Raw genomic sequence first — 72089 nt, forward strand, 5'->3', positions numbered from 1 at the left:
TATCAAAACATAGGTTTTCAGTCCTGCGCCATGAGGACTGCTCGCCATTGGCCCAAGAGGACCAAGGATGTAAATCTTTCGTCCAATGAATTCTTTTAAGTTTTTTTGATGATTCGAGCATTCACACGTTTTTTTTGCCATTTAAACTTCTTAGAAATATTGTGCGTAGCATTTTTTTGCTTCTATTTATCTTAGTGAAATTCAAACGACTAGTGTTGTTGTTTGACTGAAGCTAGAATTTAATTTATCTTTTTGCTGATTAAAAATTTATAATCTTGGAATCGGTATTTGGACTCAATTATGGAACGTTTAATTTATGCCCGAATCATCTGTAGAAGGAAAGAATCCTGTATTTTAAATATATCGCATTTTACTCATGGTACACATACTCATGGATTTATTGAGAAAGCCAGGTTTTGTTTTTGACTAATAAGAATACGTTTGATTCAAATACTAATTTTTCTATCACCACAAATAGCCGAATATTTCTTCAATGGTACAAATGGCGCGGTCGGTAGGATGAATTTTAGACAGGTATGTAGAATTAAATAATAAACATAATAGAGAAATTTTTTATAACTCCTAATGAGCAGTTACTAATGACGGGACGTCATTATTTGATGGGAAGGGTGATGTGTATCCTGAGTAAACTGCAACATATATGAAATACAGGATCCTTTTAATCTAAATATTATTCGGGTAGAAATTAAACGTCCCCTAATTGAGTTCAAATACCGCTTCCAAGAGTCTAAATTCTTAATCAGCAAAAAGAGAAATTGCATTCTAGCTTCAGTCAAACAACGACGCTAGTCGTTCGAATTTCGCTAAGATAGTTAGTAGCAAAAAAAATGCTACGTACGATATTTCTAAGGAAGTTTAAATGGCAAAAAAAACCGTGTGAATGGTTGAATCATCAAAAACATTTAAAAGAATTCATTGGACGAAAGATTTACATCCTTGGTCCTCTTGGGCCAATGGCTAGCAGTCCTCATGGCGCAGGACTGAAAACCTATGTTTTGATAATGGGGTAGATGTGCTTTTTAAGATGATTAGTAAATCAGATTTGGAGGCTTTCATAAGTCAGATTTTGAAGAAGTCGTTCAGACAGAATTTTTGGCCTTTCAAGCTTGGCAATTCTTTCATGTTACATCTTAGTCACCATTGTTGTCGTTTGAAGTGACTCACTGCTGTGCACCTAAATATGTAAGTCAATAAATCTCTTGTCTTTTTATCTGTTTTACTTCATTTTATATGTCTGCATCTAGCCCGGTAATAGATAATTAGTTCGCATATCTCCAAGGTAACGCTCCCAAAGGAATCCGATCTCCAGATAGCTCAAGAAAGAAGAGGCCACATTTTTTCATCCCTACAAGCACCAAAAGTTGTCATCGCCACAGCTTAGAAAAAGTTTCTAACCCCTGCTAGCCTATAAGTATTCTTACCTCTTAACTCGGATCTGATCGTGCCGTGGGAACAAAGCTCTGAGACGTCAGAATTTCTAGTCCAATAATTCTTAATTCCTCATAACTTTTGATGGATTAAATTAAATGAAATAATTCAAGGGTATGCAAAATCAGCATTAAAATACAATTCGATTAATATGTATATTAGAGAAATTGCGGCATCCGGTTCAAATGTAGGAAATAACAGTAGGGAAATAAACCTATGCCATTCATATCTGATTTATTGAGAAAGCCAGGTTTTGTTTTTGACTAATAAGAATACGTTTGATTCAAATACTAATTTTTCTATCACCACAAATAGCCGAATATTTCTTCAATGGTACACACGCATCGGGAGAGGGGTGTCTTTCTGTTGTGTAGGTAAGCTGGAAGCAGCACTTACAGTTGAATAAACAGGAATTTCCAGAAGGTAAAGAAGCATGAATTGTTATTATTGTATACTTTTTACTACTACTACTACTACTAACAACTCACCGCAGCACCAAGCCACCTGAGGCCAACACAGCTACGCACGCTCCACCACCACCCCAATCTATTCAAAGCCTCCCTTTTTACACCCGCCCACGAAGTTCCCATTTCCTTTAAATCTTTCTTTATGAAGTCCTCCCACCCCAGACGGGTACGACCTGCTTTCTGTTTAGCCCTAGATGGTAGGCCAAAAAGAACAATCTTCAGCAATCTTTCATCCTTCATCCGCACAACGTTCTCTAGCCACCTCAACCGTTCTTTCATTATAGCCCTAGAGAACGGTATTGAACCACATTTTTCGTATAGCCAATTGTTTGAAATTCGGTCAGTCAGCCGGGTACCCAGAAGAATCCTCAAGCAATTTCTCTGGAAAACATCAAGCAAATCTTCATCTGTTTTTCGGAGCGCCCATGCTTCAGAGCGATTTTTGACCACTGTCATCACTGTAGCTTCTAATATTCTAATCTTGGTTTGCACACTTATCTTCCTATTCATCCAGACTTTTTTTAACTGTGAAAAAACACCCTGTGCCTTGGCTTTTCTATTTTTAACATTTTCACTGCTCCCACCATCTTTACTAATAATACTACCAAAGTAAGTGAAGCTGCCCACCTGATCAATCTTTTCATTACCCAACGTCATCTTTTCATCTTCACTTATTCCTAGCCTTAGTGACTTCGTCTTCCTAACATTAATTTTCAAACCTATTCTAGCACCCTGAACTCGCAAAACCTCTAAAACCTCATTCTTTTTGCTCACACTTTCATCTAGGATGCTTAAATCATCAGCATAATCCCAGTCCAGGAGACTTTTTCCTCCCCATTTGATTCCGTGGTCTCCCATTGCCTTTCCTGTGCTCCTTAAAACAAATTCCATCAAAATAATCCATATAGAGGGGGATAGAACACAACCCTGCTTAACTCTTGATTTAATACAAAACCAGCAGCTAACCTCATTTCCTACCTTAACCGCAGCAGTATTATTCTTGTACATAGCACTAAGCACTTTAATGTATTTGTCTAGTATACCATGCAAGGATAAAACCTTGACTAAAGCTCTTCTGTCAACAGAATCGAACGCTTGCTCATAATCTATAAAACTGAGGACCAAAGGTGTTTGAAAACTCAGGCACTTTTCAATTATTAGCCTAAGAGTGAAAATTTGGTCGACACATCCTCTACCTTTTTTAAAACCGCACTGCTCTTCTCTTAAAACTTCGTCTACGGCATCTCTCAGTCTAAAAAGAATCATATTACTAAGTAATTTGCTACCTAAAGAGACCAGACTAATGCCTTGATAATTACCACACTCATTTTTATTACCTTTCTTATAATGTGGCTTAATTAAGGTTTTCCTAAAATTGTTAGGTATTTCCCCTTTTTCAAAAATCATATTCGTAATCTTCAATAACTTATTTCTAACCTCATAGCCACCATATTTAAGAAACTCAATTACCACCCTATCAGCACCTGGAGCCTTCTTATTTTTTAATACTTTTAGTACTGTTGCTAATTCCTCCTTACAAAGCAAATCTTCCTTCACATCCAAGACATCACAAACTTTTTCATTTTCCTCTATATTTTTTCCTGCAACTCTATCTCGGTTAAGCAAGTTCTCAAAATGTTCGACACATCTCTCTTTAGTTTTTTCCCTATCGCTAATTGCGATCCCATTCCTATCTTTAACTGGGACAAGTTCAGATTGACTACTCCCTCTCGATTTGTTAACGTGCCAGTACAATATTTTACTATTATGCCGTCTAGCTGCATCTTCCAGATCTTCGGCGATTTTATCCATGGCCTCCACCTCTACACCTCCTTATTTCATATTTTAATGCTTTCTCCACTTTCTTTACATTTCTTTTGTTTTCATATGATCTATCACTCAGATAATTCTTGTACAAGTCCTTTCTCCTTTCTATTATACATAAAGCTTTTTCACTAATATTCTTAGCTGCAGTTCTAGCTTTCTTCCCTAACACACCATCAGCAACTTCACAAATTACTTTCCTAAAATTATTCCATCCATCTTCCACATTGTCAAATTTTAAAGTCCCAAGTTTAGTACTCAACTGTTCGTGGAAAGTTTCTCTCAAATTATCATCCTGGAGTGTACCAACATCATAACTTCCCGGTAGATAGTTATCCTTCCGATACTTCAGCTTTAAATTAACCCTTGACACTACTAGATGATGATCTTTACTTTTAACATCAATAACAGCACTCCTATACCCTAGTATCTTGTATTGATCCTGCCAGTCTTCGGTTTACTATAACATAATCAATAAGGTCACTGTCTATACTTTTTAGGCACCTTTTAAAAGTTGGGGAGAGGAATTTTAATGAGATTACGTAAAAATTTATTTTTCAAATTATACAGGCAACAAATGTCCCATCCCCCCTTTAAGTACTGCTCTTGATAACGAAATTAAGGCACCATACCTTGAAAAGAGACTTCTTTATCAAAAGTTACGTTTTTAAGAGTTGAATCTTACGAATTATTTTGTTCTGGTGGCAACCCTCCTTTCATCATTCTGCTTTGATCAGCTGTCTAGGATTCACACTTTCTGCTGACATCAGTGAACTCAAGGGCGTAGGGCGGGGGGCGGGGGGCTACTGCTCCCCCTAGACCTTTAAATTTACATTGGATATGGCTGAAAAAGCAGATGGTTGGAAAAGCAGTTGATAAAAGGCCCTCCATCACACTATTGACTGTCCCCCCCTGGATATTAACTTGCGTAAATACTTAAATTAACGCAAGTTTACGTTAATTAAACTTGCTTCTAACGCAAGTTTATCAGATCAACCTATTTCGCGCCCCTCTGGATCTGCCCCTGAGTGGATTATATTGTGATCAATTAAGGAAATGGGTCTATTAGGAGTCATGTACCTGCAATCCAAACGCTTGTTAATTCAATTAACTGTTGCTATTTTCCTTATTCAAATCTAATGCTCCTTAACCCTTTCCGGTACGAATTATGAAATCGTCAGAAAATTTTGCTTTTTTTTACGTTTCCTGTGTCCCTGGGCTTAGAAACCAACAAATATTGAACTAAAAAAAATTATTCCAACTATGAAATGAAATATAAGGTGGTGTCTGGTAGAGACCACTTTGAAACATGTGCAGAAAAAACCTCACTTCTAGTGAAAAGAACTAAAGCAGTTCTTTGTGTAATTCATGCACAATAGAACGTTACAAACTGAACATTGCTATTTTGTGTGATGGGGCTCAATCTTTGTACTGCATTGAGCACATCTTCTTGAAGTAGCTTGAACAGGTAAGTGTTTTTTATTGATCCAATCTCTTTTATGGAGGAACGTAAGGCTTGAATTTGGCGAAAACTTTCAATTTTCTGGATGCCCAACCTCTCTCACCCTTGCACAAATAACTTCCAACCAAACCACTAACAATACGACATCTAAAGTCTTTCAACATCATCTTGTTAGTATCTGGTATAGTGGAGAACTTGAACAAGACAAAGGCATTAATCGTTGTAATGTCTATGAAGTACCACAGTAGGCGGTGCCACCACTTTCTGCTTTTTCTGTCAATCCCATTGAGACTTCAACATATCAGCTTTGTCGACGCATCCCATAAACTTGTTGTACTCGACGACCACGTTTGGTCATGTAACTTGGGCAATAGATCCATCTTTCTCCTTCCTACCGATCTGTGTCACTTCTCTTGATTTATGAATCGTCGAAAGGAGTTGTACGCATCATTTGTCCTTCCAGTATACACAAAAGATTCCATCTAAACTCACAGCGTAGTCCGAATCACCTTGTCTCAGCTCTTTTTTGGCTTTGAGTTTGGGTAGACCTTTACGGTTTGCCCAAAGTGCATCACAGCAGTAGAGCTTGTTGTTCTTCCTTTTTTCCATGAGGTTTACTGAACTGAAGAAATTGTCAAAATAAATGTGATAATTTTTGCCTTCCAATCCCGTGGTAAGTTCAATAACTACTCGTTCTCTAAGTCCAAACTTTCTAGTGTCAGATAACTTCCTGGTGTAGACCTAAAAATCACAAACAAAAACGTGCGTGTCTGCTCTAACCCAGATCTTGTAGCCTTGTTTTATGGGCTTCATAAGCATATAATGTTTGAAAGCAATGCGTCCTTTGAATTTGAGCATACTTTTATTAACGGCCTGCTCTTTGGTAGGGTTTTAAATCTTTAAAAATCTTGAGCATAGTTCTCCAATCAGAGGCCTGATTTTGTAGAGTTTGTCATAGTTGTCACTTCCTTTCCGAGGTAAGATCAAATTGTTATTGAGATGAACATGAGCAAGAAGCCAGCTGAAACGGCTTATATTCATCAGTCCAGAGATGTAATTATCTCTGAGTTCATCATGACTTGACCAGAAATCTCAATAAGATGGTACTGTCTGACGCCCATAAGCATACTTATTGCTAAAAAAAACTTTCATTTCATCTCGAGTAATTGGGGTGAACAAAACACCTTTCTGAGTAGCTTAAACCACGCCAAAAAAAAAACTTTTTAGCATATGCTGCCAGGTGGTCATTGGGGATGACCAGCCTCTCATGTCCAATATCTCCTTATCGTGCTTCATATCTGAAACTGTGATACTACTAACTTGTACTCTACTACACAAAGAACAAATTGACAGGAAAATAATATTAAAGATACTACTATTTCCAAGTATTTTAAAATTTCTTACTTTTTATTAAAAAACAGCACGTGGTCCAATCTAAATGAGGTTTGCCAAAACTTTTAGAAACAAAAGTGTCCAAATCAGTCAAAAATGGACACTTTTAGTGTCTTTCTAGAAAATTAGCCATTATACAGGGTTGCCATTATGAATTTTTAAAACCTGTGAAAAAAGTGCCAAAAAACCTGTGAAATTCGTCCTTCTTTGTTCTTCTACCTCGCGGACTGTTACCTGCATGAGTTTTGCAGGTATTTCCAGCTTTCACATTAACGCTACCAATAAATTAATTATAGTGCTAGTTCAGTTTTAAGAGATGGCATAAGATAATCGTCATGAGAATGACAACAGAGCGAAATTTTATATCGATTACCGATACCACTACCTATCTTAGTCGAAAAGTAAAGTACCAATCATAGAGATTCATTTTCACTTTAGCATTTTCATAAGTTATGCGAAAAAGATGCGATTCGTTGATCTTCGGTAGCTATTAAGGATCTTTGGGTTCGACAAGGTTCGAACGGCTGTAGCAGCGAAATGTCCATTTTGACCTACATGGTTTAAAAGTTCAACAGAAGAGGTCGATCTCCTTAACCACTCAGTCAACTGGTTGGTCAAGTGGTTGAAAACGTTTAACAACTCCTCTTTCTTGCCATTTTCTGAATATTTAGAAGTAGCCCTGAGCAAAAATGACGTTTTCGAGAACAAAAAAGTGAGAAGACAAGGCAGATTGAAATAAATTTGCTTGAGTTATACTCAATAGAAACAGGCGAACATCGTTTGACAATAAATCACAGCTGAAAGTATAGAATATAAAACAGAAACATTCTCTAGTGGCTATAAATAAAATTGAGCCGCAACACAGCTTGTCTGCAAAACTCCTTTCTTTCTATGATATTTGAAAAAAACTACATTTTCTAAAGAGTTAAAGAGGCTAAGTTACAAGGTCGAACCTAAAAACGTACAGGGATTGGGAGGCACAATTGGGGGGCTGCCGCCCCCCAAACCCCCCGCTTTCGCAGCCTTTAAATAAAAAAAAAAGTTTTTTAAACTGAAAGTAAGGAGCGACATTAAATCTTAAAACGAACAGATATTATTCCGTATATGAAAGGGGCTGTGCCCTCCTCAATGCCTCGCTCTTTACGCTAAAGTTTGACTTTCTTACAACTCTTTTTTTTAAACAATAAAAACTTTAGCGTAAAGAGCGAGGTGTTGAGGAGGGCACAGCCCCTTTCATATACAGAATAATTTCTGTTCGTTTTAAGATATAATGTCGCTCCTTACTTTCAGTTTAAAAAACTTTTTTTTTTATTTAAAGGCTACGAAAGTGGTGGGTTTGGGGGGCGGCAGCCCCCCCAACTGTGCCTCCTAATCCCTGTACGTTTTAAGGTTCAACCTTGTAACTCAGCCTCTTTAACTCTTTAGAAAACGTTGTTTTTTTCAAATAATTTCTGCACGTTTTTGTACAGTTTATTACTTATTATTGCTTGACTAACTGTTAGCTAATTGACAGCTTGCGGGCTTGCGGGCTCTTATAGGAAAACGAGCCCGCGTTTTCGCAGGCTCATAGGAAAACGATAAGAGCCCGCTTATAGCGGGTTCTTATAGGAAAACTAGGTTTTTCTTAAATGTAAATTTGGGGGATAATTTTTTCGGTCTGAAAATATCAAAAGGCCCTAACAGGTCGAATTCTGCTTCGAATGAGTCCTCATTCACCCGGATCAGTTGCCAACTGTGGCCTGTAGGCGTGGCTAAGAAAAATTTGAACATTAAGTGGCTATATTTGGTTTTTGGAAAACAGGAAAGAAGTGATCGGATTGAGCTGAAATTTCGAAGATAAGCTCCCGGTCCCTAGGAAAGCTTAACCTCTAAATTTCAACCCAATCGGACAACGTTAAAGGGGGGCTGTGGTCAGAGGGTCGAAACTTCCGGCCCACTTTTACCCATGAAGATAAAGTCGGAGGGGGGTGAAACTTTGCACGTTTCTGAGTTTGAGCTTGGGCTGCAAATTGCGATTACCGCTGACTCTCTGCGACCGCTAGGACCAGAAATCGCTTAACATTGTGGTGGGTCGCCACTTTATAGAGGCACAAGTTTGCCTCCTTGACAGCACTGCAATAACAGCCATATGCACACGACTACACGCCACAGGGAATTACGCGGAACGTGCCAGCAGGGAATAGCCATTCACTTCTTCTTTCCAGCCTTCTCAGCGGCCTTGGTGACATTGCCACCAGCAGTAGGTGGGTTCTTGAAGTTGACTGACTTAATAACAAACATCAACCGTAAGTTAGAAGAAAAAGATGGATTTGATAGTTCTAGCATACCACATTGATTAAGACTTTAGGTCCTATTCCTATTCTGTTGATGAATGATGTTCGCGCAGGGCGCAAAAACATTTAAGAAAAATCCCCAAGCCGTTACCAAAGCTTAAAAGTAAAGTAAAAAATTTAAAGCAGTAAAAAAAAAGAAGAAAATAAAGGCATTTGGTTTTGATTTGGAAAAATGTCCAAAAAGTGTCCTTTTTGCAAAAAGCTGCCTTTTTTGACCACATAGTTTCCCGGTGTCCCTCAGAGTGAAAAAGTGTCCAAAAGCCAGTAAAAGTGTCCATTTGGCATCCCAGATCTCAATACTAGGTGTCACCTCACGAGGTCCCGTCAGATAGCGTTGCTACGCATATGCTAGACCAGTGGTTTATTATTTTTACAACTACAACATACGGATCATGGTAAAAAAAATAAAAAAGCTGGTTTCATGTTGGAACCACTTCTTCGGAAAGGGTTAAGAGTAATTTTATGCCTAATTTTTATGATGATTATTATGCGTGGCTCCCTGCTTCCACAGTATGACTAAGGAAATTTTTTGAAGCAATTAATTTGAATTATTCACTATGCTGAGAAACATATTGTCCAAGGTGTTCAACACAAAGGGGAATTCTTCCCAATTTTTTTTTAGAGGGGAAGTTTTGTTTAGATCCAAGGTAAATAATTTTAAGTTAAATAGGGCTACATGATAGTCTAAAGGGTACTTGTCAATTAGCCTAGCCTATATAAAATACACTTGAGAAGTGAAGTTTGGTTAATGCTAAATACAAAATATGATGAAAATATAATAGTTTAGAAACAATTTTTGGGTAAATTTCTAAATAATTTAGCTAGGATGAAAGTGAAAACATCTTTTGATGCCTCTTTTTATGCTCTTTCATAATTCAATAATTGCTTCTGTTGCAAATTGCTTCTTGATCCTAAAGGTGACCCAAATATATTTAATTTTTGGAACCAGACAAAGGTCTACAGGCTAAAGTATGTCCTGGGAAGGTATTTTGAAGTACCTACCTCCACTCTGATAGTGAATGATACTGACTTGATGGTAAATCATCAAAAGAGAAAAAGTTTCCAAATATCACCACGTTTTTAATTCAATGCTTAAGTCTTTTTAAACTGCCGCTTTAAATTGCCACCTAATAAGTTCTTTTATAGATAGCGTTCATGCCGGTCTTTTTAATATTTTTTTTTTTTTAAATAGCAGTGGCAAAGGGCAAATAGCACTAGCGTAAATAAAAAATATTAATAGCAGTGGTTAGGTTAGGTTACAAAAGATGCACGGAATTTCTATAATTTCAATTTACCACTACTCTTTCTTTAAACACGTTTTTTGACACACATGCTAAACATGTGCTAAACGCTATCTATAAAACAAATTATTTGGCAGCAGTTTACAGTGGCAATTTCAAAAGACTTAAGCATTGAACTTTCAACATGGTGATATTTGGAAACTTTATCTCTTTTGAGGATTTCTAGAGGAAAGACTTGATGATAAAGGTTCTCCTGTTGGATAATATAAGAACTAGGATCATTATACATATTTTAAAGTATGAATTGTTTTCTTAACATGTGTCCTTATCAGGTGTCACAAGGCTAAATAAATACCATTTTCTTCCCATGCTGACTTTGACTATGGTATAATGAAACCAGGTTTGTGATGTCACAACTTTGTTTATCATAACCCCTTAAGGGTAGCATGCAGGTGCCAGGGGGAAGAAGACAAGTATGTGTTGATAAGCCATTTAAACTTTATTAATTAGGGTAAGGATTTGATAAGAGATGGACCAGTAAAAAAAATCAAAATTATTTTTAGAGGACAAATTATGTTATGAGAAGATGTTATGAGATTATGTTATGTTATGAGGGGGATTCTCAGCAAGGAAAGAATTGTCTAGAGGGAATTTGACAGGGGGAGGTGCACTTTATGTTGGATGAAATTTCCATGGAGGAGTTCTATGAGGGAGAGGGGTATATTTCATAGAGGGTGAGCCAGATTTAGCAGTATTATTTATGAAACAAACAGAAATTATGCCATATATCAAGGATTGCCTCTCCTAAATACCTTATTCTTTACGCTACACTTTGACTGTTTACTAAAATTGAAACACAGGGGCTGTTTAATAGGAGGCTTTTTTAAAAGTGCTAATAGCTTTAGCATAAAGAGCAAGGTATTGAGGAGGGGCGACCCCTCATATCCGGAATAAATCTGCCAAAATTAATATGCCAATTGTGTTTTTATTTTTCATGCACTGTGAGCCAAAATCAAACCAGCACTAGTTGAAAAACATTCAGAAATTAAATAAAAAACAAGTTTTATTAACTGAAAGTAAGGAGCAACTTTAAAACTTAAATTGAATAATAATTATTCCATATATGAAAGAGACTGTCCCCTCCTCAACCCCTAGCTCTTTATGCTAAAGTAATGTAAATAGCAAGGCATGGTAGAGGGGACAGGCCCTTTCATATATGGTATAATTGCTGTTTGTTTTAAGTTTTAATGTTGCTCCTTTCTTTCAGTTAAAAAAAACTTGTTTTTATTACTTAATATCATAAAGACAATACTTTTGTCAGTCTATGAAGAACCGTGCATATTGCAATCATATCTGTCTGGTTTATATGCAAAGTAACACAAGAGACAAAAATTAACATACAAGAGAGTAGTGAAGAATTATAGTATACAAAGTAATATTTGGCAGGTATAGTTACTAGTGATAAATCACTAGGGGTGGCACATAGATTTTTGGGGAAATCCCCAAAAATTCGGGAATAGTGCAAGACCTGCTTGATTTCTAATCAGGAAAATTGAAATACTTAAACCACATGAGAAAAGAAAAGATTTGACTTTGCAGTTGATGCAATAAAGAATTGCTGTAAAACTAATTCAAAGTCAACCAAACACCACTGCCTCTGGTGGCATGCATGTGGCTTGCCAGTGACATTGTGACACTTCAACAGCAATCAACCAAGCCTCTTGTTGGTGGTGGTTGGTTGGTGTGCCAGCATGGTGCTGGGGTCTAGGTAAGACACAGAGCACTACAGACATCAGAATCAACTTTAGAGGACAGGTTATGTCATGGGAAGATGTTTTTGAAATCCCCCTTTGCCCAAAACTCAAAATTTTCCAAAATTCTACTTTAGAAGCTTTTTAAATATTTCTAAAGCACTAATAGATAGAGCTCTACAAATATCAGAATTGACTTTAGAGGACAAATTATGTTATGGGAAGATGTTTTTGAAATCCCCCTTCCACCCAAACTCAAAATTTTCTAAAATTCTACTTTAGAAGCATGGAAAATATTTCTTAAGCACTAAAAGATAGAGTGCTAAAAACATCAGAATAAACTTCAGAGGACATGTTATATCACAGGAAGAGGTTTTTGAAATCCCCCGTCCCCCCAAACTCAAAATTTTCAAAAATTTTACTTTAGAAGCTTTTTTAAATATTTCTAAAGCGCTAAGACATAGAGCACTACAAACATCAGAATCAACTTTAGAGGACAATTTGTGTCATGGGAAGATGTTTTTGAAATCCCCCTTCCCCCAAATTCAAAATTTTTCTTTAGAAGCTTTTTTAAATATTTCTAAAGTGCTAAGACATAGAGCACTACAAACATCAGAATTGACTTTAGAGGACAACTTATGTCATGGGAAGATGTTTTTGAAATCCCCCTTCCCCCAAATTCAAAATTTTACTTTAGAAGCTTTTTTAAATATTTCTAAAGCACTAAGACATAGAGCACTACAAACATCAGAATCAACTTTAGGGGACAATTTGTGTTATGGGAAGATGTTCTTGAAATCCCCCTTCCCCCCAAACTCAAAATTTTCGAAAATCCTGCTTTAGAAGCTTTTTCAAATATTTCTAAACTGCTAAGACATAGAGCGCTACAACCATCAGAATTGACTTTAGAGGACAATGTTATGCAAAGATGTTTTTGAAATCCCATTTTGCCCCAAACTCAAAATTTTCCAAAATTCTACTTTAGAAGCTTTGTAAATATTTCTAAAGCACTACAAATATCAGAATCGACTTCAGAGGACAAATTATGTTATGAGAAGATGTTTTTGAAACCCCCCTTCCCCCCAAACTCAAAATTTTCAAAAATTCTACTTTAGAAGCTTTTTTAAATATTTGTAAATTACTAAGTCTATAAAGCATTACAAACATCAGAATAGACTTTAGAGGACAATCTATGTCATGGGAAGATGTTTTTGAAATCCCCCTTTGCCCCAAACTCAAATTTTTCCAAATATTACTTTAAAAGCTTTTTAAATATTTCTATAGCACTAATAGATAGAGTGCTACAAATATCAGAATTGACTTCAAAGGACAAATTATGTTATGGGAAGATGTTTTTAAAATCCTCCTTCCCCCTAAACTCAAAATTCTACTTTAAAAGCTTTTTTAATTATTTGTAAAGCACTAAGACATAGAGCACTACAAACATCAGAATCAACTTTAGAGGACAATTTGTGTTATGGGAAGATGTTCTTGAAATCCCCCTTCCCCCAAAACTCAAAATTTTTCAAAATTCTACTTTAGAAGCTTTTTTAAATATTTCTAAAGCGCTAAGACATAGAGCACTACAAACATCTGAGTTGACTTTAGAGGAAAATTTATGTTATGCAAAGATGTTTTTGAAATCCCCTTTTGCCCCAAATTCAAAATTCTACTTCAGAAGCTTTGTAAATATTTCTAAAGCACTAATAGATAGAGCACTACAAATATCAGAATCAACTTTAGAGGACAATTTATATCATGGGAAGATGTTTTTGAAATCCCCCTTTGCCACAAACTCAAAGTTTTCCAAATTTCTACTTTAGAAGCTTTTGAAATATTTCTAAAGCACTAATAGATAGAGTGCTACAAATATCAGAATCGACTTTAGAGGACAAATTATATTATGGGAAGATGTTTTTGAAATCCCCCTTCCCCCCAAACTCAAAATTCTACTTAAGAAGCTTTTTTAAATTTTTCTAAAGCACTAAGTCATAGAGCACTACAAACATCAGAATCAACTTTAGAAGACAAGTTATGTCATGGGAAGATGTTTTTGACATACCCATTACCCATTGAAATTTAGACAAAACAACATTTTACTTTAATTTTCAGTTATCAGTTTATTTTTGTCTGGTTTTAGTTCTGAAAACGCAATTTCAGTTATTTGAGCAGAATTTTAAGCCATATCAATGTTACAAGTTATGTCATGGGAAGATGTTTTTGAAATACCCATTACCCATTGAAATTTTGACAAAACAACATTTTACCTTAATTTTCAGTTATTTGTTTCTTTTTCTCTGGTTTTAGTTCTGTAAAAGCAATTTCAGTTATTTGAGCAGAATTTTAAGCCATATCAATGTTTTATTTCCTAAATTTAGGAAATGTATTTGCATATATTTAAAACCTTAGAAGTTGGGATTGAGCAAAGTTTTGAAGCTGAAAACAATTTTGTTGTACATCATTTAAACATAAGATCTATTTTGCAATGTTTCATTGCTATAACTCACAGATTTTTGAAGGTCATTTAAAGTTTTTGAAATCCCCCTTCCTATTCATCCCATTCCCCCTTCATACTCTAAAATATGGTTGATAGTTTGAAATTTGAAAAGCCTTGTTTTCCATGTTTTTTTTTTTTTTGGGGGGGGGGGGTATTTTTTGTGAGGGTATTTCCTATGGGGGGGGGGGTATTTTCCGGCGGGTATTGGCCAAGAACCACAAATTTGACAGTATGAGTTTTATCAAAATCTTTGACTTTTAGGGGTTGCTTTCCCCTTTTACAAAACTCAGACAAATTTTTTAGACAGACAAATTATCAACTAGATTTTAGAGTATGATTCCAGTGCAACACGTTGCAACAAAATGGTCAGCTTAGATTAGTATAAGCAGGGGCACTGCAATCAGGTTGCTGACCACCGCCCCCGCCCTCCCCCTGCTATCAAATTCCCTTGCAGCTAACCTTTCCACCCTTGAAAGAAAATTTTTATATAAGTTCCAGCATTTTTTACATATTTTAAATCACGGATGTAAAAAAGAAAAGCAAAATTTCTTGACATTATAGGATTAAGCTATTTCAATTCAATTCAAACTTTTTATTTCCTCCGAATACGAAGAGTAAAAAATAAATAAATAAAAATAATAACCGCTAATCAACAGGCCATAAAATTATTTTAAACTATATAACAACAAATACGCAAAGGCCTTCAATCAAAATTACCACACAAATTAACACTTCATTCAATAGATAATAAATTAACACTTCACAAATTAACACTTCAGTCAAAAATTAAATCAAATATTGTTTGAATATGAATATGTTTTATGTGGTTACCCAGCTCAAAATGTTAAGGGGTTTCCAAAAAAAAATAATCAAAACGAATATAGATAATTCAGTACTTGTGCATTATAAATAACCCACTGCTATAGACTGTACAAGGAAACCAGACAAATGCGTCTTTGTTAAACAAATAGATCGTGTAGCAGGATTTCTTATTGCATTTACAATATTTAAACTGTTGTTTTTTTGGGTTTAGGGAGGGAAAAAGTTACCTAGGTTAGGTTACATATTTAATATATGCTATGATTTACCCCCCACCCCCCGATGTGCAAATATATAGCCCAAATTTGTTTCTAAACTATTATATTTTCATCCTATTTTATTTCATTAGCAGTAACCAAACTTAACTTCTTTCATGTATAGTGGTGGGTTATTTATAATGCACAAGTACCAATTATTCAATAGTTAAATATGTACTTCTGCCCCCTCTCTCCCCCTCCCTATTTACACTTCAATAATATCTTGTAGCTTCAAGAATGAAGATTGCTACACTAAACTATTTGGAAAAAAAACATTTGATTTGCTTCAAGAACAAATTGGGTTAGATACCATAAATTGCCAAATTTTCTGTTACAACATTTTAAAAATTATTTAATAAATAATACCATAAAAAACAAATTAGTTGGGGTTATAAAGCTCCAATATGTGTTTCATGAAATGGTGCATTCTCAAGGAGATTGAATATTTTTTTTGAAATTGTGCTCTGCCAGATATCCTTCCATATGTTCTTCTCTTCTACCATATTTGTGTATATTGTCTCAAACTTAACGCCATTGTCTTTTGATGTTTTGTGTGTGAGCACCTTTTGCAGGGTCAAGAAAATTTATGCTATGGTTGATGCGTAAATGCTGATAGCCCTGGCTAGCCAAGCACTTATAGGCCCTCTAACAGTCGTTGATAATTGTTGTACCTGGCAAGATTCGGTTTTGGATAATTCCCAACAATGTGGAACTACTTCTATTCAGTACATAAACCATGAATGAAAGCAGTCCCTCGCCCTATTCCAGCAAATACCCAAGCAGACCATGATTATATTTACACTTCCCAAATTTGGCTTCATCTATCTCGACAATGACTCCTTCTCTTCCCAAAGGAGCAGAGTTTGAATGACATATGTACATACAACCTCTCTGCAGAACTGGCTCCAATCCACAAAGTTTTTTTTTTCAAGTAACATTGTTGATCATGAAATCCTCCCTTGGAGTTAGTATTTGAAGCCAAATCATCAAAAAACAGAAATTTTCTAGCAGAGAAAAGTGTGAAAAAGCCATCCAAGTTTTATCATAGATCAATTTTGAAAAATTACACTTTACCTGAGAATATTCATGGCCACCTTGGATAGGTATAAGCCTAGAGTTCTGGCAACAGAACGAATTTCTATATTTTATGCAAATCTGGCCACAGTTATCACAATTCCTGCTTCTCAATAACATGCCATGATTATAATACAACTCTAAGACTGCCTCAACAGTAGAAAATTGAATAGTACCACCACCAAAATATATTTCACAAAAATTTGAAGACATATTTCAATAATTGTCATTTACAAACTGAAGCTATAACTCCTAATATCAATTGCGGCTTTCATAATTGTTTCATTGTTAAACAGTGGGAATAGTTGAACAAAGATAACAGTGAATTGAGTTTTGAATATATTGGAAAGATAGGTCAACTTAGTATGCATTTTTCCTGCATCTGAAATAGTAGCTTCTTAACAGATGCAAATATACTAGTGTTTAGCCTAAATGGTTGACCCAAAGATTTGGCTTGTTTAGTCCCAGGTTGCAAAAATTTAACTTTGGCAGAAACTGTAATGCTTCCAGGTTGGCACTGATGTTTGTTAAAAAAAAAAAAAATTAATGAAAGATTAAATTTACTTTATACAAGGATGTTTTTTTTTGTTTTTTTTTTTATTTAACAGCATTTCCAGATACCTCGCTATTCTTCTGTAATTTTTTAGTGGCCCTATTACCTAGATATAATTATTTTCTGACTTAAAACTTTCCAAATGCTTTACCCTCCAGGGAAAATACCCCCCCCCCCCCATGGAAAAGAAGGCTAGAATCTTACAAAATTTTGAGTTTGGGGTGAAGGGGGATTTCAAAAAAAAATTTAGTTTGGGGGGAAGGGGGAATTATTGTAGAATTAATTTGACCACTAAAGTCAATTCTGATGTTTGTAGTGCTCTATGTCTTAGTGCTTTACAAATATTTAAAAAAGCTTCTAAAGTAGAAATTTTGAGTTTGAGGGGAAGGGGGATTTCGAAAACATCTTCCCACAACATAATTTGTCCTCTGAAGTTGATTCTGATTTTTCTAGCGCTCTATCTATTAGTGCTTTAAAAATATTTAAAAAGCTTCTAAAGTAGAATTTTAGAAAATTTTGAGTTTGGGGCAAAGGTGGATTTCAAAAACATCTTCCCATGACATAAATTGTCCTCTAAAGTTGATTCTGATGTTTGTAGCGCTCTATGTCTTCGCGCTTTATAAATATTTAAAAAAGCTTCTAAAGTAGAATTTTGGAAAATTTTGAGTTTGGGGCGAAGGGGGATTTCAGTAATATCTGCCCATAACATAATTTGTCCTCTAAAGTCGATTCTGATGTTCGTAGCGCTAGATGTCTTAGAGCTCTAGAAATATTTAAAAAAGCTTCTAAAGTAAAATTTTGAGTTTGGGGGGAAGGGGGATTTCAAAAACATCTTCCCATGACATAAATTGTCCTCTAAAGTCGATTCTGATGTTTGTAGCGCTCTATGTCTTAGCGCTTTACAAATATTTAATAAAGCTTCTAAAGTAGAATTTTAGAAAATTTTGAGTTTGGGGGAAGGGTGATTTCAAACACCTCTACCAGTGATATAACGTGTCCTCTGAAGTCAATTCTGATGTTTATAGCACTCTATCTTTTAGTGCTTAAGAAATATTTAAAAGCTTCTAAATTAGAATTTTAGAAAATTTTGAGTTTGGGGGGGAAGGGGGAGTTCAAACACCTCTACCAGAGATATAACATGTCCTCTGAAGTCGATTCTGAGGTTTTTAGCACTCTATCTTTTAGTGCTTAAGAAATATTTTAAATGCTTCTAAAGTAGAATTTTAGAAAATTTTGAGTTTGGGTGGAAGGTGGATTTCAAAAACATCTTCTCATGACATAACTTGTCCTCTAAAGTCAATTCTGATGTTTGTAGTGCTCTTTGTCTTGCCTAGACCCCAGCACCATGCCGGCGTATCAACCAAACTCTGCCAACAAGAGGCTCGGTTGACTGCTGCTGAAGTGTCACAACGTCGCTGTCGCGCTGGACGCGCGCCGCCAGAAGAGGTGGCGGTGTTTGGTTGACTTTGAATTAATTTTGTGGCAATTCTTTATTGCGTTAACTGCAAAGTCAAAGCTTTTCTTTCATCGTGTGGGTTAAGTATTTCGATTTTCCTGATTAGAAGTCTAGCAGGGCTTGCACTATTCCCAAATTTTCGAAGATTTCCCCAAAAATCTATGTGCCACTCCAAAAAAAATTTGGTTCCCCAAATCTCCGAAAATCATCCAATCATGTTGCCACCCCTAGTGATTTATCACTAGTGACTATTCCTACCAAATATTACTTTGTATACCATAATTCTTCACTACTCTCTTGTATGTTAATTTTCGTCTCTTGTGTTACTTTGCATATAAACCAGACAGATATAATTGCAATATACACGGTTCTTCATATGCTGACAAAAGTATCGTCTTTATGAGATTAAGTAATAGAAACAAGTTTTTTTAACTGAAAGTAAAGAGCGACATTAAAACAGCAATTATACAGTATGTGAAAGGGACTGTCCCCTCCTCCACTCCTTGCTCTTTACGTTACTTTTGCGTAAAGAGCTAGGGGTTGAGGAGGGGACAGTCCCTTTCATATACGGAATAATTATTGTTCATTTTAAGTTTTAATGTTGCTCCTTACTTTCAGTTAATAAAACTTGTTTTTTGTTTAATTTCTGAGCGTTTTTCAACTGATGCTGGTTTCATTTTGACTCACAGTGCATGAAAAATTAAAACACAATTGGCATATTAGTTTTGGTAAATTTATTCCGGATATGAAGAGTCACCCCTTCTAAAGATCGTACTCTTTGTGGTAAAGTTATTAGCACTCCAAAAAAAGCTTCCCATTCCTATTTAACAGTCCCCGTGTTTCAATTTTAGCAAACATTCAAACTTTAGAGCAGAGAATAAGGTACCGAGCAGGGGCAACCCTTCATATATGGCATAAAATCTGTTTGTTTTTAGAATAATGCTGTTAAATCAGGCTCACCCTTTATGAAATATACCCCTTCTCCTCACGGAACTCCTCCGTGGAAATTTCATCCAACGTAAAGTGCACCTCCCTCCATCAAATTCCCTCCAGACAATTCTTTCCTTGCTGAGAATCCTCCCTCTCTGTAAAATTGCCTGTGGACAATTCACCCTGAAAAATTCTCCTTAGCATTTTGTCACTGGAATAAGACTTTAATCTATATATTGGTTTCTTGGCCACTCCAGAAATGCCCCCTTCCTTGGAATTCATCTACCAGAAAACAAAACGCACAGAAAAAAGCTCCTGGAACATATCCATATAAAAAATTTGGCAAAGAGAATGTAAAACAATTGAAAAGAATTTCATATAGTAATTCTGTCAATACCCCCCAGTGTAACATTTCCCCCGGAATATTCACTCATCTGAAATTTCCCTCACAAAGGAAAATTCTCCCCTTAGAAATCCACCCTAAGCACAACTCCCCCCTGGCTAAGGTGCATCTTTACACTTTTAAACTTTTATGGAGAGTCCATAACTACAGGAAGCCATGCTAGTGTTTCAATAGAAACTTTATGAGTGCATGGGCCTATAAAAATAAAAACATCTTCTCATAACATAATTTATTCTCTAAAAACAATTTGGAATTTTTTACTGGTCTATCTCTTGTCAAATCCTTCCCCTAATTAATAAAGTTTAAATGCCTTATCAAACACAGTGTTGTCTTCTACCCCCTGGCACCGGCATACTACCCTTAAGGGGTTATGATAAGCAAAGTTGTGACATCACAAACTCGGTTTCATTATACCATAGCCAAAGTCAGGATGGGAAGAAAATTAATTGGCTAATAATGGATATAGGATTTTGGAATATATTTTAATGAACAAGGTTGAAAGCTGAAGTTGTGTAAAGTAAGCAGTGATTTATAATTATGATAGCAATAGAGGATGAAATGTAAGCTAAAACAGCTGGTAATTTACAATTATATAGAGGGAGGAGGAGTGGAGGTAGGTACTTTAAAGGACCTTCCCATGACATACCTTAGCAAGTACATCCATCCCTGAAAATTTCATTTTCCTAACCCAACCCCTTTCCAAGATAGCCAAAAGTAACTAAAGTAGAATTTACCAAATTAAATTTCAGTTTACGAATATAAACAAAAATGATCAAAATAGTGGGTCTTGACTCATTCTGATTGGCTGTAATCAAAAATCCTAGACATTGAGTTTAGAGTCTAGAACTCAATGTCTAGCCAAGTACTTTGTCCAGTTTGTCTAGCTAAGCACCAAATTTTACTTGTGAACAGTCATTGCCTGCACATTGGATTCTGGCTAAACACATGTCTAGACATGGGATTCTAGCTAGACATGCTAGTGAACACTGCTTAACCTGCACAAATATAGAATATAAATCTAAATTTTGCCTGTGTAGAAGAAGACATGCTAGAACAAAAAGAGAGACATTCTAAGGTTGCTAATTTTATGCTTTGCCTATTTTCATGGTTTGGCTTGCATTTTGACATTAAAAGTTGCCAAAAATGGAAAACAAAAGGTAAAATCCCACTTTAGCTACTTTTTGCTGTCTTGGAAAGGGGCTAGGTTAGGAAAATGAAACTTATGGGGATGGGTCTACAGGCTAAAGTGTGTCCCAGGTAGTATTATGAAGTACCTACCTCCACTCCTTCTCCCTTTAGAGTGTCCTTTGATGACTATTAAAAATCTGTGCATTATAAAAGTAAAACCTTGTAATATAGATCTTCTGCTTAAATGAAGTACAACAAAATTGTTTTCAGCTTCAAAACTTTGCTCAATCCCAATTTATAAGGTTTTAAAGATATGCAAGTATATTGAAAAAAAACAATTTTGAAAAAAAACATGGCTTAAAATTCTACTCAGATAACAGGAATTGAATTTTCAGAACTAAAGCCAGAGAAAAAGAAATTGATGCCTGAAAATTAAGGTTAAATGTTGTTTTGTAAAAATTTGGCTTGTTTGTTTTGTAAAAAAAAATTGACCTGTCATGTAGGCAAATTTCAGGACCCTCTAGAGAAAGAAAGAGTTGAGGCAGGTACTTCAAAATACCTTCCCAGGACATACTTTAGTCTGTAGACCCATCCCTGAAAGTTTCATTTTCCTAACCTAACCTCTTTTGAAGATAGCCAAAAGTAGCTAAAGGGCTAGGCATGTAGCTGATTTTAGAAACCTATTTCTACAAGGGTGTATTCCATGTTGAGTGATTATAATTCATGATGCTAAGAGGCGGGGCTCGGTGACGTATTTTGGTGATTAATCATCATTAATAGCAATTAATTTACAATAATCATTAAATACAATTATTTACATGCCTAAAGTTCTAAAATCCTAGCACATTCCTTGTCTAGAACATAATTAATGATGATAAATAACCAAAAAAGGTCACTAAGCCCTGCCTCTTAGCATCATTAATTACAATTACTTGACATGGAATACACACTTGCTGAAATCGGTTCCCAAAATATAGCTTCGTGCTCCTAGCCCTTAAAGTAGAATTTTACCAGGCAAAAAACAAGAATGTATGATTCATCAATATTTGCTGAATTCACTCCATTCTTACAAGGGAATAGCAAAAATGATTAAGCTTACATACTACAGGTATAAGAACTTGATATTGGAAAGAGACTTTAATAAGCCAGATGTTACAGGGGTAGGAAAACAAGGTTACTTGTAAAAAAAATTCAGAACTCAGACCTCTGGACTTAAGTATATTAAATAAAAAAAACAAGTTTTTCAGTTTAAAGTAGGGAGAAATATTAAAACAAACTGAAATTATTATGTATACAAGGGGGGTTGTCCTCACCTCAATACCTTGCTCTCTGCTCTAAAGTTTTTTTTACACTTTACAGTGTAAGAGCAAGGACTAAAATTTTACACTTTAGCATAAAGAGCAAGGTTTTGAGGAGGGGGCAACTCCCTTTTTATACATAATAATTTATGTTTCTTTTAAGTTTTGATTCTGCTCCTTACTTTCAGTAAAAAAAAACTTATTTTTTTGGTCACTTAAAAAGGGCACTAGAACTTTTCATTGCTGTTAGAATGAACCCTCACCTGATGTTTTAGGCCCACTATGTCAATACAATCACCCCTGAGAAAAAAAAATAAACATGCATCCATTGTTCTGGCAAAAAGTACAAAATTCCACATTTTTGCAGATAAGATCTTGAATCCTCTGTAGTTGGGTTCTCTGATATGCTGAATCTGATGTTTAAATTTTTATTAAGGTTCTATGAAGTTTTTTTTTCAAATGTAAGGCAAACTTTCAAACTACTATAGAGCACTATTGCTTACAGTCAGCACTGTTAGATTTAGTGATTACCTGTGACTCAGAAATGTACATTGGCTCAACGAATCTTCTTCCTTTATGTGCAGGCAGTCACACATGCATCCTCTTGAAATTTAGGTTTTACTATGGAAAATCAAATTATAAACTGAATATATGTATTAGGGGTCGGCACCGTTTCTGTTTTTGGCCAAAACAGAAACGGTAAAAAATGGCAATGAAAAAACGGAACAGAAACGCAAACGGTGAAAAAAAAACGGAAATCCTTTTTTTTTTTTTCTTTTTTTTAACTAAAAACACACACGACCTGTTTTTACTTAAAAAACGGCCGTTTTAACAGATATTTCTGTTTTTTTCAGTTTCTTTAGATTTACGAGAGGAAAGTGAATATTTATTAATATAGATTAATAAAAAAGACCAAATATACAAAAAGACCAAATATATGAAAAGACCACATAAATTAAAATTTATCACTTAAAAACATTCGGAGTTCAAGTGATTTTGCAGTCATTCGTGAGCACTGCTTTCGCGTATAGTACCCAGCAATACTAAATGCACTCTCACTGGGAACTGAAGTTGCAGGGACTGATAGATGCATACATGCAATTTCACTTAACTCCGGGTAAGTGTAAAAGTAATCAGACCAAAATTCTAGTGGATCAGAATTATTTTGTCCTGATCTTCGTCTCTCGCTAAAAAAAACAGGAACTCTCTCCTCATATGCCCTGATAATATTTTCTGCCACGCCGTCAATGCTCATACTGTTGGCATTTTGCCTCGTAGAGTTCATCCGTAACCCAGTCGTGTCAAGAAACTTAGAAAACAAGCTGTCTTCTTGATCAAGAGTCTCTGGTGACCCTTTTCGGTTAGTCCCTGCCTTAGTAGGAGCGACATCAATAGGGAAATTTGTGGAGTTCAATTGGATTGGATCGAGTTCTTCTGTGCTTCTCTGCTCGGAGATGAATTGCTGGAGAAGCGAGGAGATGGACTGACGAGCTGACTCTCTATCTACATTTGTCATTTTTTCATAAATTGCAGGGTCCAAAAAGCCAGCTCTTGTGAAGAGCATCATATCAAACTTAGGACTGGCTGAAAAATATCTCCTGAGCTGAACAACTAGAAGTTCCTTCAGCCCATTGATTGACTCAGCCATAATACTAGTATCTGGAGTCTGAAAAAACAACAGTAATCCCTTAATCATCAGCACGACTTTGCTTGCCGAAACATAATTGTATCCACTAGCTATCACTGTTGCCTGTTTGAACGGGCGAAGAACCTCAATGACTGCTTCCATGATGGACCACTCATTGCTGTGAAGTTCGAGCTCTCTAATCTTAGCGTCACGTAGGTTTTGGTTGAAGAAGTCGCACAGTGGCTCTTTTTGGGCACAATACATTTCTATCATGGTAAGTGTGCTGTTCCATCGAACATTCATGTCTTTTGTGATGGATGGACTAAGATTATATGTCTTGCAGATAGCTTCAAAAAGATCGTGGGATTTGGATGATACTTTCAGGATTCTAACCAGCTTTTGTATTTTTACCAGTGCTGGTCCCAGCGTCAATACTTCACTAGAGACACCTCTTTGTCTAGGTATTGAGCTCTCACTATTGCTGTCAAGGTCTGGATCATTTGATTCTGAGCTACTATCTTCATCATTACTGCAGTCGGTATACCCAGTTTCTTCAATGTCATCATCTCCTACAATCAGGTCAGGAAAGTCATCTTGTTCAGCAGTATCAACGTTGTCATCAGATTCTGAACTGGATCCTGAATCATTGAGGTGGGGAACGCTCACTAAATCTGCCTGGTTTCTGCATTCCCACAGCTTAAGGGCATTAGTCACCACATTATGCAGGTTGTGTGCAAAGCATGAGCTTCGCATAATGTCACCGTCTCTGAGAGCCTTTACTATATTAGCTCCCGAATCAGTAATTATAAAGTAGACCTTCCGTAGAATTCTGAACTTCTGGAGGCTACTATGGATTGCACGAAGAATGTTGGCGCTAGTGTGAGCAACTTTTAGTCTTTTAAACTCAAGGATTCTATGCACCAAAGTGAGCTTGGCGTCAGTGCTTTTCATCACATAATGAGCTGTAATACCTAGAAAGCCAGACCCCGTTCTTGAAGACCAGCAGTCTAGGGTCAAATTCACTTTCCGGACTTTCTGGAGTTCAGCTTTGAGCTGCTTGACCTTCCTTTTCCTTGCTGTAACTAGATGTCTTGCAACAGTACGAGCTGAGGGGCAAGTAAGACCTCCTGTAAGTTTAGAGCTTAGAGCCTTTACTCCTGGTATTTTAAATATTGAAATAGGAAGCTTGTCAATGCAAACCGTTTTGCTACACAACTTGTTCAGCTTCAGCTGCTGCTGCTGTATTGACTTCAAAAAATTTCTTATATCCGTTTTCTTTCCAGTGCCTTCAAATCGAGTTGGGTTAGTTTCACATGATGTGCTCGGCATGCTGAGCTGAGACAAGGCTGTAGAATGTGACTTCTTTGGAACAGTACTTGGTTTAGGTTGTTCATCAATTTTGTGTTTAGCCATAAGGTGCTTTTTGAACAATGTTGCAGACCCCTTTGTTGACTTCACATCTTTTTTGCAGTAATTGCAGGTAATTACAGCTGCTCCCTTATTTTTGGTCCCATGTTGCTCCCAGAACTTGACTTTCTTTGATGGAGGACCCTCTCCAAGTTCTGAGTCAGAACTTGATGAAATATTTGATGCCAGATTTGATGCCATTTATGACAGCATGTGTATCGGTACCTGCAAAGCATATCATTACTAAGTGCATGGAGCAGTGCAGGTCTAGTTACTCCTGTGATTGCAAATAAGAGTATTAAAGAAGAACAATTCAAGGAAAAAAGACACTTCTCTGTAGGACAGAGCATACTTTTATTCCATAAGCAAGTATCTTTTTTCCGTATTTGTGAATACTCCTCATATGGTATATTAAGGAAAATAAAAGAATAATATTAGTAATAGCAGGAAATAGTAAAGCGTAGGCCCAGGACTCTCTGATGTAGCTAGAAGATTTTATAATGCAGATAATAGATTGACTAATTAGACTATTGGAGATAAGCTGCTCCAAATATTTACTAAAGTATATGACATTTGCAGGGTAAATAATATCGAGGCTATTCACATTTCCTTCCTGGGTGCTGCAAGTGAACATGCCTAAAATCAACATGTCAGGGAAGGTGCCCAATGGATATTCTTAAAAAAAATTACATTCTATAGTATTTAAAAATAATATCCAACTACACTTAGTATCAAGATAAAATATCATGTTAGACAGATAATAGCATTTTTAAGACTCTTACTCCTTTACCTACCTAGCTGAATATTTGACTGCCTATGCAATATCCTATACAGAATATATACCTAGTTGGATAATAACATAGCTTAGTGTTTCAGATATATATCCGAATAGGCAGATAAGAAGATTGTCTAAGCAGTTTTGGGTTAATATCCAACTAGCCAGATAAATTGTTTCTCTTAGGCACAGCAAGAATAGCATAACTACATAGTTGGATAGTAATGTAGATTAGTGTTTCTGATATATATCCAACTAGGCAGATAAGAAGATTCTCTAAGCATTTTGGGGTTAATATCCAACTAGTTGGATAATTCATTTCTCTTAGGCCCAGCATGAACATCTAGGTGGATAATACCAAGTCTTAACACTCCTGATGTATATCCAACTAGGAGGATAAATACATTCCATTATACAGTTGGGATAATATCCAACTAGCCAGATAAATTGCTTCTCTTAGGCACAACAAGAATATCTACCTAGTTGGATAATAATGTAGCTTAGTTTTTCTGATATAAATCCAACTAGGCAGATAAAAAGATTCTCTAAGCAGTTTAGGGTTAATATCCAACTAGCCAGATAAATTGTTTCTCTTAGGCAGATAGAATATCTACCTAGTTGGATAATAATGTTGCTAACCAAGACTAACCAAAGGTGTAAATCCAAGTAAACTGCTTATTCTTCTTCTTCTATTTAACAGCAGGCGGGCTTTTCAGTAACACTATTTAGCCCTTTTCCTTTTGCTTCACTCTGTGGGCTACAGAGCTACTGGCTTGATTGCCTCATATTTATTAGATATATTCAGATATCTTTCAGCAGATCTTTCAACTCTAGGAATTCAAATATAAGATGATACATTTCGATTTCGATACTCTGTGTGCAGGTATAGTTGGCTAGGCTCTTGGCTGATAGTGGGAGTTTGTGGTGTTTGAGGTATTTTAACAGTTTAGAAAGCAAGGTATGTTGTGCAGACGTCAGCATATTACATTCAAATAGGCAATGGTTAATTGTTTCATTAATCATATTACAATGCCTGCAAAGAGCGTACAGGGGAATTGAACCGCTTGAATTAGAAAGCTTATATGAGAATGCAATGAAATTTAGTCCATTTGTTCCAGAACGGATTCTATGATAAATTTTAGGAAGATACTTATTGGGAAAGGGGGAAAGGATAGGATTAATCTTATTAAAATTAATATCTGATAGCCTCCATTGGTAAATATCTCTAATTGGGATTGGTCTCCCACTTGGCTGGTCAATATTTATAGCATTTTTTGCTATTTCATCAACCTGATGATTACCACTTATGCCAGAGTGGCTAGGAATGTACTGAAAGTAAGTTTTTATGCCACTTGAAGCAAGATTATCAATAATACTGAGACAATGATAAGTGTCAATGTCCAACTTATATTGAGGAGCTGAGGCCAGCAACTCAAGGTTTGATAAAGAGTCGGACTAGATGATAATATTATTCGAATTTTCAATCAAAGATTGGTTTTGCTTAATGTGTTCTAATGCTATGATTATGTCATTTAACTCAGCAGACATTATAGATAAATTATTAAATAATCTCTCTGCCATTTCAATTTTCAGGTGAGGAAGGAAAAAACCACTTGCAACCTTCTCATTCATTTTTGACCCATCAACAAATATTTGGAAGTGATTTTTATAGGTAATTGTATTAAGTTCTGCAAATTTTTTCTGAACAAAAGCAATGGGGGTTAAATCTTTATTCCATTTTGAAAATTCAGTATTTATTATGGGAAATGACCAATTCAATGGAGGGGATTGGGGGAAAGTAGGTGCAATAGACTTTGCTGGTACAGGGAACTTCTTTTCAATATTGGCATACTCATCTGCAATACCTCGATACATGGCTGGATTTCTTAACCAATTATGCAATGTGTGTGAGCTATTTGATTCAATTTTTGTAACATGTTTTGTCAAGAGAAAGCTACATCTATCCAGTATTGTTGTTAATCCACTCTCTATAAGCAGAAAATTGGTGCTTGTGGGTTTCCTAAGACCAAATATGAGACGTATTATATCATTTTGTGTTGTTTAAATTTTTTGCATCTGGGTCTTTGCACATGCACCATAGACAATGAGCCCATAGTCAATATGGGGTCTTATATGTGATTTATAAGACTGGAGTAAGGTTTTCTCCTTACAACCCCAGGGTGTGGAAAAGAAGTCTTTTTAGTATATTTGCTTTTCTATAACATTTTTTTATTGTGTTTGATATGTGGAGGTGGAAATTAAGTTTTTGGTCAAGCATGAGACCTAGGTAATTAATATTATTATCTTCTGGAATAGTTGTTTTATTTAGAGTTAGTTTTGCATTAACATGGTTTCGCTTCCTGTGAAATTGGATTATTTTTGACTTGGTGGGTGCAATGGGTAAATCTGAATGTTGAGAGAATTTTTCAAACTGGAAAAGTGACTTTTGCAGATTTGATTGTGCTATCTGAAAGGTGTTGCCAGATGACCATAGCACCAGATCATCAGCATATTGTAGATTCATATGGGGTAGGTTCATGTCCCTGAGATATAGGGCAAATAGGAGGCAACTGAGGACTGCTCCCTGAGGTAGGCCTTTGGATATCGTCTTTTGGTGTGAAGAGGCTGAATCAACACAAACAATGAAACTTCGCACTTCTATGAAGGATTTAATAAAGGATACTAGCTTGGGAGGTACTCCAAGGTTTGCAAGTTTATTTAAAAGGATTTGGTGGTTCACATTGTCATATGCTCCTTCAAAATCAAGGAAAGCTGCCACTAGGATATTATTTTTTGAGAAAGATTCATTTATTGCATTTGTTAGCAAAATGAAAGCATCTGTTGAGGAGTGGTATTTCCTGAATCCAGTTTGAGTGTGTGGGATCATGTTATTTTTCTCAACAAACCAGAGGAGTCTGTGATAAATCATTTTCTCCATTATTTTCCCCATCACAGGTGTAATCATTATGGGCCTATAAGACTCAGGGTTATCTTTTGGTTTATTTTTCTTTAGGATTGGTAGGAGGGACGAACATTTCCATATATTGGGGAACCTAGAGGATGCCCAAGCGTGATTATAACAATTTAGCAGTTCTTGTTTGTATGAAGGTGTGAGATTCTTTATCCATGTAGGGTGTATATTGTTATAGCTGCTGCTAGTTTTGGACCTAATATGATGTATTTCATTATTCAATTCCTGGATTGAAAATGGATTAGTTATGTACTCGGATCCTGGGTGTGGTTGGTAACTAGGGTTCATAGGAGTTGTGGACAGATTGCTTTGATTGTTTGATGTTAGCTTATTAACAAAAAGAGTTGCAAATAGGTTAGCCTTTTCAATATCATTGTCATAATGGGGAGTGGGTTGGGAGAAGTCTTTTTCCCACAAATGTGGCTTATGACTTTATGTATAATTGGCTCATGCGTTTCTCTGGAGAGATTATTTGCAAAATTATTCCAGTATTTATATTTAGCATCTATTATAGTCCTTTTTAGATTAGATTCTGCTTGTAATTTTTTTAAATATGTAGTAGGTGTTGGTTTTTTTATGAATTCTTTCCTATCTGCCTTTTTTATCTTCCATTTATTTAGGCACTAATTTGTCCACCATGCTTTAGGAATTTGTTTAGGGAATGTTTTCTTAGGTGTTGTCCTGGGGATAGCATGATTAGCTGTATTTATTAGTAAAGATGTCAAGGCTTCAGCATGTGTGTCAACTGTTGTGTTAGAAATGCATGAACTTTGGGTGAAACTTGTAATTTCATCATTTAGCTTATTTTGGAAAATAGACCAATTTGCTTTAGTGTTGATATATTTGGAAGTATGAGAAGAAGTTTCAGCAGGTTCATTTAGGGAGCAAACTATAGCAAAGTGGTCTGTACACAGACTATCAATTTTATTTATGTAAATTTTGTTCAAAAAATTTAAAGACACAATTTGTAGGTCAATTGTGGAGAATTTGGCACTTTTGGGGTTAAAATATGTATTTAGGTTTGGAGGGGTAGCAACAGCTAATTCATTATTATTTGAAATCATATGCTCAATAAATTTACCAGCTTTATTTGCTGGTTTATTCCCCCACAAAAGGCTGTGGGCATTGAAATCACCACAAATAATGATGTTTTTTAACATATTAGAATTATTTATATAATTAAAGAAATCCTTGGCATCTGAAGTTTGGCCATTAGGGTTATAAAAGCTTATTATGTAGGTTTTTAAATTATTCAGCCAAACACTTATACCAATTACATCAACATCATTTTCAAAATCTGGAAAATTGATGCCACAAAATTTTATATTATTATTAACTAATAAAGCTACACCACCTCCTTTTCTCTCTGAAGATCTATCCTTTCTCAGGATAGTATATACCAGAGACTTAATTTGTTGATTTTGGGTTAAATGAGTTTCCTGGAGGCAAGCAATATTAATGGAATTATTATTCATAAATGATATTAGTTCATTTAGCTGATTTTCTGTGAGTGATCTTACATTCCATTGGAGTATTGATAAATGTTGTGTTGTTGATTTATTCTTCATATGACTGTGTATCAATGTTCAGCTTTGTTAAAAGTAAAGCAAGATCTTTTTTTGCTTGAATGAGCATATCATCTGGGATGTAGATTTTTGCCAATTCTGCAATAATTTTTGTTTTGTGTAGTTGATGTATGTTCATGGCCTGAACTGCATTACAGTTTAAAATGAATAAGCATATATTTGGGGATTGCATTTTTGGTAGTGCATCCTGTTTGTTGGTTAAGGGATTGATTCCTGGTAGTGTTTCTGGTTTGTTTCTTCTTGGGAGGGAGGGCCAGGCTGGCCTCATCTCACCGGAAAACAAGGCTTGCTGGCTCGGTGATTCCTTCTGATAGGGATTTGAGCTAGGGGGCTTAGAAGATGTTGTTTTATATGGGGTGCTTGATGCATTTGGGGCATTTGACTTGGGGGTTTTGGTTGGTTTCATTACAGGCTTTATGTGGTATTGTTGGGCAGCATTTGCTTCCATTGCTGCAAAGGGGTATGGGATGGCCTTCTCTGTTGATATTTGGAGTGTTAGAGCTCTGTTCTTGTATGCAGGGCATAATGATTTATTTGTAGATTCATGTGGACCTTTGTAATTGATGCATGTAGGCTGGGTGTTTTTGCAAGTTGTCAGCTCTTTAGGATGGAAAGATTTACAATTACTACACTCTTGGAGAATTTCATTGCATTTGTTTGTCGTGTGTCCCAGTTTGAAACACTTCTGACATTGAATAGGCTTAGGTTTGTATTCCTTGTGTGGTTTGATTTGCCCAAATAGGAATAATTTTTCTGGGATATCAATTTTATCCTTTAGTGTGAATAAGAAGGATCTACTAGTTTTTAGGCCAGTAGAGTTAGGTTTTCCAAGTTGGGTAACATCCTCAACTGGGATTGTGTTTCCAGCCCTATCTGAGAGGCCTTCTTTTAACTCCTGAGTAGATATCTCTGGGGGAACATTATAAACTACAATTTTTGTTGGTGATTGTTTTGGGTTCCAATTAGATGCAATAATTGGGATATTCAGAAGGGATTTAAGGTTAATTATTGTATCTGCTGATTTCTGATCTTCTACAGCTATAAGCAGAGATCCATCACGGTTAATGTTAAGAGAGAACATTGATTTTAGCAATTTAAAAATTGCAACTCTTATTGCAGTGATCAATTTTATTTCAAAAGGGGTAGTGGGAGTAATTTTAATGTAAATTCCTAAGTTTTTGGAGGGAGGATCTTGGGCAGAGAGAGGGGAAATGCTTTTTATTGGGGATATTTTTTTCCTTTTTTTAGAGCTTCTAGAGAGGACCTCTTGAAACCCATTATCATCATTTATGGTTACATTAGGACCTACAGTTATCATTGTCCTATTCTCCGAATTGGAGCCATCATTAGAACTTTCAGATAATGTGCTTGACCAGCCAGGATGGGTATCTTTCACTATGGAATTTGATTTGGGATCTTGGGGGACGTTTTTTTTTTGGAGGACTTCTAAACATTGCCTATTGGAAAAAGCTTTAAACACAAATATAAAACTAAAATAAGAAGGGAAAATAGATGATATAAAACCGTCTGCACTATACTATGGGAAGGATAAACACCACAGTATAGCCCTGAGGATGACTTGAGCAGGATAGGTTTGGTACAACTACTGATTAGAAGCGATAATAATCAAGAAAATATATTTCGATTTTCTTGTACGGTTGCTGTTGTTGTTGTGCTTGTTGTGCTGTGTACGGTTGCTGCTTGAGATTAATTTTTACTATGGCGAATGTTTTCTTCATTAACAAATCATTTCTTCTGAAGAAATAAAGACAGCACTTTTTGATTGATGACAAGTATTGCTAATCCAATAAAAGTCGCTAGACTGCGCTGTTGTGCTATTCGTAATCAAAACACGGACAATGAAGAAAACGGGGTCTAAAAATACAGAAACGGCAAAAACGGCCAGAAAAAAAACTAAACATAAACTGGAACGGTACTAAAAAAACGGATACGTTTTTTTTGTTTTTTCGGTTTTCCCAAAAAAAAACAGAACAGAAAAGGGTAGAAAAAAAAACAGAAAAACAAACAGAAACGGCGCCGACCCCTAATCTGTATTGATTATAGTAACATAAAGGATAGTATGTAAAATTAAAACTCTGTAGGTAAAATAAGTTCAAATTGGTAAAATAAGGTTCTTCCTAGGAAATATAGGGGGAAATTGGTGTTTTAGAGTTGCCCTGTAGCTACTACAAGACTGGTTGAAAATTTGTTTTTGAGCATCACTTTCAACTTTTAATGACATTTTTTAATGATCCTGAATTTCCTGAGCTTCCATTTTGACATCCATTTTGTAAAAAAAAAAAAAAAAAAAATCAAATTTACTATTATTTGGGAGTAAAATCATATTTTCAATTTTTTTTTTATACATTTAAACCTAAGAAACGTTATCCTATCAATCTTGCATATTTAAATAGCTGCGTTCAGCCACATTTCTCATATCATATATATATTATTTTTCATTTATTCATAAAAGTACCCAATACAAGTAAAAAAGGGGTTTGAAACTCTTTGATGACTGATTAATTAAATACTGCATCATAATAGTAGAACATTCTGTAGCTTTCACAGTCATTAAGACCATCTTCAGCAGGTTCTGCTGGCAAATCTAGCTCCTCTATTTTAGACTCAGATTTTGATTCAGGTGACTGTGCCTGTTCTCAAGCTTCCCCCCCCCGCCTAAACAAAAGTTCTGAATACAACCTTAAGGACTACATATCAATTTCTACCTCCATCCTCTCTTTTTCTCTCACTTAGAATTAATTCTGTATTTATCTGAAGATTCTTTCAAAACAACTGCTGAAACACAAGGGCCATTGAACTAGAGGGCACTATTGCTTACAATCAGCACTGTTAAATTTAGTGATTAACCATGACTCAGAAATGTACATCAGCTCAATAAATCTTCGTCCTTTTATGTGCAAGCAATCACACATGCATCCTCTTGACATTTAGGCTTTACCTGGAAAATCCAAGTATAAACTGAGTATGTGTATTGATTATAGAAACATAAGGGATAGCATGTAAAATTTCTGTAAAATAAAAACTCTGTAGATAAAGTAAAGCAAAATTTGTAAAATAAGGTTCTCCCTAGATAATAGAGGGTGAAATGGATGTTTTAGAGTTGCCCTGTAGCTACAAGACTGGTTGAACATTTCTTTTTAAGTATCACTTTCAACTTTTAAAGAAATTTTTTAATGATTCTGATTTTCCTGGGCTTAAAAAAGGTAATTAGCCTTTGTCTAGAGTTTCATGAATGTAATTAATAGTCTAGTCTATCTCTTTGATAGTCATTTACCTAAGGTAATACCTCTGTGCTTGGACAGTGCCTGATTTTGGACATCTATTTTTTAAAAAAAAAAAAAAATCAAATTCACTATTATTTGGGAGTAAAATCATATTAATTTTTTTTTCTACATTTAAAACTAATAAATGTTAGCCTAATAATATTGCATGTTTAAATAGCTGCATTCAGCCATATTTCTCAGATCATATATATGTAATTTTTTATTTATTCATAAAAGCACCAAATACAAGTAAAAAAGTGGTTTGGAACACTTTGATGACTGATTAATTAAATACTGGATCATAATAGTTGAACATTCTGTAGTTTTGCAGTCATTAAGACCATCTTCAACAGGTTCTGCTGGCAAATCTAGCTCCAATTTCTATCTCCTGGTTACTATGCCTGTTCTCAAGTTTCTCCCCCCCCCCGCCTAAACATAAGTTCTGAATACAACCCTAAGGATTACATATCAATTTTTACCTCCACCCTCCCCTTGTCTCTCCCTTAGAATTACTTCTGTATTTATTTCAAGATTCTTTCAAAACGGATGCTGAAACACAAGGGCCATTAAACTAGAATAAGAATCTCTTCAATAGATTGTAGTCAGTAAGAACTTGTTTTTAATAGCAATTGGTTGAAAAGCAAGCTAAATATTAGAAAAAGGCACTTGAACTTTTGATTCCCAATTGACTGAGCTCCCTCCAAAGTGTACTTGGCCAATCCTTCCACGTAACCTGCCTCTGGGAAAAAATAAATGAATAGATATTAATACTGTAAACCTTTATGGGTCTTTAAAATAGGAAATACTATACAATGCCTCTGACTTAAACAGGAGAGCAGAAATTTCAATTTTGTTTCTAATGAAGATTCAGAATTATCCATTAGGATAATGAAGGAAAGAATTATCCATTAGGATAATGAAGGAAAGAATTATCCATAGAGGAGGGGGGAATTTTCTGTGGAAGAGGGTAAATGCTGCCTCCCAGGGGAAGAATGGAATGAATATAAGGTTTCTCCTCGGTGTGAAAATAAAAATGAGGATGTTGATCCTGTTTTGGCCCTCGACATTGTTCGAAATCCAGATCATTTAGTTCTTTTTATGAAATAACATTAATATCTGACACAAATGGCTTCCCACATTCTTTTAGGAAGGCAATTGAAATTCAAAAATCCATAGAGACCTTGCTTTAAAAAGAGATACTGGAAATCTTCCTACAAAACCAATTTACAATAATTTAAAATTAAACGATTCAAATAAAAAAATTTCTTCAGTTTAGATTAAGATTATTTCACCACCTAATGAAAATAAGGAAAACCGACAAGCAAAGTCAATCACATTAAGCACAGAATTCTTGCCCAATCTAATTGGTGAATTCTTTCATTTATTCTGGCTAGGTTTGGTTGATTGTTTTGTTTTCTCCTGCTCTGTTAAGAGCTACTTCAAAAGTTTAGTTTTCCTTGTTTTTTTTTAAGCACTGAAAATGGCTGGCAAAAGTTCCTGACAAAATTTCTACTTTTATTATTTTCACTTGTTTTCTGTCCAATGGCTGACATTACCCTTGTTTTTCTTGGCTGTTTAGTTTTATGATTTTTTCTTGTTTGTCATATGTCATTCCTGTTTGTAGCCCTTTCTGTCTTTAACAGCTCACAGAACTTATAATTTTATTTCACTATTTTAAAATTATAATTACTTTATAATACACTTCATCATTCTGGTAACAAGAGACAGAGTTTTTTTTTTAGCAACATAAAAATCAATGGAAAATAGTTAAAAATCACTAGGGGTGGTAACCCTGGACTTAAGTCAGACAGATGGCCTTTTAAACTGGGTAATACAGTTATACAAAAAAAAAAAATCATACCCAAACCTGTTACTGCCAACCTCTTTGTGCAGTGAAAATTGCAAGCCCTTGTAAAATATGAAACATTCCAGTAAAATATGTAAAATACTGGTAAAATACATAAAATAAGTAAATGGAATAAAATAGGTAAAATACCAATTTTACTGGGGTCTGGAAAATTATGGTAAGATACGCAAAATACCCAATTTTACCAGTTATAACACTAAAAAGGGAAGAATAAATCCATAATCTTTACTCATATGTTGTTGTCTGTCTTACGCATATATCGATGATTGCTACAAGTGTCAAGTAATTAAAAGTATTTAAAAGATGTACAACAGTAAATGAAGTTATGTTCTTAGAGAAAACTTTGTGTTTGTCATATTAAATACCCAAAAATAATCTTTGGAATCAACTTCTTCAGTTGCAGTGCTGACTTGTATGGTGAGTCCAGATACTATATAAAAACACTCCCAAGCTGTAAAAAAAATATATGAGATTCAGAGATATTATTGTTTTAACATCTTTTTCATTTAGGAACAAAAATCTAGTTAACATTTCTGATTTTGTTCATGCAAACCATACCAGCATGTATGAGTTCGGAAATACTCCTCCTCCATTGAAGTGTGAACCCATGTGAACTTGTACTTTAAACTATTTACTGTTTGATGATATGATGCAGGAACTGCTCAACCATTTTCAACCAGAAGCTTGAAATTAAAGACTTAAGTAGCACTTGAACTATTTTTTTTTTAGAGGCAGGAGGCAAAATTAGATGGCTAGCTGAATTGGTAGCATGCGGTTTTATTTTAACCTGGCATGTTTCATTGTGGCCAAAAATCCTACTGCTATATCCCGAAACAATTTTTTCAATGAATACTTTAGTCTAAAAACTTAAAGACAAATGTGATTTGCCCAACTTTTTTAGCATCAGTTTTACATGTCCTGTCTTCTTCTCTAGACTTGTATGCATTAAATGCTATATCATTGTGGCATGATAGTTTAAATATATCTGAAATTTTGAAAGCTCTGGGTTTCCAATAATTTGTGAAAACTGCAATCCTTACACAGATATTGATGGAAACTCCTGCCCTTATGTATAAATATAAAATTTACAGTATCTGAAAAATCTTTTTCTTTATAAAATAACTTTTCCATATTATGTTTTTTTTTTTTGTTTAGTTATAGTGTGAAATGTTTGTATAATTTGGAAAGCTTTGGGTTTTTGGCACTTTTTATTAACTGTAGCTCTTCTATACAGATCTTTGGATACTCTTGTCTTTGTCCACTCATAACAGTTTTTCCATGTTGCATGTTATTTTTTGCATTCTAGTGCAAATGTTTGTTTAAAAATTATGGACTTTAAGCAATTCTTGCAAGCTCTTCCCCTTATACACAAACATGAAATATATAATTGCTGAAACATCTTTTCCCATGCTTAATAGATTTTCTGTGTTGTAAGTTATTTTTGGTATTATAGCACAAAGGTTTGTAAAATCTTGAAGAAATTGGGTTTTCAGGCATTTTTTCAAATCTTGTCCACAAATACATAATGTGCAATAGCTGAAGAGTCTTTTCTGTGCTATTTAGCTTTTCTATATTAAATGTTATTTTTGGCATGATAGTGTGAATGTTTATAAAATTTTCAAGCTATGGTTTTCTTGCAATTGTTGCTTGTGTAATGCTTAGTGCAGCTGAAATACAAGCCATAGTTAACAAAACGCTTGAACCACTTGAACCTACAATAACTGCTGTACAGGACCTAGATATTAAAATCAAGAATGCAGTTAAACAGTCATTTAGTGAATTCAAAGAAGAGTTCAAGAAAGACATTGATGCCAATTTCAAGGATGTGGAGACTCGTATTACTTCGCTTGAGCAAGCTCCGGGGGCTGTTGGTAATCCTGATCTGTTACAAAAGCTGAACAAATCTCAAGTAGAATCTCTTAAAGATTAAATGAACCAGCAACTAGAGAGCCACGTGAGAATATTGATTGCTGGAGATAGAGACAAACAAAGACGCAAATTAAATCTCCTAGCATTCGGAATATTGCTGCAACCCAATGATGCGACGTTCATTTGTGACTTTTTATGTAACGAATACGGCCTACAACGGATAGCTGTAAAAAATGTTCGCCGCCTCGCCAGTCCCAATAATTCCACAAATAAATGATTCGCGTAAGGTGAGGCCCATTATTTTTTCAGCTGATGAATTAAAAATTAAGAAAGTAATCCTCCAAAAGTCATATGAGAGAAAAGGAACCGGCCAAATTCAGTTTAGAAATGATGTTTCAAAAGCCGACTGTATAAAGAGGACAAAGCTGTATGAAGTAGCCTATTTCATGCGCGACGAGCTAATGGTGAAGAAAACCTAGTCATTCGTGGCAACAGAATTGTTCCAAAAAACGTGCCCTCCTCCGCAGCACCAGCTGTAATGGACTCAAAGATTCTCAAAGAAATATAGATAGTAGTTTAAATAGCCCTTTGTATCCTAATGTTGAAATTAGTACTATTGATGAATCAAGTGAATCTTTTTACAGTGCAAGATCAGTAAGTTGTATTCTTTCTGAGCAGACTGTTATAAGTGATGATTCAAACCACAGCAGCATAGAGTGTGGCGAATGTAATGATATGGATAATAACACACACAGCCTGAATAAAAGTTGCACGCATTGGATGAACAATGGTCTGAAAGTTGTCTTCAGTAACATAGATTGTTTAACGTCAAAGCTTCATGAGATAAAATATGCCGCTTCGACGGAAAAAGCAGACGTTTACGCTTTCTGCGAGATTAAACCTAAATGAACCAATACTCCTCTTGGAGATACCCAGATCCAGACACCCGATTATACCCTGGTCACCAACCTATCTAGAGAAGGAGGAAGAGGAATAGCCGTGTACATCCGAAGCTCTCTGAAGGTAGGAATCATAGATACTAAATCAGATTATGAGCCATATATTGAACAAGTGTGGATATCTGTCCTCCTACCTTGTGGGCCATTTTATTTTGGTTGCATGTATAGAAGCCCCAGTTCACCTAGCCTTGAATCCTCCCTACTTGATATGAGTACTTCAATTGATATTAAAATGAAGCTACAGGAAATATGATTATTGTTGGTGATTTTAATTTCCCAAATATTCAATGGGTCATCAGATTCGGTTTTTCTGAAAATATTTTAATAAGACCATTCCTGGAGTGCCTATTTAATCATTCTTTGTACCAGGCAGTTAACTTCTCGACAAGATATAGATATGGTCAGAACCCTTTGCTACTTAATCTTCTACCAGCAAAAGAACTAGAGTCTATAATAAGCATCAAGCCCCTACCACCATTTGGAGCTAGTGACCATATTGCCATAAGTTGCAGTTTTAGAGTGTATCCTCAAAGACTAGAATGTACAAAACCCGTGTACACTGGTTACAGTCTAATTCGTCAAAAACAGACTCAATGTGATTGGTCTTTCATTGAGAATACAGATGTGAAAGAGTAATGGACAGCTATGAACAGAATATTATTGAAGGCTGTTGAAAATCACTCTTCTACAAAGTGGAAAAGGAAACCAAAAACCCTCCCGTATATCACAGAAGAAATTAAAAAGGCTAGAAACAGAAAAAAGAAATACTGGAAGCTGTACACAAAGAATCAAAACCAGCCTGACTATTACACGAAATATAAACAGGTGCGTAACCAGCTGAGAAGTCTCACCAGAAATACCATCGAGAAGTATGAGGAATCCGTGGCAGCTACAACAATAACTAACCCCAAGAAATTTTGGAGGTATGTGTCATTGGGTAAGCCTGGAAGGCATTCTGTCACTCAACTTGTACAAGATGGATCAAAAATGTGCAACCCAAGGGAGATAGCTAATGCATTAAGTTAACAGTTCATTTCAGTATTCACAGTTGCAGATAATGCCCCACTTCCACACCCCTCACAGTACGAAAATTCGTAAAAGTATGCCGCCCATCAATATTACTAAAGTATATGTAGAGACTCGACTAAAGAAGATTAACCCAAATAAATCAACAGGGCCTGACAGAGTGCCCCCTCAGCTTTTAAAGGAGACGTATGCAGTACTATCACATCCTCTCACCCTACTATTCCAAAAGTCTCTAAATACTAAATCTATCCCACAGGATTGGAAGGAAGCTTACATTACACCTTTCCATAAAGGAAGCAGTAGAGATGAAGCCAGCAACTATCGACCAATCAGCCTCACCTCTGGAATAGGAAAACTTCTTGAAGGCATAGTTAACTCAGCCATTATTGAACACCTAAATGTGAATAAGCTACTATCTCCTTGCCAACATGGCTTTCACCCCAGTCGATCAGTTGATACTAACCTCATTGATGCTTATGAGCATGTCACAGAACTTATGGACACGGGATCCCCAGTTGATATGATATTATTAGACTTAGCAAAAGTGTTTGATAAAGTTTGTCACAGGAGACCAAATTCTAAACTCGAGGCAATAGGCCTCCACGATGACGTCATAAATTGGACGATGCAATTTCTTACCAACAGGAAGCAGGTGGTAAGAGTATTTGGAGACGGTGGATCAATTTTCTTCTCAGAATCAGCAGATGTAGAAAGCAGAGTATTCCAATGCATGGTTTTGGGCCCAACTCTATTCAACATCTAGGCTATATTAATGATGCATCTTCAATCATAAAGAATAAAATATGCTTATATGCTGATGATTCCAAAATAATTGGTCCAATTTATGACCCCCAAAGTACCAAAGACATCCAAGCAGACCTCGTCGCACTCTCAACGTAGGCAAAAACCTGGCGACTAGAATTTAATATCCAGACATGCAAGGTCATACACTTTGCAGCAAACAACCCTCTCAGCCAGTATTTTATGGAATCCAATGGTGGTTCAAAACAGCCACCTACAACCAGTCACTGCGAAAAAGATCTGGGAGTCTTGGTTGATGGCAAGCTTGAATTCAACTTACACACGCAGTCTGCAGTAGCCAAAGCCAACCAAACTCTCGGTATAATAAAGAGAACGTTCTGCAGTAGATTATCCAGCAGTGATTACTAAGCTCCTAAAGGGCCTGATCCGACCAAAATTAGAATATGGGATGTCCATTGCCACGCCAGTTAAGAAGCTTGACCAATCGATTCTGGAATCGGTGCAGCGGCGAGCAACAAAATGCATAAGGGGTTTTCAAAATTTGCTATATTCTACCAGACTCCAGAGGCTTGATATACCATCTTTCAGAATACCGACGTGAGCAAGGGGATGTATTGATGACATACAAATTGATCTGCAACCACGATATTATCCCTGACTTATTCCAGTTAGATAGTTCGTCAAGAACAAGAGGGCACCCCCTGAAACTCTACCGGAAACATACTAATACCAAGCTGCAAAAAAAAAATTCTCCAACTGTGGGGTTGGCCTATGGAATTCCCTTAGCCAGAATGCAGTCATGTCCCCTAATACCAAAACCTTCAAGTCAGCTGTTGACAGAGATTGGTGCAGCAAGCCATGATGCACAGTTTGGGATGCACCCAATGAGCTGAGTCACCATCATCATTGACACGCGTCTACAGAATTTGTCCTTATCGCTGGCAAGTGCGATTTAAGGTAATTTTAAGGTAATTGAGCAACTGAGCAGATTGTTGTTCAGTAGTTTTTGCAAACTCTAGTATATATGCTGAAATTTTGTAAACTCTAGCCCTTATGCACAGATATAAAATACATAGTAGCTCAAGAATCTTTTCTTGTACTAAATAGCTTTTACAAGCATTATATTCTAGAGAACAATATCAACACATTTTAGCATTGTCTGTATATCTCAAATTGTTTTTCCTTCAATTTTTTTTTTTATTTTTATGGAGTCGTTTGGTGTTTCTTTATGGCAGACAAATTCCCAGTTACTGAGTATGATCAAAAATCAATAGTAAAAACTGTCTTATTTTGAAAAAAAAAAACTTAATGGCATTGATGTGTTGGTACTAATTGATAGCATAGTCAGTCAGGATTAATCTAAAGGAACAAATAGGATTAAGTTCTGATGTATCTTAAATAAAAAAAGAAAAAGTATAAATAGTTTTCTTTTTTTGCAGGGTTTTAGCACAATGAAGACATGTGTACTTATAGTTAGCTGTTTATTATTATGTCAGTGTAAAGGATGTGATGAATTTGACAATCATGGACATAGCCACGAATCTCCTTCATTCATGTATTCCAAGGATGCTAATCTCCATGCCCAACAATTAGGAGAAGAAAATTTTCATCCCCCAAGCCATAGCCATGATAGGCCACATGCTCACAGCCATGATTTGCCACATGCACACAGCCATGATTTGCCACACAGTCGTTCCCATGATCACATTGGTATCCCTAAACACCCACATGGTAGTAGAGAGAATGACATCTCACCTAAACAGACCAAAAAATATTCAGATACCAAGACATTATGGATTGAGGCATTAGGAGCAACTTTACTTATCAGTATTGTCCCTTTTGTCATTTTATTTTTAATACCACTGGGGGATACAGACCAGTCTCATCCATTGTTGAAAGTTTTACTGAGTTTTGCATCTGGTGGACTTTTAGGGGATGCATTTCTTCATCTTATTCCTCATGCAATGATAATGATGGAGGGGGCAGGACATGGTCATTCACATAGTCATGAACATGAACATGAGCCTCATGATATGAGTGTTGGTTTGTGGGTGATATATGGTATTTTGATGTTTTTGATGGTTGAAAAATTTGTCCATATTGTAAAAGGAGGACATGGACACTCTCATTCACATTCTGAGAAGCCTAAAATTGAAGAAAAGGAAAAAGAAGTCAAGGGAACTAAGAAAGATGGAAACAAGAATTGTGACGAAAATGGAAGGGATGCTAAAAAGAATAATGATGGTATGGAAAATGCTGTGAAGCCAGAAAGTAAGTACAATATTACTATTATTCCTATTATTTTTGTGTAGGCTTCAATTATTATTTGCTGTATTTGCACTGTTGAGAAAGAATTAATTTAGAGTTTGAAATCTATTATTGGTGAAAACACATAAGCATGGGAGGGGGGTACCACTGAGATCATGTACTTTTCACTGTTAGTTTAATTTCCATGTTTAGCTTATTTTTTGATGATTTTACAAATTCACTCTGGTCCCTGAAATCAATTCCTGAATATATTTCTGTATATATACATATTGATGAAACCGTTTTTCACAGTACATGGGATCATAAAATTCTCTGAGCGGGCAGAACTTTGATTATAGATTAATATATTAGTTGTCTATCCTGTTTCTTGTTCAGTTGACCTAGTCCCTTTTTATTCACAAGACCTTGCTTCCCTATCAGGGTCTAAGAAGTAAATGGTAGATCTGTTTTCTACAGCTTCAAGCTTTTTTGTAAGAAAAAGTTTTAAAGACAGAGAAATTTATCAAAATTAAGCAAAACGATTTTTTCTCCCGTCTTTTATTGATTACTTTTTTTCTGGTTGTCCAGACCAGGCATGTAATGCCTGGTCTGCATGGGTGCTTCTGGGCCAAGTGACAATAAAACATCATGGTTTCTGAAAACTACCCTCAATTTTGCATATGGTTAACTCTAATGAATGTGTGCCCCCCTTCTCAATATGGAACTCCTGGTACTCTTCCTTCTACTGAAGTTTCTTTAGTGCATTTGAATGGTAAAAGATTACATTGACATTTGTAACAGAAATATAGCTACCAAGTGGCCATAAGAATATAATGTGCACTGGAAAATATACTATTCTTCTATTTATTTATTTATTACCCGTCAAAAAAAGGTACAAAAGACGGAGTATCACTAAAAAAGAAAAAACACACACAAAAAACAAATTACAACACATTACACATAATCAAACAAATTACAAAGACGAGAAACAAAAACTCAATTGTACACTGCACTGCAGGTACATAAGAAATTTTACTTTTTAAACTCCCAAGTACTGAAGAAACATAAGCAATATGATTTATAACTTCAATTCAACTAACCTAACCTACAGCAAAATACTTAGTAACTTCAATTCAAAATAAAAGGAATTAATCAACTAGTCTAAATATGACAAGAGACGGTAAAAAGATTAAATATGACAAGAGATGTGCAAATAAAATTAAATGGACAGCGATTTACTGCCTTAGCAAACGGTACCAAGGGTGGGAAGAGACTTTCTCGTTGTACAGTTTAATTTGTTCAATTATAGCTGCCGTAATAAAAATTTTAAAATTTTTAACAAGGTGCGAATTTCTTGTCCACGGCGGGAGCCGCAGCAAGAACTTCGCATGCTTGAAAAACGCGGATCTGAGCTTTCTTTTCTCTGGCTTGGGAAAAATTCTCCAAAATGGGCTTAGATACAGGAAATGGGGAAGGGATACTGCGTTATAAAGTCGAGCCAGAATTAAACGGTTGAAACGAATTTTAGATGGAACTGCTCTATTGTAAACAAAAGCCAGGCGTTTACGGAGATGATCAATAAGAAGGGAGCGGGTAGTTTTGAGATCCTTTCCAATTGGTAAACCAAGGTAAATAATTTTCGAGACAGGGGCTACAGACAGTTCTCCCAGGAAAGGGAGAACCTATGCTGTTAGGGAAGAAATAGTCAAAAGTAAGGAAAATAACTTGAGCAATTGAGTTGAAAATAAAAATAATATAGGTTAAGCACAGGTGAAAGCATGATTCTAAGCATCTTTCTTGACACAGATGGGCAACAGGGGAAGGGATTTTCACCAAAGCTTGTCTGATGTCATCTGCCCCCAAAAAATTCCTCTAATGTATGTGTAATTATAGTCATTAGAATTTACTATGCCAAAAAACTTTTTGAAGACTGGCATCAGTGGTTTGACCATAACATGATGGCTTTTTTAGTTTTTAGTCTCTTTTTTTACTTTGTTATATATTGGTTGAACCCTAATTAACTTAGAATTGAAGAAATGAGGAATTTGATTAAATAATTTATTTTTTATTAGTATCAAAAGAGTTCATAAATATCATTCCTGGAGCCCAAAGGCTCTCTGGGGTGGAATATTTGTTGTCTTGAGCTAGTTGTTGCATATACTATGGCAAGAACAAACAAACAAACTACTATTACATTACCCATATAATTGATATCCCGTGCTTTTTCTTGGCTCAAATTGCTTTATATGTCCTGCAAGAAAATTAATGTTTACATGTTATTGATTTTTGCTCCAAATTTTGATATTTTCCCCAGACGCATTATACAAAACTTAAATTTGTTTGGTTACTTTTGGAAGATAATGTAGTGGTCATGGTGCCATTTGACCTTGCTGAATTTGAGTGCTTTTAATAACAGATAAAGTTAAAATAAAAATACTGTTTTACTGTATACAAAACCAAAGAATGATACCTGGTCATGATTACTTTTGTCTGGATTGCAAAAAAAAAACTGGTCTGTGATTTAAGACTCAAGTAAAATGAAGGCCAGTTCCTTGAGCTGCCAAGTGTAGGATTGCCACCATATGTTTCACAGCAGAAATGAACCATTGGTTTTTAAATTTGGATAGATTAGTAGATTTTGTATTTAAGTATCATCCTCTTCTCAAAACACTGGTCAAGTAGAAAATTTTGGAGAATCAGGTCTCGTCATGGAATCATAATACCATACCATCATAGCCTAGTTTTGAGCTGCTGCATAAACGAACTGCATAACGCACTCATTTTTGAATTAATTATCAAAGAGGTATATTTGACCTTGATTTCAGTTAATTGTATAAAAATACCTAGCTTTTTATGTTTTTATTTTATGTTCTTATGATTAAATCCGTGGCTTTGGGTAACTCTAGATGCCATGCCCTTTGAACTGAACACAAACTGTTTCTGTATCCCCTAATATAAATGTTTACTTATGATTCCAGTTTGAGTAAAGTATTACAGTCAGAAAGGTCTTGAGTCGAAAATCTACAGGTTGTCACTAATTAACAAACGAAAATTATGTTAACATAGGAAAATCTCAGACATAGTTACGTGTATAATTATTCAAGGTCTTATACAGCATGGGGGTAGGGAGGCAATTGCTGCCCCTTGGTTTTGAAAAAAAAATTTGGGATATTTTTGATAAAAAAAAAAAGAAAAAACTTCCCCCACTATATTTGAAAGCACCCGTTTTCGTATATTCATTTAAAAAGAACATGATGAACCTTCGCATCCTACTTTTTTTTTAATTGGTGTTAGTGCATTTGTCAGTTTGACTTTGGGCGGGGCTGATTTTGAGGGCGTATAGGCTTACTTTGATCTTCAATCCTAATTAATTTTAAAAGCAAAATTTTCCCAAGGGAAGTAAAGAGCGAAGTTGAAACTTAAAACGGACAAATATTATCTCTTCACAGACTATTTAATACATATCAATAAAACTAGTACAAATAAACCAACTAATTATGTTGCCCTATGTTTTATGATTATAAAAAACAGGATTACTTATTTAAGAGTCAAAAGTGAGTATATAGCCTGACAACATTAAACCAATCTATAAAGCTTTTCATAGTCTTGCACCAGTTGTGACGTCAGAAACTTTCAGTATACATTTGAAATTATTTTAAAAACATGGAACACAATTTCGGAAATAAAAAAAATCATTGAACATCTTGAAGCAATGAACAATTTCCAACCCTTAGCAAGACACGGACCCAGTGCCCTACTGTATTGAATTAACTCATCAGAAAAATCTTGAAAAGTATATATTTTGAGAAGTTTAAATCTTAAGAGCTAAAATATCGAGTGTTGGTAAATTGAAGAGATGTCTGAGATGAATGCATGTGCATCTAAACAGTTGTGTAAGTTTCTTTTTATACGGGGTTTAATATAGGAAATTATGTGACGGGATAATTTTGAAGATTCTTAGGAGTTGAATTTTATTATTTTTGTTAATAGATGGTTTAAAATGTTGATCTTATGTTTTTTGTTCTTCGTTTGCATTTTTCGAAGTTACATTTTGCAATTTAATCTTATCTTATGCTTTTGCAATAAAATCAGTAAAGTCCTTGATTCTCATTCGAATTTGAACAATCAGCTCTTGCTCTAGAATAGCTTGACATGATATTTTTGAGCTACTGGATAAACAAACTGCATAGCGCACTGATTATTAATCAATTATCAATGACGTATATTTGTCCTTGGTTTGAGTTAATTGTCAAGGACGAATATCTGTCCTTGATTCTCTGTCCGAATATCTGTCCTTGATTCGAATTTGAAAAATAGGCTCTTGCCCTAGAGCCACTTTCATGGTAGTTTTGAACTACTGCATAAACAAAGTGAAAATTAAATTGATTATCAAGGAAGAATATTTTTCTTCAGTTTAAATTAATTATCAAGAACAAATTTTAGAATATCTGTATTCTGTTTCATTTTACAGGGAGCATCAAAGTAGCTGCATTCTTGAATTTGGCTGCAGATTTTACACATAATTTCACTGATGGTTTAGCAATTGGAGCTTCGTTTCTTGCCGGGCGACCGATTGGAATTATTACAACAGCCACGGTTCTTGTACATGAAATTCCACATGAGATTGGTGACTATGCAATTCTCATCCAATCTGGCTGCCCTAGAAGAAAAGCCATGCTCTTACAGCTGATTACTGCCTTTGGTGCATTGTCAGGCACTGTTGTGTCTCTTCTTGCTGAAGGAATTGGTAAAAATATGTTTCATTTTTCTGTCACATTGTGAATAATTTCGGATTCAATCACTGTTCTTTTAATTGCCTCATATTTTCGTCATGAAATCGTCAAGGCCTTATTACTCTTGGTGAAAGATCGTGTTCTCGTTTTATTATTAATATTTTTCCCTCTTCAAAACTTAATTATCAGGTACAGGATATAGGTCTCTGTTTGGGTGATTTAGTTTACGGCTTTTAACTGAAAGAAAGGAACTATTCCAATATACAGAAAAAAAGAAGATAACTAAGAACAAAATTATGAAATCTTTACCAAGCACTTTGAGCAATTCTAAAATGTAAGATATGGACGTAGCCAAAGAGAATTGGCGGGGGCTTTAGGCTTATCTATAGAATATCAACATTTTTTTAGTTCCTCCATAATTTACTCTGTTATTCTTAAAGTTTGCCTGTTCAGTCTTTTTGCTTTTGAATTTTGTTGAATTTATTTCATGCATGCATGACTGCTTTGAAAAGGGGTTTACTTACACCTTGTACTTACACCTCAGTGTTGAACAGGCACGGATCCAGAGCCTTGATTTGGGAGGAGTGACTGTGTTAGGAGGGAAAACTGGGACATCACTTCTCCTTCTAGAATTTAGTTCAAAATAGGTGTGCAAAGGCCGGGTTTAAAGGTGAGGTAACGTAACGCAAGGGGAAGTTAAAACCAAGAGTTGTAATAGGTGTTGTAAATTTTTGCGAATGATGGAATGCTAGTTGGGGGCCATCATGTGTGAAAAAGCCTATTTTGATCCAATTCGCCATGTTTTTTAATTTTCAAAAACTACCAACCTTAATATAAGGCCCATTGTGATATCACTGATATAATAAAAAAACCAATAATTAAGGAAAGGGTAAGTATATTGGGCAGTAATTATTTTTGATATATTTTATATCACAACATCACTGCTAAAAATCTACTAGTAAGTTAAAAGGGTATAAATAATGCCATGTTTTCGATCTATAACCAACATAGATACAAAACACTTTATTCCACAGAAGTAATGATTTTAGTGTTTGTTTTCAGATATAACTTAAAGAAATGATATCTATTGAATTATATATTATGGTACAACTTTAGAAGAAAAAAAATGCATGGAGTCTTTTCATCTTTTGTCCCTGCATCTAAAAGTCATAATAAATTCCAAAGCTCTACAATATATTGCATAAATAGATTCCTACTTCTCATGAACACGATAGTGAAATTGGACTAGGGTGGTAGAAGTAGAAAGGGCTTTTCCGCTATTCCTCCCTCAATACAAGGGATACACCATCTGTTAAATCTATTGAAATCTTTAAGAGATTTACCTAAAACTTATATTACACTTTTTTGATAGAATCATTTTTAAAGTCAGGGGTGGAAAAAAAACTTGTGTTGAAGAGAAAAAGAATATTGTTATTAAGCCAAAATTTATGTTTTGAGCTATGGGCTTAAAGAAAATTAAATGTCTCAACTTTGTTATTTATTAGTAAAAGTGGATCAAACTTGTTATAAGTCACCTATTTTCTGGTTTCATGAAGGTAGCTGCAATTTGTATATATGAGTAATTGTATATTATATATTTTAAGTAGTTTGTTTTTAGTTTTATTTACATTTGTATTTTTATTTTTTTAGTTTTAGATTTTGTTTTATCGTTTTTTTTCTAAGCTGAAGACGCCTTGATTTATACGGGTGAAATATTCGTTTGGTTTTTTGTTCTCCTCGTTTTCCTTTACTGGCCATAGACCGCTTGTTCCATTTTCATTTCTTTATTATATTTTATCTTCTTATCTCAATTTCCAATACTTTCACGAACAATGTTTTTTTTTCGTCTCAGCAAATTAAGCAAAACCCCGTCCGCTCCCCCAAAAAGTAAAAAATTTATGTGTATGTACCTTCTTGTAAGTCTTTGAGGTTACCCAATACGACTTCTTCTTATAGCTATAAATATACAACTCTCACCCTCCCAATCTGACAAACACTGAAATATTATTAACGATCATTGATTAACTCAAGTGGAAGAACCGAAACGGTTTTAGTATCATAAGCTGAAATTTTTATCTGTTTCTCATAGTAAGAAAAGAGACATAATGCGTTGTGGAGTAAACAACTTAAACATTTTAAGAACTTGAAAACAGGAATGCAGTTTGGAACTATCGACCCAGTGCGACTGCTGTAATTCAAAAGGTGGTATTTGATTTATTTCAGCGAACTAAGATTTCTGTTCTACTTTGTCAAATCAAGCAAGTTCTGTCGATTGATTCAATCTGCTTTCTCCTGTCTTATTTAGTTCTCAATGTGTTTGTAAGTATTTCTTTTTCAAGGATTCATGATCCCCTCGTTTTCTCTTGCAAAAATAGTATGAAATTACAGATTTTTATTATCAAAATTGTTTGCTGTGTCTAGGCTGCTTAAAAAAATCCTTTACAAATAATTAGATTTTAGTTGCAGTCAAGAAGCTGGAAACGCATTTTTCAGGTTTTCTGTTCTCCTGGAAGATTGATGCTGTGTTTGATATCGCTTTTTGAATTACTGCAATATTTGTCGCATTCATTTGATTACTGTAACTAAGCTGTGTTCCCATTAACCATCTTCCCATTAACCTAGGATGCATTTTCTGCACCTTAGAAATGCTTCTTGTTTTTCAGATGATGCTGCTACTGCTTGGATTCTTCCATTTACAGCCGGAGGTTTTATTTATATAGCAACTGTTTCAGTCATTCCAGAATTAATGGAAAAGTCCAGTTTCAAACAGTCTATTCTTGAAGTTTTAGCTTTCATTGTTGGAGTTTATTCAATGGTTCTAATTGCTAATTTTGAGTGAGGCTCCAAATTTATTTAAATGTGGTGGACTGGTGGCAAGTTCAGACACCGTGGTTAAGCTGTTTCTCAACTCGTAAAGAACTTTTCTTGGCCTCGAAAAAAAGTTTTTTCTTGCTTTTTTTCTTGTTGATATAATCACAGTCTGTTTGTTTTGCAGTTTTGTTTTTGCATTAACAAAAGCAAAATTTAGGATGATGCCCTGTTGTAAACTACTGAAGGATGTCAGAACTTGTATTTTGTGTGAAAAGTACACATTTACACCTATCTCAGTCTAATACTTTTTGATTTTAGATATTCAACCTTTATAGTATGAACACTATCGTTGTCCTTACACAGTTTGCAAGATGAGAAACTGTTTTGCCATTTTATTTAAATTTGTCACAACTAGGTTTGTTTGCAATATTTTTATTCAAAAATATAATTTTTTTCCAACATATTTTGAATAAAATTATGTTTACTTTTCGTGTTTGTTAATACTTGAGATGGATAGAAGGATTTCAAACTTCACACATCGTCAGCTGATTGCGCTGGTTGACGCCTGAAGTTAAAAGTCTGTAGTGTAAGATCTACTATTTCTATCTTTCGATAAAAGGCCATTTAGATAAATATGGAAAAGACAGCATAGGAGAATCCTCCCCCTACCACCTCATTTTCTTCCAAGGAATGATTTTCAACTAAGGCTGGAGTTTGAGTGTTGTAGGATTACAGCTCCCCTCTCATTGCAGAAATGTATCAAATTTAGCATAACATTTTACATGCGTATGCTGACCTGCAAAGAAGGTGTGCGAGGGCGAACCCCAATGCAAAATATTCCTTCGAATTTAAAGGTTTGATAGTAGTGTTTCGCATTCCTCTCCTGAATGCTTCCAAGGCGTCTAATTCCATGCTTTTTTACGCGTTTGAGTTAAATATAAAACTAATGGTCTATGCTTCTGTTAGATCGATCGATAAAGTCTGTAAAATTGCTTGAGATATTGTTTTGATTGACTGAAATTTGCAAAAAAAAATAGTGTGGAAAAAATTATCGATTGATCTGGTTGCTAATGTGGCAAATGTATTATAGGTTTTTTCGCTTTGATGTCAGGAATCTGATTTTGAATTGTCGGATCATCAAAAGAAATTGTCAAACAATTAGTGTTGATAATCCAGCTTTCAACAATCGGATGGGCAAAGTAAATGGTATTTGGTAACATTTTTGACCATCAAAAAGTGGAGAAAAAAAATCATATCTTTATTTAATAAGAATTTTAACAGGAACTATTATTATATATTTGGTTTGCTATATCACACAAAAATTAAAATCAGAAAACAAAAAAGGTAAAAGAAATTAGAATAGACAATGAGCCATTGGCATTCATATCAAGGAACCTCGACTTATATACTTATAACTTATAAGTATGTCTGTCAACGTTTGAGTGTTCACATCAAAGTAATCAAATTTGCTCAGAAGGAAGATTATCGATTCCACAATAGGATTGTCAAGGAAAATACATTTCCTAAATCCCATTGTTAAGCAGAAAGTTCTTATATGCACCTTCATATCTAGAACTGATCCACAATTATGGCTACTTTTTTTTGCTCGATAGATTCGTAAGCAATTTCGGTTATTTTTCTCAATAGATTTGCATGAATAGGATAAAACTATGCAACATCGACCTGCAACCAGGCCAGAGGCGCTCGACAACATAAAAATTAACACACCCTGGAAAAAAACATATTTTTTCTACAAGATTGAAGTTTTCTTATTAGGTAAATAAGCATACAGCTAAAAAAAAGAATGCATCCTACAAAATTTTTCTGTAAATCCTAAGTCATGGTATATATTTAAAGGGAATGTATTATGAAGAATAGAATAAATAATCCCAAGTAGCAAGAATCCGGCATTGATTCTTATTCTATTTTAATAATTCATTTGACCAGTAAAAGATAGAAATTAAAGGCGGTCAATAAATTGGTCTTTTTAAGCGAAGTGTTCCGGGCTGAATTCTTTGATTTTTCAGTTTCTATCGACCATGAAAGACAAATCGAAGGACTCGTTTATGCACGAATTTTAAAAGCATCATATGGAACCTTCAACAAACTTTGGAAGTACTTCTTGAAATAATAAAACGATTAGAGACTAGCCGATGTAAGATGACTATCAAAAAACGAGTAGATGTTGCTTTAGATTAACAGGCCAAATTTAATCATTTCAGACCATTCGAGCATACATACTGAAACATTTTTTAAGGACATCAAGATGTCCTTCTTTTAATAAAAGAGAAACTGGGGATCGGTTGGTGTATGGATCTAAGGAGTTCGGTGCCCTTGATGCTATATATTGAAAATCCTTGAACAAATTTGCCTGGGGAAGGGGCAAGGGTCTTACTTTCGGTCCTTCAGTCCTTACTTGATTTTAAGAAGGCATAGCATTTCAACCTTGTCCTATTAAATATATAGGAAGCTCCTGTGTTGGTTATTTTCATTACTAAGGACCCTTACATGTGGGGGATGTACTTATTATATAGACCCCGGCGCCAACTTTTGTAGACCTTTCGACGGTTTTACTTAAAACCATCACCAAGAAATTTTAATCTAATGCAGAGGTGTGTCTGGAGGGAGTTGGTGAATCCATATGCAATGTTATATTGCCCTCCGATTGGTTTCGGCCTTTAGGAAGGGTACTAGAGCATTTAGTTTAAGATTGAATGAGCCCTCTCTCATTTAATCATGCCGTAGAAATATAATAAAACGATGAAAAACACATGTATTAACAGTAGTTCGTTCAAGTATTTACCACTAAGACTATGTCTATGCATGCTACTATTACTAACAACTCACTGCAGCACCATGTTGCATGAGAAAAACACAGCTACGAACGCTCCTCCTCCATTCCAATTTATCTAAAGCCTCCATTTTTACATCATCCCAAGAAGTTCCAATTTTTATTAAACCATCTACTTACGACATCCTTTCACCCCATTCGGGGACGAAATGCGTTTCATTTGGCCCTGGCCCTGGACTTGCCGATAAGGATGATCTTTTGCAATCGTTCATCCTTTATCCACAGAATGTGTGGTTAGCCTTCTCAACCTTTCTCTCATTATAGCCTTAGAAAGCGGGATTTAACCACATTTTTGGAACAGTTTACATTGGGTTATTGGTTAATAACCCATATTGGTTAAACAGTTAATTGGGTAGTCAGTCGACTACCCAATTTATCCTTAGGCAAATTCTCTAGAAAACATCTAGCGAATTCTCCTCGATTTTTCGGAGCACGTGCGCTTTACAACCATACATGACCACTGTTATCACTGTAGCCAATCACTAAAGCTCTTCTATCAGCTAAACCAAACACTTGTTCATAATCTATAGAACTGAGGACTAAAGGGGTTTGATCACATATCTGTATCCCTTGACAAGTTACCAGTACAGATAGAAAGAAAAACCTGTTATTCCAAGCTTTCATTTTTTCACTACATAAAAAAAATGTGCTTTAAACCTCATCCTGATTGGACTATCTTAAAAATTACAATCGAAAGTGTAACATCGACTAACTAATCAAATTAAGTATGAAGTGCATTGTTTGCGCACCTGTTGGGAGTAGTTCTGCAATGTGTGTGGCTTTGGCACCATTATGTAGTCACGGACAAATTGAATGCTTGTCAATTTACACGGAAGAAAAACTAGAAATGCAACTTTATATGTAGGCCTATATTCTGGAAACAGCAAAATATATATGGCTGTTTGTTATTTCATCACTCTGACTCTCTATCTTAAAACCTATCTACATAGATTGCTTACGACATTTGTCATGTAAGGGCACATCTTTTTCCTGAAATGCTAGCATTGAAACTGTTATAAATTTTAAATTTCTGTCACGCTGTGTATGCTGAAATAAGCCCAGAAAATCACAAATATTATTTAGTTGTTCTAGTTTCAATAATGGAGACCACATTTTCACGGAACTTTGTTTGACACAGACTGCTCAAGTTGAAACGAGCAGAACCCAAATTTGAAGCTGAACCTGGGGTTGCAGTGGCAATCGAGCCCTGATAATTTTCTGGAAAAATATTGACATAGCCTTATTGACATCCCGCACATCAAATGACTGTGGAGGGTCTGGGGTATTATTCTTACACAGCATTAGAACGTTATATATTTTCTGGTGTTAAAACGGCATACCTATCATTAGACCGTTCTTGATACGACCGTACAATAAACGAAAACACCACATCACGACATAAAGTAACTTTAATCACATAATGGTTTTAACAACAGCAATATCTACGTAAAGAAATAATTCCATTGGTACTTTGTAGAATTTCACACGAGGTGAACAACAAATCAATACAAAACTTATTTAAATGACATTGATAAAACTGAACATAAACAGCTTAAAATAATGCAACAATAACAATACTGACTTTTAGCCAAGTTTTATCAACACTGGAGGTAGTCGATGCAACAAGCTGCCAAAAACGAGGATGAAAATTTGTGGACGGATACAAACAGATACAGAAAATAAGGGTAAATAAAAACAGAGAGTTTTGTACCTCTCCCAACCACCAATAGTTATCTATCCAAAAACTCTATCCTCTTTAACGAAGGTTCAAAAACTAGGCTATGGATAGTTGTTGATTTCATTATATTTGTTTTGACTGATGGGACAAGCTTCCATGTGTTATTCTGTATGACTGTATTCACGGAAGTGCGTCTTTTGGTGCTGATCAGTTAACAAGAGTCTGCCAAATTTGTTAACAATTCCATATCTTTCCCCTTTATTTTTTTAGGTTAAACTACGAAAATTTTTAGAAAAGGGTTTATATCATTATGTAAGGGACAAAACCAATTATTTACTGTGTCCATTCATATGTTTAATAGTTGTCCTAAAAACTCCTTCGTTGGATAGGGTTGATACAAAACATAAACCTGGTATTATTAACTCATACTTAAAGATTAAAAAATCAAAGGATTGGAAAAAATATTACTTTGCCTATGAAAAATAGTCAGGATACGGAAGGGAGGACGTTTCCCCAACAGTGGTCAAAAAGATTCTGACAACGAAGATTGTCAATTTGGTCCAAAAAAATGCACCTTCAAGGCAATAACCCTCTCATCTCAGACCCCCCCCCCCCGCAACCCAAAAAACATTAGTCCCACAAGGAATTATACTGTATCTTTATGCTTGAAACTTATGTCATCCGAAAGACTTCATTGTTCTTACTGAATTACTCTGTATTGCAGTAGTCACCTGCAAACCGATGGCGTTAGTATGCTGAAAATGTGGACTCTGTATGAGAGGAGAAATGCGAAGTTTATAATGTGGTGGGAAAGAAAGGTGGGTGCAAGGAAATATATATATGTTTCTCTTACCCTTTTACTCCCCTTTTCTTTAATTATCTTTCATTTGTTTTGTTAGGTGAAAAATGAATATGCAAGTCGAGCAAATAAGAAGAAAACAAAATCCAGAAGATTGTTGTCATTAGTATACAGATTATTCTGAAGGAGAGGATGCTTCTCATTGAACATCTTATAGCAAGCACAAATCTTTCCCAGAAAAACTATTGGGTACGCATTTAGGTGATATTTTAATATAAAAAACCCTAAATTTTCGCACGTCATACAATTTGAGGCAGTTAGAATGCTGCAAATAAGAGATTATTAACTAAGTTTAGCATAAGATTGGCATTGAAATGCGCACCAGAGAATTGTTGCATGGCAAAGAGGTTGGTTCTTCGTTGGGCAGCGGTGTACTTCCTCAGTGGTCACCATTAGAAACATTTTTGGAAGTGAGCAACTAATACTTACATTTACTACTAATGCTACTAGACATTTTTTAAAGTGAAACACTGAAAGTAGCAACTATTATTAAAGACTGTTTGGTGGTAGTCATTCTATCTTTCAAATGCTTTTTGTCTCTGATTTTTTCTTTTTAAAAAATACTTTTTCTAAAAGTATTGTTAGGCAAAACATTCTTGCACAATCCCTTCGGTAAAATCCTTTTTTTCATTGGTTTCGGCTTTGGTCTTTCATTCAGTGTTTGTTCGGATCTTGTCCAGTGAACTCTAAAAGGTTAGATTCTTGTGGTTTTTTTTTTTTTTTTTTTTTTTTTTTTTTTTTTTTTTTATAGCACTGAGGACGACTTGGCGGAGGTCCTTGTCGAAATATTTGCTGATTTTTTGTCTTCATATTTTACCACTGGCTGACAAAATTCTCGTTTTCTCACTCTATTTCTTTTGTTTTTATATCATTTATTATTTCCTTTCCTCTCTTAGCTTCATACGTTAAAATAGATTCTCTGCAAAAGAGTGAACTCTACTTAATGACATGTTAGTGCTAGATCGAATTATGACCTAAGAGTTACAACTTTGGACTTGGTTGCATTCATGGCTTCTAGAAGATCCGGTGGTTGCATTCATGGCCTCTAGAAGATCCGGTGGTTACATTCATGGTTTCTAGAAGATCCGGTGATTTTGGCGTTAACCCAAACTTAGCTTTTACCCTACCAGTAATTTAAGATATACTTACAATGGATTTATATCAATATTAACTTCATAGAGAACAAACTAGAAGAAAAAGGAATCTCCTTTCTCTAACCAATTCTAACCAGTAGAGCGAAGAAAGAAGAGATTTAAAAACTTAAAATTTAGGAGGGCTATCAACATTTTAAGACTTAAATTATGATTGCATCAGCTTTGCAAGCTTTCTATAATAATTGACGAAGACTGGGCTAAACTAGCTTTATTACAAGCAGAACTAGGACTTGCGAGTTCAGGGTGCTAGAATTGGTTTGAAAATTAATGTTATGAAGACTAAGTCACCAAGGCTAGGAATAAGTGAAGATGAAAAGGTGACGTTGGGTAATGAAAAGATTGATCAGGTGGGCAGCTTTACTTACCTTGGTAGTATTATTAGTAAAGATGGTGGGAGCAGTGAAGATGTTAACAATAGAATAGCCAAGGCTCAGGGTGTTTTTTCACAGTTAAAAAAAGTCTGGAAGAATAGGAAGATAAGTCTGCTAACCAAGATTAGAATATTAGAAGCTACAGTGATGACAGTGGTCAAATATGGCTCTGAAGCATGGACGCTCCGAAAAGCGGATGAAAGAACGGTTGGGGTGGTTAGGGCACGTTGTGCGGATGAAGGATGACAGATTGCCAAAGATTGTTCTTTTTGGCCAACCATCTAGGGCTAAACGGAAAGCAGGTCGCCCCGTCTAGGGTGAGAGGACGTCATAAAGAAAGATTTAAAGGAAATGGGAACTTCGTGGGCGGGTGTAAAAAGAGAGGCTTTGAATAGATTGGGGTGGTGGAGGAGGAGCGTGCGTAGCTGTGTTGGCCTCAGGCGGCTTGGTGCTGCGGTGAGTTGTTAGTAGTAGTTGTAGTAGTTTACTCAGACGCAAAAGCACCAACTGCATAAGATAGGACTTCGCCTTGTGACAAAACGTCGCCACAAATTAGGCCGTTTATGGCATATCACACACCTTCCTCTCGATATCACCAACATTTACTTTAAAGATTAGCTTTTTCAGCCAATGAAAACTCGAATAAATAATATCAAGCAATGAAAACATTCTCAATGGAAATAGTGGTATTAATTCACAATCTTTTCTGCGGGGTGGGGCAAAATTATTTTTCACAATCTACAGGGCTTATTTTCCTTTTTCCCAATGAAAATACAAAATTAGGTTTTGGTCAATAAAAATACCCCCCCCCCTAAAAACTATTTTCAAATTCTGGGGGGGGGTACAGAAAAATATAAAGATATCTTCCTCCAATAGACGCCATTGACTGGAACATAGCAAATGCTGTCAGAACATTTCTATGTTACTGAATTTCAAGAATACAAGATTGGGACAGGTTGCTAGCATTGGGTATAGTCCACTAAGCCTATATCTGAGCCCAGGGTTTACATTGAAGAAAGTTTAAATGTATTTTATATCATATTTAAGAAAACCTCTTTTCCACACCATCCAAGAGGTAGAGAGAGGTCAAGGTGTATTTTTTATAGAGGTATCCCCATTTTCTTTTACTTTTTAATATTAGTCAAAAGTTACCTGTCAATAGTCCAAGTAAGTAAGAAACTAGTACCCAACTTGCTAGTTGGCTATTGTAGACACTAATTCTCTGCTTTATATCTATTATTTGTTCTCATTAAAATTTTATATATATATATATATATAATTATATATATATATATATATATATATATATATATATATATATATATATATATATATATATATATATATATGTTCAAACATACTGTGTATGGTCCACCAAGCATACATTAGAGGTCGTGGAATTTAAATATATTTTATATTATATTTTAAAATTAACTCTTTTCCTCGCCACCCAAGAGGTCAAGGCGGATTTTTTTATTATTTGTTCTTATTAAAATTATATATATATATATATATATATATATATATATATATATATATATATATATATATATATATATATATACATGTTCAAACATACTGTGTATGGTCCACCAAGCATACATTAGAGGTCGTGGAATTTAAATATATTTTATATTATATTTTAAAATTAACTCTTTTCCTCGCCACCCAAGAGGTCAAGGCGAATTTTTTCTTTATAGAGGTGTCACCACTTTTTTTATCCGTTAATGTTAGTCAAAAGTTATTCGTAAATAGTGCAAGCAAGTAAGAAACTAATTACCAACTTACTTTTTGTAAGCCTACATCAGAGGTCGAATTTTACCATGTGAAGCAATTTTAAGGGGCGTGTTTATTTGTTAATGTAGTTTTAAGAACGTGTTACCGACAGCATAACTAAAAATACAAATCACTCCAGTGTTTGAACTTTTTTGGATATTTTAAATGGTGGATCTGTAATTGAATTGAATTTATTGAATACCTGTCGAATCAACAAAAAGAATGACAGAGTAAAACAATAAAATGAAAAAACTAAGGAAAAATCACAAAACACAACAAAACAAAATAGTGAGCAAATAAACACGTGTTACATATAAATAAACAATACAACTAATAAAAGAAATCATCCGGTTAGTGTAGAAGTAAATTGTGCCACTGGTGGTCATGAACCTTTGAATTAGGATTTCAAATTTCCTTCTCAACTGCTACATATGGTTTTGTGATCTTGTAGTGTTTAATAATTTTTTTTTATTTTGAGCCCTTGGGGGAAAGCGAAGTAGATATTTTGCAAACTTGAAATAATGAGATTTAATTTTTTATTTATTTGAGTAAAATTCTTCCTGAAAGTTGCTCAATAAAGAATATGGGGAATTGCGATGATGTTATACGCAGTTGCCAGTATTGCTCTTAAGGCGTAGCTTTGTTTTAATAAATGAAGCATAGGTAATGCAAATACGGCGTTATATATGCGATAATATGCGATACTGGCAGCTGAAGAGTATGCTTAAGAGATGAGCCAATTGGGAGTCCAGGTGTGTTATATGCTCAACAGGTTTGACTTCAGAGCTTCCCAGACCGACTGAAGAGGGAAAAACTTTAGTTTTTCCAGTTGAAAAACACTATTTCTGACTGGTTAAAATCAAGACCTATATTGGCATACCCATAGCTTAATATTTCAAAGATGTTGAAAATTCTCTCTAAGGCTGATATTCAGAATGTCATCAGTTTAAGAAACAAAAGAAAGATTAAGACCAAGCAGGGCACAAGATGAGGGACACCGTCCTAGAGGATCTAGAAAGTAATTATTGAAATGTGTTGGGGAAGAGACAGCATTCTGTCTGGTACCTTAGCAAACATCGACAAGTTTGTCACATGGTACGGAAGGGCCATATTTGTCGGGAGGCAACTTCAGGTGAATTTTCAGCCTCGAGTACATGTCTTGCAAAGCACCAATGACGACGCATTCACTCCTCATTTTACTGCAATCAAAAGCATGGTGGCATGCAGTAGTGAGTCGAACGCCAAACTACCATCATGTCCAGCCAAAACAAACATTTTTCACCACTATCATCTGCATCGACTAAGACATTCATCTCAGCTATAAGAGCATCAGAACACCCAAGGGTGTTCACAATCGTTATGCCCCTACACCCGTAGAAGCATAGCATTAATGCTTCGGATTGTCGATAAACAACAGCTCGAAAAGCTTACAAGGGTATGATGGTATATAAACTGTATTCCTCCATTTTTGAAATTCATAGCACTAACCTTATCTATCCCGTAAGTTTTTTCAATCAAAATTTCGAGACAGCCATTTTGTTCAGCATAGTCAAAAAATCTAATAGCTATGTTTTTGAGGATAACTTAATCCCCCTCAGTCCCTGGGGGAAGGGCGGCAAATTGTGAAGTTTGCCCATTGTCTACATATAGTATTGGTTATTGGGAAGTGTACAGACCTTTTCAGGGTGGATTTTTTTCCGGTATGGGGGTTGGGGGGAGATATAATTTTTCCATGGAGGAATTTCTTAGGGGGGAAACAAATTTTCTATGAAGTGGGTGCCGGATCTCCCAGCATTATTTAAAAAAGATCAGAAATTAAATAAGCAACAAAACAAATTTTTCAACTGAAAGTAAGGAGCATCATTAAAACTTAAAACGAACAGAAAATATTAAGTTTAGGAAAGAGTTACCTATCCTCAATAGCTCGCTGTTACGCTAATTTTTTTTAACTTTTAAAAGAAATTATTATTCTAATTAAACGACCTTTGTGATTCAGGAATCATTCTTAAAAGACTAGAAAAAAAAAATCAAACTTAGGTTATAAGGCTGTCATTAGTTAAAAAAAGTACAATTTATATACAAATTTCGTTTTAACTACTTTTGTACGGTGAGCAATCTTCAAAACCTGCATTAATTCAAAAACGTTCAGAAAATAAATTAAAAAGCAGTTTTTTTTTAACTGGAAGTAAGGAGCGATATTAAAATCTAAAACGAACAGAAATTATTTCGTATATGAAAGGAGCTGTCCCCTCGTCACCACCCCGATGTTTATGGTAAAGTTCGACTTTTTTCTAACAACTCTACTTTTATAACAATAAAAGACTTTAGCGTAAAGAGCGGGGCATTGAGGAGGGACAGCCTTGTTCATATAGCCTACGGATTAATTTCTGTTTGATTTAAGTTTTAGTGTCGCTCCTTATTTTCAGTTAATAAAACTTGTTTTTTTTTATTTATTTAATTTCTCAAGGAGAGTCGTGCTTACTAAGGGCAACTGTAATGACAAATCGAATGAGTTAGCTCGATAACGCCCACGACTAAATTTACATTATCGTATATTAGTTCTTGTCTGAACCCCGTTCTGATTCACACAAGCTCATATAACATTATTCGCTCTTATATCCCAGACACCAAATTGATCGGTGACCATATTGCGCTCCCGCGGACGAGGGGGGGGGCTAATGTAAATACATTTTCTTGTAAAACAGGTTTTAATGTAACTTAACTGTAAGAAAATTGTTTAATCATGCAAGACTTGCATTAAAAGCGTTTAATCATAGAGTAAACATTGCTTTAAATATGAAATAATTATGTTAAATGTGAAATTTTACAATTAAATATGAAATAATTATGAGGTCACAGCGCAATTGTTTAGTTATGATTTCTCTGGAATTGGAAGGGAGTACGCCGTGACAGTGTGACGTCACAAAATCCGTCTGGACCCAAACAAATCTCTAAACTATGATGACATTTACTACTTATCAACTCATATGAGTTTTGACGGTTAATTTAACAGTTATCTATGCCTCATACCTTTATAAACGCGTTTAGACATCGATACATCATACACACATTGTGCAGATTATTTCCTAGACGCAGTTTACAATGTGTCAAAAAATACCAAGTGATACAGAAGAATAGTTTGCTTACCCCCAAAAAACGTCTAAGGTCAGTCCTGGGCACTATTAATTCCAATTTTAAATCAAATGAGCCCTATTTGAAGTTATTAGTAGTGTGCTACTAATTACCACAGGACGAAATTAGGGACGAGATCGTTTAAAGCGACTAAACAGGCTATATTGAGGAACTATAATGTGACCACGCAACCAGACAGATTTCTGTGTCAACACCCATTTTCTGGACCAATCAGCGAAAATGGATACGGAGTGTACCCAATATACGGTAACTCAGTTATCATGGCTATTGTAACGTATTAATAACCTCGATTTACATAAGAATAAGTTTACAGTTCAACTAATCAGATTTCCAGTCTTAATATATCAGAAGTGCATATCATTTAGAGTTGATCATAGTCTCTTGTCAAGACAGGTTTGGTTAAAAGTTCGTCACGGGTTATTAAAGAACGATGAAAGGAATGGTACAGTCACAATTATTTTAACTTGTATCATTACGACGAATATAGATGTAAAGACAAGATGGGGATAATGCGATTTTTTTTTTTTGATTCTATGAAAGTACTATAAAGGGTTCAATTTCCGAAAAGTTATTCCATTTGCATAACTCTGCTCTGAACGTCCTTAACGAGGATATCAATAATAGGTTTGAAACGAAGATGAGAATAACGTGATAATTCTTTTAGCTGGTTACACTGAAAGCGGTAAAATGTGCTTACCAGTTAATATAAGTCTGAGAGGATGGTAGGTCTCATGCAACTTGAAATAAATTTTAGTATGACATCATATGTATCAATCTAGGGAAACGGTTAGAGTTGACAAGGTGATCTTGGGACTTGACTTAGTTTTACTTCATGGCTGTGTTCTGTATAATACACAAAAATCAATCGAGCAGTATTAACCATATATAATATATAGCATTGGAGTATGCTAAAAATTTGAAACTAATAGAGTTGTAGGCGTCAAGATGACCTTGTGACCTGACCTAGCTTTACTTCTCGACTGTGTTCTGCATAATACACAAGTAATATTTGAGCAGTGTTCTCAATGTAAAATATGCTTTAGGATTGGAGTATACTGAAAAGTCGAAACTAATATAACCGTAGGCCCAAGGAAAAGATCATGTGACTTGACTTAGCTCTTACTTCTTGGCTGTGATCGCTATAATAGACAAGTACATAATGTTGAATATGGGCGATATACAGTACTCTTTAGCATTGGAGTACACTAAAAAGTTGAAACTAATAAAGATGTAGATGGTAAGAAAAGAATCTTGATGTAGAAATTCAGAACAATCCTTAGAAATCCCCAGAAACAAACTAGTGAGATGATTATGAATTTGAAATACCAAGGATCGCAACCATCAATGACCCTAACCACCAAGGATCTCAGCCTCCTAGGGTCCCCTATCCCGAACCTCCAAGAGCCCCCTCACCTCCTCCCCCCATTTTTATACTTTTTTTGGAAGTTTTTTTTTACTATTTTTTAACATGGTATATTTTAACTTTTCTTACATGTCTTAGAATGACATAAAACAAGAAGGGCCTTATTGACTCGTGTCACTCACCCCTGCTGCCACCTACAACTTTTTTTTACATAGTTTATGGATGGTTATGTGTGTTGGTCGATTTATTTGATGTTTTATGGTTTTTGTCAGTGAGAATGAAAAAACAGGAACTTTGTCACATTTATATCTGTTTTCATGGATGGTTATGTGTGTTGGTCAATTTATTTGATGTTTTTCATGGTTGTCAACATCAAATTATGGATGTTTTATGGTTTTTGTCAGTGAGAATTTGAAAAACAGGATCTTTCTCACATTTATGTCTGTTTTTATGGTTTTTGTCAGTGAGAATGGAAAAACAGGAATTTTCTCACATTTATGGATGACAACAGCAATTTATGTTCCTGTTTTATGTCTGTTCGTTGTCAGTGAGAATGAACATGCTCGACGCGAATGTTATGAGATTGTTTGGCGAACCTAACCTGTGAACTTGTTCTACATAATCGACGGGGAAATTATTGATTCACGAAGGGGGAATTAAGAAACATTAAGGTTTCTTTGATCTTTAGGCAAACATAACCTGAGAACTTGATTTAAATAATCGGGGGGGAAATTATTGATTCACGAAGGGGGAATTAAGAAACATTATGGTTTCTTTGATCTTTAGGCGAACCTAACCTGAGAACTTGATTTACATAATCGGCGGGGAATATATTGAGTCACGTAGGGGTAATTAAGAAACATTATGGTTTCTTTGATCTTTAGGCGAACCTAACCTGAGAACTTGATTTACATAATCGGCTGTTAAATTATTGATTCACGAAGGGGGACTTAAGAAATAGTCTAGCTTCTTTCATCTTCCGGCGAACCTAACCTGAGAAATTGATTTACATAATCGCAAGGGGATTGTATTGATTCACGAAAGGGGGAATTAAGAAACATTATGGCTTCTTTAATCTTAGGTCTGAGGGATAAACGTGCTTTAGGTCAGAGAGAAAAATTAATATTCTATTTTTAAATAGGGCTTCATTGATCTTTAGTGTCAGGAATTATAAATGACATCACTTGTTATCTTGGAATTATGCGGGAGTCTAAAGAGATAGAAATTCTATTTTTAAATACGGCTTCACTGAGCTTTAAGTCGGAGAGATAAATTGATATTCTAAAGAAACCTTAATAGTTTAGCTAGGAACATTTATGAGATGAAGAGATTAACGTAGGAAAGGGTTTCCTAGAAATTTGAAATGTGAAAGCACAGAGATTCCAAAAAACAAAAGGAAAACACAGAAATTACTTTTAGGGGATTATTTGTGCGAAACCGTTTTAGACAGGTTATGGAATTATTTCGGCGAAACAGTTAGAGACATTTTAAAAGATGATTTTAGAAAGGGTTTTAGAAGAGGTTTTAAGTGTGGTCGTTATAGTAAACAAGTTCTATTTGAACAGTGTCGTGAGGTCCTCTACCCCAACCCCAAAGGGCCCCGATCCCCCTACCCCGACGGAAGCCCCCGGCCCCCAAAGGTCCCCCGGGCTCCCAAAGGACCACCCGGCCCCCCAAGGACCCCCCAAAGGCCCTCCCGGGTCCCCCAAAGAGCCCCGTCCCCATTTTTTAATACTTTTTCGGACTGAATTTTTTAGACTTAGAAATTATCCAACATTTTTCAGGTTTTTTCTTTAACCCATAGAGTCTTAGCTTAGAGTTTTTGTTAGAGTTCTAGTTTAGTTTAGTTTTAGTTAAGAGTTTTAGCTTAGAGTCTTAGCTTAGAGTTTTAGTTAGAGTTGAAGTTTAGTTTAGTTACAGTTAAGAATTTAGAGTTTTAGATTAGAGTCATAGCTTAGAGTTTTACTTAAAGTTTTAGTTCAGTTAAGTTTTAGTTAAGAATTTCGAGTTTTAGCTTAGAGTCTTAGCTTAGAGTTTTTTTTGTTAGAGTTCTACTTTAGTTTAATTTTAGTTAAGAGTTTGATGTTTTACCTTTGAGTTTCAGTTAGAGTTTTAGTTTAGTTTAGTTTTAGTTAAGAGTTTGGTGTTTTACCTTAGAGTCTTAGCTTAGAGTTTTAGCTAGAGTTCTAGTTTAGTTTAGTTTTAGTGAAGAGTTTAGAATTTTAGCTTAGAGTCTTAGATTAGAGTTTTTGTTAGAGTTGAAGTTTATTTTAGTTTTAGTTAAGAGTTTAGAGTTTTTAGCTTATAGTCTTGTCTTAGAGTTTTTGTTGAAGTTCTAGTTTAGTTTAGTTTTAGTTAATAGTTTAGAGTTTTATATTAGAGTCTTAGCTTAGAGTTTTTGTTATATTTGTATTTTATTTTATTTTTAGTTAGGAGTTTAGAGTTTTAGCTTAGAGTCTTAGCTTAGAGTTTTTGTTAGAGTCTTAGTTTAGTTTACTTATAGTTAATAGTTTTGAGTTTAAACTTAGAGACTTAGCTTACAATTTTAGTTTATTTTAGTTTTAGTTAAGAGTTTAGAGTTTTTTAGCTTAGAGTTTTTGTTAGAGTTCTTGTTTAGTTTAGTTTTAGTTAAGAGTTTAGAATTTTAGCTTAGAGTCTTAGCTTAGAGATTTTGTTAGAGTTCTAGTTTAGTTTAGTTTTAGTTAAGATTTTAGAGTTTTCAGCTTAGAGTCATAGCTTAGATTTTTTGTTGAAGTTCTAGTTAAATTTAGTTTTAGTTAAGAGTTTAGAATTTTAGTTTAGAATCTTAGATTAGAGTTTTAGTTAAATTTTAATTTTAATTTAGTTATATTTAATAGATTATAGTTTTATAATAGAGTCTTAGATTAGAGTTTTTGTTAGAGTTCTAGTCTAGTTTAGTTTTAGTTAAGAGTTTGGTGTTTTACCTTAGAGTCATAGCTTAGAGTTTTAGTTAGAGTTCTTGTTTAGTTTAGATTTAGTTAAGAGTTTAGAATTTTAGCTTAGAGTCTTAACTTAGAGTTTTTGTTACAGTTCTAGTTTAGTTTAGTTTTAGTTAATAGTTTAGAGTTTTATCTTAGAGTCTTAGCTTAGAGTTTTTGTTAGAGTTCTATTTTAGTTTAGATCTATTTAGGAGTTTGGAGTTTTACCTTAGAGATTTAGCTTAGAGTTTCCGTTTAGTCTAGTTTTAGTTAAGAGTTTAGAGTTTATTAGATTAGACTCTTATCTTAAAGTTTTTTTTAGAGTTCTAGTTTACTTTAGTTTTATCTAAGAGTTTATAGTTTTAGCTTAGAGTATTAGATTAGAGTTTTTGTTATAGTTCTATTTTAGTTTACTTTTAGTTAAGAGTTTAAAGTTTTTAGCTTAGAGTCTAAGCTGAGAGTTTTTGTTGAAGTTCTAGTTTAGTTTAGTTTTATTTAAGAGTTTAGACTTTCATCTTAGAGTCATAGCTTAGAGTTTTTGTTATAGTTGAAGTTTAGTTTAGTATTAGTTAAGAGTTTTGAGTTTTAGCTTAGAGTCTTAGCTTAGAGTTTTTGTTAGAGTTCTAGTTTAGTTTAGTTTTAGTTAAGAGTTTTACCTTAGAGACTTAGCTTAGAGTTTTAGTTTAGTTAAGTTTTAGTTAAGAGTTTAGAGTTTTTTAGCTTAGAGTCTTAGCTTGAAGTTTTTGTAAGAGTTCTAGTTTAATTTAGTTTTAGTTAAGAGTTTAGAATTTTAGCTTAGAGTCTTAGCTTAGAGTTTTTGTTAGAGTTCTAGTTTAGTTTAGTTTTAGTTAAGAGTTTAGAGTTTTACCTTAGAGTCATAGCTTAGAGTTTTTGTTGAAGTTCTAGTTTAGTTTAGTTTTAGTTAAGAATTTAGAGTTTTAGCTTAGAGTCATAGCTTAGAGTTTTTGTTATAGTTGAAGTTTAGTTTAGTTATAGTTAAGAGTTTAGAGTTTTAGCTTAGAGTCTTAGCTTAGAGTTTTTGTTAGAGTTCTAGTTTAGTTTCGTTATAGTTAAGAGTCTCGAGTTTTACCTTAGAGTCATAGATTAGAGTTTTAGTTAGTTCTAGTTTAGTTTAGTTTTAGTTAAGAGTTTAGAATTTTAGCTTAGAGTCTTAGCTTGGAGTTTTTTTTATAGTTCTAGTTTAGTTTAGTTTTATTTAAGAGTCTAGGGTTTTTAGCTTAGAGTCTTAGCTTTTAGTTTTTGTTGAAGTTCTAGTTTAGTTTAGTTTTAGTTAAGAGCTTAGTCTTTTATAATATAGTCTTAGATTAGAGTTTTTTTTATATTTTTAGTTTAGTTTAGTTATAGTTAAGAGTTTAGAGTTTTTATCTTAGAGTCTTATCTTAGATTTTTTGTTAGAGTTCTAGTTTAATTTAGATATAGTTAAGAGTTTGGAGTTTTACCTTAGAGACTTAGCTTAGAGTTTTAGTTTAGTTTTAGTTAAGAGTTTAGAGGTTTTTTTTAGCTTAGAGTCTTAGCTTAGAGTTTTTGTTAGAGTTCTAGTTTAGTTTTAGTTAAGAGTTTAGAGTTTTTAGCTTAGAGTCTTAGCTTAGAGTTTTAGTTAGAGTTCTAGTTTAGTTTAGTTTTAGTTAAGAGTTAAGAGTTTTATCATAGAGTCTTAGCTTAGAGTTTTAGTTAGAGTTGAAGTTTAGTTTAGTTACAGTTAAGAATTTAGAGTTTTAGCTTAGAGTCCTAGCTTAGAGTTTTACTTAAAATTGTAGTTTAGTTTAGTTTTAGTTAAGAGTTTATAGTTTTAGCCTAGATTTTTAGATTGGAGTTTTTCTTAGAGTTCTAGTTTAGTTTATTTATAGCTAAGAGTTCAGAGTTTTTTACCTTAGAATCCTAGCTTAGAGTTTTAATTTGAGTTGTAGTTTAGTTTAGCTTTGGTTAAGAGTTTAGAGTTTTAGCTTAGAGTCATAGCTTAGAGTTTTAGTTAAAGTTATAGTATAGTAAAGTTATAGTTAAGAGTTTAGAGTTTTACCTTAGAGTCATAGCTTAAAGTTTGTGTTAGAGTTCTAGTTTAGTTTAGTTATAGTTAAGAGTCTCGAGTTTTTAGCTTAGCGTCTTAGCTTAGAGTTTCTGTTAGAGTTCTACTTTAGTTTACTTCTAGTTAAGAGTTTAGACTTTTAGCTTAGTCTTACCTTAGATTTTTTGTTAGAGTTCTAATTTAGTTTAGTAATAGTTAAGAGTTTAGAGTTTTACCTTAGAGTCTTAGCTTAGAGTTTTTGTTAGAGTTCTAGTTTAGTTTAATTTTAGATAAGAGTTTGATGTTTTACCTTAGAGACTTAGCTTAGGGTTTTAGTTTAGTTTAGTTTTAGTTAAGAGTTTAGATTTTTAGCTTAGAGTCTTAGCTTAGAGTTTTTGTTAGAGTTCTAGTTTAGTTTAGTTTTAGTTAAGAGTTTAGAGTTTTTAGATTAGAGTCTTAGTTTTGAGTTTTTTGTTGAAGTTCTAGTTTAGTTTAGAGTTTTAGCTTGGACTTCGAGTTTTAATTAGAGTTCTAGTTAGTTTAGTTTTAGTTAAGAGTTTAGAGTTATAGCTTAGAGTCTTAGCTTAGAGTTTTTGTTAGATTTCTAGTTTAGTTTAGTTTTAGTTAAGAGTTTAGAGTTTTACCATAGAGTCTGAGCTTAGATTGAAGTTTAGTTTAGTTATAGTTAAGAATTTAGAGTTTTTAGCTTAGAGTCGTAGTTTAGGGTTTTTGCTAGAGTTCTGGTTTAGTTTAGTTAAGAGTTTAGAGTTTTATCATAGAGTCATAGCTTGGAGTTTTTGTTGAAGTTGAAGTTTAGTTTAGTCATAGTTAAGAATTTAGAGTTTTTAGCTTAGAGTCTTAGCTTAGATTTTTACATAGAGTTCTAGTTTAGTTTAGTTTTAGTTAAGAGTTTAGAGTTTTACAATAGAGTGTTAGATTAGAGTTTTTTTTGAAGTTCTATTTTAGTTTAGTTAAGAGTTTAGAGTTCTACCTTATAGTCTTATATTAGAGTTTTACTTAAACTTCAGTTTAGACTAAACTTCAACTCTAACTAAATCTCTAAGCTAAGATTCTAGGCTAAACCTCTAAGCTATAAATCTTAACTAAAACTAAACTAAAAAATAACTCTAACTAAAACTCTAAGCTAAGACTATAAGCTAAAACTATAAACTATTAAATATAACTAAACTAAACGAAACTTCAACACTAACTAAAACTCTAATCTAAGACTTTAAGGTAAAACTCAAAACTCTTAACTAAAACTAACTAAACTAGAACTCTAACTAAAACTCTAAGTTAAGACTTTAAGGTAAAACTCTAAACTCTTAACTATAAGTAAACTCATCTAGAACTCTAAATAAAACTCTAATATAAGACTACCAGCTAAAACTGTAAACAATTAACTATAACTTAACTAAAATTCAACTATAAGTAAAATTCTAAGCTAAGACTCTAAGGTAGAACTCTTAAGTAAACTAAAGTAGAACTTCAACAAAAACCCTAAGCTAAGACTCGAGACTCTTAACTATAACGAAACTAAACTAGAACTCTAACAAAAACTCTAAGCTATGACTCTAAGCTAAAACTCTAAACTCTTAACTATAACTAAACTAAACTTCAACTTTAACAAAAACTCTAAGCTATGACTCTAAACTAAAACTCTAAACTCTTAACTAAAACTAAACTAAACTAGAACTTCAACAAAAACTCTAAGCTATGACTCTAAGGTAAAACTCTAAACTCTTAACTAAAACTAAACTAAACTAGAACTCTAACAAAAACTCTAAGCTAAGACTCTAAGCTAAAATTCTAAACTGTTAACTAAAACTAAACTAAACTAGAACTCTTACAAAAACTTCAAGCTAAGACTCTAAGATAAAAAACTCTAAACTCTTAACTAAAACTTAACTAAACTAAATCTCTAAGCAACAAAAACTCAAAGCTTAGACTCTAAGGTAAAACTTTAACTCTTAACTATAACTAAACTTCAACTTTAACTAAAACTCTAAGCTATGACTCTAAGCTAAAACTCTAAACTCTTAATTAAAACTAAACTAAACTATAGCTTCACTAAAAACACTTAGCTAAGACTCTAAGTTAAAAACTCTAAACTCTTAACTAAAACTAAACTAGAACTCTAACAAAAACTCCAAGCTAAGACTCTAAGCTAAAATTCTAAACTCTTAACTAAAACTAAACTAAACTAGTACTCTAAAAAAAACTTTAAGCTAAGAGTCTAAGCTAAAAAACTCTAAACTCTTAACTAAAACTAGACTATACGGAAACTCTAAGCTAAGTCTCTAAGGTAAAACTCCAAACTCTTAACTATATCTAAACTAAACTAGAACTCTAACAAAACTCTAAGCTAAAACTCTAAACTATTAACTAAAACTAAACTAAACTAGAACTCTAACAAAACTCTAAGTTAAGACTCTAAGCTAAAATTCTAAACTCTTAACTAAATCTAAACTTAACTAGAACTCTAACTGAAACTCTATTCTAGGACTCTAAGGTAAAACACCAAACTCTTAACTAAAACTAAACTAAACTAGAACTCTAACAAAAACTCTAAGGTAAGACTCAAAGCTAAAACTCTAAACTCTTAACCATTGCTAAACTAAACTTCAACTCTAACAAAAACTCTAAGCTATGACTCTAAGCTAAAACTATAAACTATTAACTAAAACTAAACTAAACTAGAACTTCAATAAAAACTATAATATAAGACTCTAAGCTAAAAACTCTAAACTCTTAAATAAAACTAAAATCAACTAGAACTTTAACAAAAACTCTAAGCTAAGACTCTAAGCTAAAACTCTAAACTCTTAACTAAAACTAAACTAAACAAGAACTCTAACAAAAACTCTAAGCTAAGACTCTAAGGTAAAACTCCAAACTCTTAACTATATCTAAACTAAACTAGAACTCTAACAAAAACTCTAAGCTAAGACTCTAAGCTAAAACTCTAAACTCTTAAATATTAATAAACTAAACTTCAACTATAACAAAAACTCTAATCTAATACTCTAAGATAAAACTCAAAACTATTAAATAAAACTAAACTAGAACTTAAACAAAAACTCTAAGCTAAGACTCTAAGCTAAAAACTCTAAACTCTTAACTTAAACTAAAATAAACTTCAACTCTAACAAAAACTCTAAGCTAAGACTCTAAGCTAAAATTCTAAACTCTTCACTAAAACTAAACTAAACTAGAACTCTAGCTAAAACTCTAAGCTAAGACTCTAAGGTAAAAACACCAAACTCTTAACTATATTTAAACTGAACTAGAACTTTAACTTATACTCAAATTTAAAAAATCAAAATCTTAACTAAAATTAAATTAAACTAGAACTCTAACAAAAAAAAAACTCTAAGCTAAGACTCTAATCTAAAACTCTAAATTCTTAACTAAAACTTAACTAAACTAAAGCTTTAAGTAAAACTCTAAGCTATGACTCTAATCTAAAACTCTAAATTCTTAACTTTAACTAAACTAAACTTCAACTCTAACTAAAACTCTAAGATAGGACTCTAGGCTAAAATTCTTAACTGAAACTAAACTAGAACTCCAACAAAAACTCTAAGCTAAGAATCAGCTAAAACTCTAAACTCTTTACTAAAACTAAAGTAAATTTCAGCTCTAAATAAAACTAAGCTAAGAC

General features: G+C 34.5%; 1 protein-coding gene across 3 annotated transcripts; it reads left to right on the forward strand.

Annotated features, from left to right (window-relative positions):
- Positions 1–9297: 9297 nt before the first annotated feature.
- Positions 9298–50747, forward strand: Catsup (zinc transporter catecholamines up). Of its 3 annotated transcripts, none has more exons than XM_089103806.1 (4): positions 9298–9374; positions 41907–42738; positions 47186–47461; positions 50111–50747. In XM_089103806.1, the coding sequence occupies exons 2-4, from the start codon at positions 41919–41921 to the stop codon at positions 50284–50286; spliced, it is 1272 nt and encodes a 423-aa protein (XP_088959932.1). In that variant the 5' UTR covers positions 9298–9374; positions 41907–41918; the 3' UTR covers positions 50287–50747. The 3 variants fall into 3 exon arrangements, with proteins under 3 accessions (XP_088959932.1, XP_088959931.1, XP_088959934.1); XM_089103805.1 differs by having other exon boundaries at positions 9305–9381; XM_089103808.1 differs by lacking the exon at positions 9298–9374 and adding an exon at positions 27736–27815.
- Positions 50748–72089: the final 21342 nt, after the last annotated feature.

Source organism: Artemia sp. Qi Xiang Cuo, chromosome 18 (genome assembly GCF_049724085.1).
Source record: "Artemia sp. Qi Xiang Cuo chromosome 18, ASM4972408v1, whole genome shotgun sequence".
Classification (NCBI taxonomy): Eukaryota; Metazoa; Arthropoda; class Branchiopoda; order Anostraca; family Artemiidae; genus Artemia; species Artemia sp. Qi Xiang Cuo.

Excerpts from the sequence above, each read along its gene's own strand:
- Catsup (XM_089103805.1), top strand. The coding sequence starts at position 9,349 with ATGTTGGAACCACTTCTTCGGAAAGGGTTAAGA. Across the intron at positions 42,739-47,185 it reads AAATGCTGTGAAGCCAGAAA|GGAGCATCAAAGTAGCTGCA; the intron begins GTAAGTACAATA and ends TTCATTTTACAG. Across the intron at positions 47,462-50,110 it reads TCTTCTTGCTGAAGGAATTG|ATGATGCTGCTACTGCTTGG; the intron begins GTAAAAATATGT and ends CTTGTTTTTCAG.